This window comes from Mastigoproctus giganteus, chromosome 1 (assembly GCF_048544385.1).
Source record: "Mastigoproctus giganteus isolate SK-2022 chromosome 1, ASM4854438v1, whole genome shotgun sequence".
Lineage (NCBI taxonomy): Eukaryota > Metazoa > Arthropoda > Arachnida > Uropygi > Thelyphonidae > Mastigoproctus > Mastigoproctus giganteus.
Window position 1 is genome coordinate 279,787,702 of NC_143575.1, and position 72,089 is coordinate 279,859,790.

At 42.7% G+C, this 72,089-nt stretch overlaps 1 pseudogene; it reads left to right on the plus strand.

The window, feature by feature from the left end:
* The first annotated feature begins 28,983 nt into the window (after positions 1-28,983).
* Positions 28,984-57,369, plus strand: LOC150092034 (ubiquitin carboxyl-terminal hydrolase 15-like; annotated as a pseudogene).
* The last annotated feature ends 14,720 nt before the right edge of the window (positions 57,370-72,089 follow it).

Consider the following 72,089-nt stretch of genomic DNA (forward strand, 5'->3'; position numbering starts at 1 on the left):
GCCTCGGAAGATTCTTTCCAGCAAACACCATCCAGCTCTTTAACAACCTCAACATCAATCCTGAAAAGCTCTGCAATTGCAAATCTTACAGAAAGGAAGTTCTCAGAAACTCTTACTTGCAAATACTGATGTAAGGATACAGTTTCAGCACCTTGTTCGGCCAGGCACGAGCCACTGGGCTTTAGGAAACCCGACCTCATCAATGTGTAAGGATTGACCTACCTACACAACTCTAATCCCCACAGAAGAAGAAGACTGCTGGAAAATTGAACTTTCAAATTTTTATTTTGCCGTATCACGGTCATTCGTGTTGTTTCATATGCTGTACGTTGTTTTGGCTGCTGTAAATATTTGTGTTTATGTAAATATGGTAAAACTCCCACTTGTGTGTGTTTAAGCAGAAGGTAAACTAGGTGGCGAAGGTCAGTGAGTTACTGAATTATGTGCTCCTAAAAATACTCAAATACCTAAGTTAACCTGAAAGGATCATAAATGAACTGCGTATTGACAGAGAGCTTATGAGAAGTGGAATCTGGATATAGTGTCTACTAATGGAATCCTGAACAGGTAATATGTCTAATCTTGATTTTAAGCATTCATACTTCGCGTAATAGTTGAAAGGAACGGTTGGTTTATAGCGATTCAGTGCAGCGGAACATAGCAATATTCTGCTTAAGGCAATACAGCACTTAAGCTCTGGACAAGGTCAAGCGGTGACAAAGTTAGGGATTAAAACCACCCCCATTTCCACCTGCATATTTCATAGGCTAGTCATCGAACGATAGAAGTGCCCTATCTTGTTGTACTAAAGACTACCTGCCTCGAAATTACTGAAATTCCGGCTCCCATTTGCATTTCAGAATGACAGATTTCAGCGCATCAGCCGTGCCGCTTACTTGCTGCATATGTCTGACCAATGATGACTTCATAATTAAATGCGTTACTTGTCACAAAAACTATTGCAATAAGCCTGATTGTACTTCTGTAGATATTAAGAAATTAAACTAAACTAGAAAACGCAAGTTTGAATTTAACGCCTGTAGGCAACAAACAGAGAAAAATAATGAAGAATTACCTAATGAAGTCATTTGTGAAAATTCTTGCACAGAACAGATTAATGACCTTGAACAAGCAACAAGAGAAATCCTCTCGCAGACTGACCTTGGAAATGGCATCTTGGGCCATCCTGAAGGATCAATTTTTGAAACCTTGGGATGCGATATTTGCCCGGAAGACTGCGAGCACTCTGAAGGGGGTTTCGCTAGACAGAAGAGCAATCATAGCCCGGATGAAAGGCAGGAAGAGAACCGTAAAGAATATGTCTCGCGTACGGAATTAAAGGATATCCTTGCAGACTGCATCAGCCCCTTTTCGATGCAGGCTGTGAAATACGCTGAAAACCTCGCGAGCAATTTCATCCCTGTACATAAAATGCTAAAGGAACTGCAGGAAGAGAATTTTCTTCTCAAAGAACAAAACAGTAAAATATTGCACACCCTTAAACGACTGGAGGAAAAGCTAGGATGCTTTGAATCCGTCCTCGTTGCACAAGGTGGCTCAACGGCTCCCGTAACCGACGAAACTTGCTATGCGAGGCAGAGCTACCCAAAGAAAAGTAGAAGTGATATGCATGGATTGTACAGGAGGACAGAAAGCATTGAAAATCACAAACAGAAGACAAGAAAAGAATTGAATTCGGGGGAAAACATATCAGAAAGAATTGCAAAACTACAAGACAGCCAAATAATATGTGAAACTCAAGCCCAGCCGCGAACTGTCTGTTTGCAGCAGGACCTCGCAAGCAATAGCACCAAACCCAGTGAAACTTTAGGGGCAGCACAAGGAAATGGCTCCGCACATTCCACTAGGAAAAGTCGAAACCAAAATAAAGAAGCCTCAGAAATATTAGGACAACAGGAATCAACTGAAATGATTGGAGCAGGCATGTATTCCAAGAGTACGAACTCCAGAGTTACATCTTCCCCCTCAAATCATGTTCCTGCAAACCCACTCACTTATGCGCACAACACTATGCTACCTAAAAAGCATAACACTTTTGAGGGTAGAAAAACCAGCCCATCCCAAAATTTCATGCCTACTCTCGCCGAGGACAGCCGACGACGTAATCCAGTTCACAGAGAAAGTATTAACGTGTCTTCCTCTAACACACCTGAAACAAACAAACGGTTTTCTGAAATCTACAACATTACTTCCGTTGCAACCAGAGAGCAAATTTTTGTATCAAGGCTGGGACCCACAACACAGCCCAGAAACATTAAAGCCATGTGTGAGGGCGAACATGGGATAACTGTGGAAGTCAAGCAAGTGAAAACACGACACCCAGCTTACTCCTCCTTTATAATCTCTTGTCCACCAGATAAAGCAACTCGCCTACAAGACGTAAGCGCCTGGCCAGTAGGTACCTTAGTCAAGCCCTACAGAGACAGATGGGCCAGACCACTGGTTAAAAATGATGCAAGGAATCGGGCTCAATAGCAATCAAGAAAACTACCCCCAGCTGGGAATGCAGAACATCACATCCACCTGTTTGCACAAAACGTGAGGAGCATCTCAAATAAGCTCCACACCCTACAAACGATGATGATGTACGAGGACCTGGATTTCATTTGCCTAATCGAAACCTGGTTGGGAAATGGAAAACAGTTAGATCGGCTAACTGCGGCAGCAAACTGCAAATGTGTGGGAACCGGAAGAACAGATAGGCGAGGAGGGGGAGTTATAATTTGCTACCAAAATAAATACCAGCCTATAAGAGAACGAAAAACCAATTCAAATAATTTTGAAGGGATTTGCGTTACCTTTTCAAAAGAGCACGTGAAAATACAGTTATGCATCATATACCTCCCACCTGAGCACACAAAGGAGACAAGAAACGAACTCTATGCTTGGCTTGCTGCAAATCCAAAGCCATCAGTCGACACAATAATAGCGGGAGATTTTAATTTGCCTTTTCCGAAACACAGGGAGGCCAAGAAAGAGCTGGATGCGACATTGGGTGCATTGCACTTAACGCAGCTTCCGACACCAGTGACAAGGGGAATGCAGCAACTTGACCTGTTGTATCATAGTTCCTTAGACATAAGGCTAGCGCAAAACTGCATAAAATTTAAGTCGGACCACAATCCCATTGAAATAGAAGCAGCTGAAGATACACAAATGCATGCAGGGTAACCACACGAACTGGGAAAAGCAAAGTAAGTATCTTTTCTCCGTGAAGTATATTAATGCAGAGGTCATTCTCAGTCACCTGACTAGTTGCAACTGGAATGACCTGCAAGAAAAGCCAGTAGACGAAGCTTTAGAAATGATCACTAAAAAGCTATACCAAACAGCATTGGAAGGAGCAGAAAAAGAAATCAAAATATCTGAGAGAACAAAAGAATGGTTTAACCCACAACTGAAAGCAAGTTTCCTCAGGAAGCAAAACCTGTATAGAAAATGGCAAAGAACGGGTCATCCTGCCGATCACATTCGTTATAAGAAAGAAAGAGCACATTTCATCAAAGCAAAAAGACAGGCACACTGCAGTGTTGTTCGTAATAAACTAAAAAGAGCAAAAAGAATTACTAGCAATAGAAATAGCACAGAGAATATGACCGAATGCATTTTCAAGGAATGGGCTGATAACATTTTTAGTAACCTGCATGGACTGAATCAAATTGAGAACACTGATAATGGTAACAAAATTTTTGAATTCCTGAAAGATTTAACCAAGCGAAACCATTCGGCAATAGAGGAACCAACAAGACCTCCTTTGAATGAAATACAAATCACCAAAGAGAGCTTAATGAAAGCAATCAACGATCTGCCCAATAAGGCCACTGTTGGACCAGACAAATTTCCAATGTTCATCCTTAAAATAAGTAGCCCATTTATAATAGATCTATTACTGCACATCTATCAGGAAATCATCAGGTCAGGAGCTTTCCCGCAAGCTTGGAAAAATTACATTGTAACCCCAATACCAAAGATTAAACACCCAAAATTGGCTAAGGATTACAGACCAATTTCTGTCAGTTGCACCCTACAGAAGGTATTCGAAAAAGCACTGCTTCCCACCATCAATCGACACTGCTTCAGCCATAGACCACCACATTTGCACTCAGTTATTTCCGGTAGATCAACAATAACAAACTTACTGGAAACCCTTTTTCGCGTGCAGAAAGCACTAAATGAGAAAAAGCAAATCGATATTATTTTTTGGATATCTCTGCAACTTACGACAACGTCTCAATTCCAGCGCTCATTGCGATTTTAAAGAATTATTTTAATGTAAGAGGAAATTTGTTAACTATAATAACCAGCCTGCTAGAACATAGAAAACTTATTGTTAAGCACCAAAAGCTACAATCTTGCTTTACCATCTCGCGAGGAGTGCCAAAAGGGGGAGTTCTTTCGGCTACTCTCTTCGCGGCCGCCCTGGAGCCGTTTCTTGCACGGTACTACAATTTTATAACATATGCTGACGATGTAAAATTCTTCATCACTTCCAAAGACCATGAATCAGCAGAAGGTATTTGTCAGGTGGCAAATAGCACAATCAGAGAATTTGAGAGCTACCTGGATTGCATCGGGCTCCGTATTAATGCGCAGAAGTCTGCCCAAATGACCATAACTTGCAAGCAGAATAAAAATGACATCTCGATCTCCGTGAACGGGTCTAATGTGGTAAAAGTGCACTCTCACCTGGACCTGGGTCTTAAGTGGGATGACAGACTCACCTTTGCTCAACACTTCGCCCATATGAAGACAAAAATATTCGCCGCTTTATGGGCTACCAGACAGGAACTGGTAGGAATTAGGGATCCTCAGCTAGCGACCAAGTACATTTTAATGTGTGTCCTGCCAACTGCAATGTAAGCCTCGCAAATCTGGTCTTCAGCTCCAGATTCACATTATAAGTCCGTCCTTGGGATCGAGTACTGGTTCTTGCGATGGCTTAACAGAGTTGCTGGCCACCCTTTTACTATCTCAAGGGCCATTCTCTACTCAAACCTTAACATCACACCCTGGATGCAGCGGACAATTAACAAGAACATACACACTCTCGCACAAATGCTCACAGGCAGAGTGGATGCTCCAGTCCTGGATAATATTCTAGTCAAACCGCGTGCCACTGCTAGACGTTGCGGAGAAGTAAATAATCCACTGCGTTCAGTCCTGAACAATCTTAGTAGCCTGCAAAGATTCTTCCCATCAAATGCAGCGAAAATATTTAACTCACTACACATAGATGCCGAAAAACTGTGTGAGGATGCAACATACCGGAAAGAGATCTTCCAGAATTCTTACCGGAAAGAGATCTTCCAGAATTCTTACGGGAAAGAGATCTTCCAGGATTCGTACAGACTTACCGAAATATGAATCAGCTGCAAAGTACCAAAGAATTGTGAGTAAAAGAGAAACTTTCTGCTTTAAGAACAATAATAATTTGTTGACTGTAAAAATATACCTTCTGTAACAGTTATGTTAATATGTAATTTATAGATGGAATTATTAGTGAATTGTAAATATATCAGTTGTATAATGTATGTACAGAATCATCAATGTGTAAATACTGTATATATTAAACATAAAATGTGTATAAAATGTATTTCGGGACGAGACTACGTGTTCAGCATATGTAACCCACTGCACGTAGTATCTCGTACCCTGATATGTACTTAGCACCCTCCTGGCACTTTGCCGTCCCGGGGTGGTTTCCTTATGGAAATAAACGGATAATAATAATAATAATAATAATAATAATAATAATAATTGTCACGGTACGTTCTTACCAGTTTACAGTAGTTAAGTAGTAAAAGTATTTACGAATAATTAATAACTCGAATAGTGTATTTTCCAGATAAAATGTAGTTATAAATCAGATATTATGTATTTCATGTATTTTATAATTGTAACATAGATGTATTTTTGTAACATAGTTGTATATGTATTTTCACCCTCTAGCCAGTAGCTGTAACCGGGTGTTCTCCTAAGAGAAATAAACTGATGATAATAATAAAATAATAATATATTCTCTTAATATTCTCTTAATGTGGCCATATTGTAGGGTGCTGAATTGTAGGCTGACGCCCACAATTCAGCACCCTACAATATGGCCAAATACGCTGTGGTTCTTATATGTCGTGCATGCAGTTGTACTTTGTTTCACGTGCCAGAGGTGCTGTTTGGTTGTCCATCGTGAGAAGTTCGTTCTCTTTACACTCAGTTCAATCTGCGACTGAACGTAAGTCTGTTGTCAAATATTATCCCGAGATCTCTATGAATTTTGACAATTGGAATGGTTATGCCATTTAGTTTTGGTTGTCCAAGCGTAGGTGATCTTTTTAGAGAGTACACCACCATTGCAGTCTTCTGTGGATTTCTATCTAAATACATAACTCCAGAAATTTTTGATTTATCTTGTCACACAATGCACTATTGGTCATGGACCGTTGAATGGTCGTCTGATTCTCTGTATGGAACGACAGATTAGTAGGACTGGAGGAACTTCAGTATCTTTCCCTTTATTTGGAAAGCGTGTTGGAGCAAATGCAGTAGGACACGTACATTTCAGCAACTTCATTTCGAGCTTGGAAGGCATTCAGTATCTCGGTTTGAACTTTGAGGAGGTTTGTAATTGTAGATCTATTAGTCATAGCATAATGAATTTGTTGAGGCTGACTGGCCAAGATCTGTTGCATAAACTTTGGCAGTAGAGCTCCTCCAGTAATTTTAAGAGTGTGCATGTGGTAGATATAGGCCTATGGTGCTCCATGAGAGTTAGGCTCTGTAATTTTTGGAATTGGGATTACAGCATAATTAATCCAGTTTTCACGCAAAACTCGGTGAGCTTGTTTGGAGTGGTTCAATTAGAAATGGGCTGAGGCACTTTACCATGAAGTTTGCGACCCGATCGACACCAGCTGTCCCAGTGGCCCTAAGGGAGTTAATACTGTGTATTAGCGCTTCCTTAGTGATAGTAAAACAGACTCCAGCTCATAGTCAACCAGTCGAAGTCCGTGACTTGTAACTCCTGACGTACAAATGTTGGAGAATCTGCTGATGGGATTCATCCAAGCTTCCACGTTCAGTTCCTAATATGTGTCAGATTTATGCCAGCATCGCGGTAGCTTATCCCCGTCAAGTGTATTCTTCATATAGCTGTTACTTGCTGTAGATTTTTCCCTATTAAATATTGCTGTGGCCCTCGAGTAGTTCATTCTGTGTTGTGCATCATTTCACAGTTTCCATTTTCTGTGCACAGTTTGCTTTGGTGTAAACAAAACAGTGAGGCTAGAATTTGACCAGGCTTCGATCTAGAAGAGATCCTTACTACTTTGAAAGCCGCAAACAGAGTTGATCCAACCGGTTAAGAGAGTTGTTGCAAGTAAGGCGACACAGCTGGCAGCATACAAGCGTTTATTCGGGTCCAGAAAGGCTGGCGAAGTCACAAACTGGCTCTTGCATTCGTTCCTGACTTTAAAATCGATATACGGTAGCACAATGAGGATTACAATTGGACTATGATCGGATATCGGGTGCAGGAGCCACACTTGGAATGCAATCAAAATGCGGAGACAATACCAACCAGTTACATCGTCTTTAACCGAATTAGGGATCCTCAGCTAGCGACCAAGTACATTTTAATGTGTGTCCTGCCAATTGCAATGTATGCCTCGCAAATCTGGTCTTCAGCTCCAGATTCACATTATAAGTCCGTCCTTGGGATTGAGTACTGGTTCTTGCGATGGCTTAACAGAATTGCTGGCCACCCTTTTACTATCTCAAGGGCCATTCTCTACTCAAACCTTAACATCACACCCTGGATGCAGCGGACAATTAACAGGAACATACACACTCTCGCACAAATGCTCACAGGCAGAGTGGATGCTCCAGTCCTGGATAATATTCTAGTCAAACCGCGTGCCACTGCTAGACGTTGCGGAGAAGTAAATAATCCACTGCGTTCAGTCCTGAACAATCTTAGTAGCCTGCAAAGATTCTTCCCATCAAATGCAGCGAAAATATTTAACTCACTACACATAGATGCCGAAAAACTGTGTGAGGATGCAACATACCGGAAAGAGATCTTCCAGGATTCGTATAGACTTACCAAAATATGAATCGGCTGCAAAGTACCAAAGAATTGTGAATAAAAGTGAAACTTTCTGCTTTAAGAACAATAATAATTTGTTGACTGTAAAAATATACCTTCTGTAACAGTTATGTTAGTATGTAATTTATAGATGGAATTATTAGTGAATTGTAAATATATCAGTTGTATAATGTATGTACAGAATCATTAATGTGTAAATACCGGATATATTAAACATAAAATGTGTATATAATATTTCGGGACGAGACTACGTGTTCAGTATATGTAACCCACTGCACGTAGTATCTCGTACCCTGATATGTACTTAGCACCCTCCTGGCACTTTGCCGTCCCGGGGTGGTTTCCTTATGGAAATAAACGGATAATAATAATAATAATAATAACCCCCGCGGGTAGCCCAGTTCGTAGAAGCACCGTCTTCTTCACGCCGGGTACAAAAGACAGTCCTGTCGATGATGCGAGGAATTTTTAAATCTGAAGTGTTAATAAACACTTCAGTTTTAAAAAGAAATCGAACCCTCTGTGTGGATTCGATTTACTTTGATGTTATTATTAAATTCGCCCGCAATTGGTGTCAATGAAGTTGAGTTTACTCCTGTCGAGGCAGCAATGGACCAGAAAGGTTCCGTTAGAAGAAATTCTGTTTATTCGAACACCTTACAGGCGTCGAACCCGGTTACAGTGTGCGGAGTTGCGTAGTTTATAAGAGCACTTCTACACTTCACAAATTGTACTTTGATATCATTGATCGCGTTGTTTGAAGTTAAAAATATATAATTAGTGTATCTTTTACCTTGTCTCAAGAAATAAGGTAACTTCATTTAAGTAGGTTGTGTATAGTGGTGCTCAAAAAATTTCATCACTTGTAAAAGTCACCGATTTTCTGTGAAATATGCAATATATACGCGTGTTTTGTAATAGCATCACCCTATTGCATCATCCATCTCTAGAAAGCTCTCTTAGATGATGTTAAGTGCCATCATAATTACACCACCAATATCTTCTGCAGCATAAGACAGATTGCTGGTCCGAAACAGAGATCCTTATCGAAACACCTCAAAACAGCGAGGGAGGAGGTTACAGGAATAAACGCAAGTGCTACAATACGTAGATGCCTTTTCTTATCAGGATTAGCACGTGTCCCAAGAAAGAAGCCAATTTTTTGACGCAAAAAATGAAAGCCCCACCTCTTCAAAGTGCAAAAGAGCGAAAGTTGGCTGACGATCAATGGAACTTTGCTATTTCTCTGATGAATCAGAATTCAACTTGCATCGTTCGGATGGCCAGCAGACCGTTAGACAAAGAAGAGAAGAATTTCATCCCCACTGTGTCGTGTCCACAGTGACAGATTCTGCATCTCAAATGATAGGGATCTGTATTTCACTTAGAGGAGTTGATCGTGTTGAATTTGTGAAGTGTACAGGGAACTCTAATGTGTACACGGACATTCTTGAGACAAAATTATTTCCCTCAATTAGAGATCACTATGGGGATGTTGCCACGCTTGTGCAGAGCCAAAACCGCAAGCACTACTTCATAACATTGCAACAATTTTTAAATTTATGAAAGTCGCGCTCTTGTTTATATGAATGTAAATTATTTCGCCCTCTTTACTGTCCACACGTGCAAAAATCGTTGAAGGATGACTCAATTGGCACAATAACAACATGGCCTGGGAACAATTCAGCCCCAATCCAGCTGAAAATTGTTGGAACAAAATGGGTGATTCAATAATGAAAAAGAAACCAAAAACTCTTCTTAGAGAACTGCAGGAGACATTAATGCTTGTTTGGTACCATGAGAATTCCATCACGTACCATGAAGAATACATTGAGGACCTTTATCCAGTCGATGCCATGACGACAGGCGTCAATCATGAAAGCGAAGCAAGCGGTGGGCCAACAAAATATTATTGTGCATTTTGCGGTGTTTTTTAGTTATAGAGCTGGCCTGACGTAGCCGAGTGGTCAGGAGCGAGAGTGCATAGCACGCGTTCCTTGAGTGAACCGGGGTTCAAGCCCGTGAGTGCTAAATACGATAAATACTTGTATCGACGATTTATTGTAAACTCTGCTGACTTGGTTGTCGTGCCGGAGTATAAAGAAAAAAATTACCTGTCGTATGAGCAAAAGAATTCAATTCCTGTTTGAGACTCGGTTACATCCATCGCATGTGGTTAATCCTGTAGCCCGTGTGTTGCAGAGATCTCTGTATGCTTCAGCTGCCCATCAATACATTGCAGAATTGAATCACACTAATACCGGACGTAACCTCACAAATAAAGTTTTAGTCCAAGTGTTAATACAATCAGAGCAGCTCTAAAATACATCGAGCTCAATCAGATGCAGATGCCCACAGATTTGTGCGCGATAATGGCTACAGCAAACAGAACGACAGATTTTGTTTCCTGTGGAGCTTAAATCTCGGACCACATGGGTCTGCCACCTTAGGGACATTCTGGAAGTCGTGAATCATGCTGCAAACAGACCCACTGCCGATATCCACTTCATTTTCTGTAAAATTTATATTCGCACGCGTGTCTTCGAGGTGTAGCTTTTCCATTTTAACGCCAAGGTCTTTTTCTGAGACAGAGCTTTCTTCTCTGGGATTACTGTGCACGCTGCTATTAATTTAATATTAAATTAATAACAGCCTGATATTAATTTAATCAACATTAAATTAATATTGTAGTTACAAATACAGGTTGTCCTATATTTCATTTCTTCTCTCATTTCAATTTACTTTGTTTTTACATTTTTGCATTAAATTTCTCATACAAATAAAACTTACATTTTATAGTAGTTCTGGCGATTTGGTCGAGATTTCATCCATAATTTGGCTTCTGTATGTTCTGTTTTCTCCAAACTTATTTGGATCTATGGAGAAGGTGTTGAATCACGTTATACGGGAACATTCCTTTCAGAGAGTCCAGGATAGTGACCTTCATCCTCAGTGGACGTTGCCCGCTCTGGTGGTTTCTATTGCTTGCTTGGGGAAATGAGATAATATTTTCATTCGATGGGGCATCAATCTGATGCCCCATCGAGTTAGCAGCTTAGAGAATGATTTCTTTCGAGAACAGTGAGCTTCCAGAAGATTCATGCCTAGATTGACTAGAAGAATAGATTTGGAGATGATGAACGGGCTCCCTCCCAAACGGTTCAGCCACCGCAGAATCCAGTATTCCATCACCAAGAATCTGTTACGCAGAGAGGCAGGTGCTGAGGACCAGATTTCAGATGAAAATCTAAAAGGTATAGGAGTGAGACACCGATCAATGTATTGACAAATCAGATTGATGTTGTTGCAGACTACGAGCTCCTGGCGGATAGTCCACAATGCCGCATAGGTCTTCTTCTTTATCTTCAGGAAGTGATCTTTGAAATTTAAATCTTCATCCACGTTAACCCTAGGTCAGTATGCGATGATATGTTTGGACTCGTCTCACTATTAACTACAACTCGGATGTCATTCCTGTCACGTGGGCTGACATCGCATTGTTTAGTTGGAGTCCAGAAAGTAGCTGTAAATAATCTATTAACTGTTGAATTTGATTGGAGGTTTGATTATTAATTTCTTGAATCTGTTTGGGGTCTTTTGAAATAATAAAAAAATTTAAATCATCGGCAAAGGAGCAGAAATTTGGATGTGCAGCAAGGAATGGTTCAAGAAGAATTATAAAGAGGGTGGTCGACATCACCCCACCCTGAGGTATCCCCCTCGTTGCATAGATAGTTTTTTGGTGAGATCCATTTTCTATAATTAGCTCTCTCTGGTGTACTAAAGACTCCAGAATGCTGGCTATTTGGCTTGATGCCTTGAAATATTCTTTTAGGATGTATAAAAGGGTAGGGATTGACACAGTATCATAAGCAGATTTAATATCAAGAAAAATAATGTCTAGTTGAACTGTGTCATTCAGGGCCTTTTGTGCTTTGAAGCGAGTATCGAGGAGATTTGAGGTCGTGAACCTGTGGTGTAGGACTGTGTGGAGGTAAGGTGGTCGGTGAGAAAAACAGTGCTGGATGTATTAGTTTTTAAAACTTTTTTACAAAGTACATCCTATGGTAATTGGACGGACGTCCTTAGGAGTCTTGCGGTTTCCAAATTTAGGGACTGGTTTGACATAATAAGATTTCATGAGTTCAGGTATCGCGCCTGTCTTTAGAATCTTCTGGAAGATGTTAAGGAGGAGATCCACAATGTACACAGAGCACACCTTGAAAACAAACAGTGGAAAGCCTTCAGGTCCAGTTGTACCCTTGTTGGGCAGGCCATTTATCACGTCAATGACCTGTTGCTTAGTATCATCCAAAGAATTTACGGTTTTCCAAGTTAGACTAGGCAGGATTGCGGTTTCTGTGGTCGCATCTGGATGGACAAAAGATATGCGCGTCCACTCCTCAAATAGCTTTCCTTCCGTGTTAAAGTGATTGCATCATTTCGAGGAAATTCTCCGGGACTTCTTAATTTGGGACAAGATGTAGTGTTGATGTGCTGCAATTTGAGGCTCAGGAAGTGAGCTCTCTCTCTTTTCAAGGTTTCGTGGTCTGTACTGTTTCTGGATCTTATCCATTTTCTATGTGCCCTCTGCTTACGTCTAAAGACGGTTTTATGTCCAGATGAAACCGCCGTTGCGTTCTCTCGCTAATTGTGACTTGTTTAGATGCACCAATCATGGCGCTAAATCTAAACTGTTCAGCTAAGGATTGGATTGCCTCTTCAGCGGATAATACAAAAAAAAAAAAATTTAATTATCCCAATTAATGGTGGAGGATGGTGGTTGATGGCTATTTCAGGTTTCGAGAATTTCGTAGAAATATCATTTGAGAGTGGGTATCTGAATTATAATTTCTAGCTTGAGTTCCCGATACCGTTGATATTGAGGAGGCACAGATAATAGGTGAGTGATCTGAAGAAAATGCAAGAGTTGGGAAGGTTATAACAGTTGGGAAAGTTGTGGAAAACAAGGTCTAAAGCTTGACATGCTCCCGTCGGTGGTGTGATATGTCTACTGTGTTCCAAAGAGTTCAAGGTTAGCGTTAAGTCTTGCAGAGCTTTAACATGTCTTAGGACAGGCATACGGGATTGCTGGCATTCGCTGCTTTTTCCATGTGGGTACGAGACAATTTTTTTTTTTAATTTATTTATTTTTTCTGGCACCCAAGGTCTCAGTGTGTCTGTTTGCGGGATTTTCTTTTTCCTGATCTCTTGACCTTCGCTCGAGGCGGGATTTTGTTGGTGTCTGGGGTTGGGATCCCTAGGTACGGGAACGTAGCATCCACTAGTCTTGCACTTAACCAGTGGACTTTGGATGTTTTTTTTTTTTTTTGTAATCTTAATTATTTATTTATTTTTTGATATTTTTATTTATTTATTATTAGTATTTTTTAAATTTATTATTATTATTTTTGCTGGCACCCAAGGACTTTCATTACTGTCTATGGGTGCGGGATTTATTTTTCCTGACCTCTTGCCCTTATCTCGAGGCAGGATTTTGTTGGTGCCTGGATTTGGGCTCCCTATTATTATTATTATTTTTATTATTATCATCTGTTTATTGTTCACCCCCTGAACAGCCAGTAGGTTAGGAGAGTGTATAAATATATATATTTTTTAAATACAGCGTACACTTTTTTATACAAATTTCTGATATTTAAAATAATGAAATTGTTTAGAAAATTCTATTCACTTAACAGCGGTAACTTTAAAATAAAATTGATATTCAATTAATATTGCAATTACAAATACAGGTTGACCTACATCTCATTTCCTCTCTCATTACAATTTGCTTTGCTTTTACAATATATTTTGGTATTAAATTATTTACATTTCTCATACAAATAAAGCTCACATTTTATAGATCCCCTAGGTACGGGATCGTAGCATCCACTAGTCTTGCATTTAACCAGTGGACTTTGGATGTTTTTATTTTGTTGTTTTAATTATTTATTTATTTTTATTTTTATTTATTTCATTACATTACTTTTTTCTCTATGAATATCTCAAACTCTCTTTGGACATTCGGTGCGTGACTGTTCAGGTTGGCGATGGTTTATGCGTAGTTGTGGCCCGCCTCCCCGTGGTGTAAACGGACACTGGGCAGGCTTTCCAGGTGATCGCCTGCCTGGTGACAAGAGGCCAGAAACAACTAAATAACACACACTGCACGAACATAACGTTACACACATTTGTGGCCTCTTACAGAGCTCTATAACCATCACCAGCACAGTGTACAAAGACGGAGTTGAACTCACGTTCAGATGCCGTCCCACATAAGATATCATACATGTCTACACGAAGTCTCCTCCCACAATTGTTCGTTGAGCAGGGGTTAGGCTAGCAACTAGTCAGGTCTGAAGTTCAATCTGAGTTTCTTCAGTGTGGCCAGGAGGGAGGTAGACCAAACAGAGTTACATCCTCACTTGCCGGTTCACCAGTGTTACACATAAAGTTTCAAAGTTGTTAGATTGACTTCGTATAACTCTCGTCACCTGCCATTGTACTGGGAAGAATATTTGAACATCCCCTCCGCTTCTCAATCTCCTACAGGTTCCTATACTTTTGTAAGAGGCGCCTTGAAGAAGTATATCGATAGCCAGGATTCCGTTAAATAGATGAGGTCAGTTTCTCTGAGAGATAAAAATGTTAGGAGAGGATGGAACTTATTAGATAAACTCCTGGCATTTTACAGAAAATATCGTATTTGCAAAGTATTTGACTGGGTCTCCATACCAGCCAATAGTTGCTATTTTGGATTGGGTCGCGGGTTGTGTCTGTGTCTTTTTGACTCCATGGGACTTTCGTTTTGTCTGTGTCTTTCGTTAAAAGGCTTAACCAGTGTTCCAGGCGGCCAGTTGTTCTGGTTCAAGACAGTGTTGGTCGCGTTAGTTGGGCATATCACTAGGAAGGAGGCATAGGATGGGTGTTTGGTTCTTAATTTCTTCACGTCCACTTCTAACCCATATTCCATCAAGAAAAGGGTTTTAATACTCTCAGGGCCAAGTCCGGATACGAATATCGTTTCTTTGGTGCGAACAGTTGAAATTTGGTATATCTCTTCAAGTCTTCTTGCCTGGTAAACTGGTGAGGTGTTCTTGTCAGCAGACACATTTGTAATTCCCATTGGGACACAAGAGTTAGAAGCATCATGTGTCGGTTGGTTGTTCTGCTTTTCTTCCAGAGGAGTTGCAATTGACTCCAGGTTGTTGCAGTTCGATTAGATGGTGCGTGTTTTTCCAGTTCTATACCCTTTTCATCGTCGAAAATTTACTTGGGTCACCCTTCACGTTTGTAGGTGTTGCTGGACAGGAAACAACCCGCAATTGCCGGTTGTCTGTCCGTACGCATGAACAGCGCTGTTGCGGCTTCGTTGAAATTGCGCAGTTGCCGCTGTTAATGGAATTTCTGAGCAGCGTTCAGCTTTGTTACACAGTGCCGAATTCGGGTTATAATTTCGCTTCTGCACTGGCACACTTTACTAATAAAACTGAGTTGAAACGTGTCGTCAATAATCGTGTTTGTGTGAGAGAGAGGGAGAGCGAGAGCGAGCTGCCACAACTTCGGAGAACTTTGACGGGAGTGTTGGGAACTGTCCTCGTAAGAATCTGCACTTCGTTCACTCTCTCTCTCTCTCTCTCTCTCTCCACCCCCTGGCGGCGATGTCTCGAAGGGATATTAATTCGCGGCCCCCTGGAAGGGGTGCCAGCAATCTCGCAAACAGCGCAATCTTTTCATTGCGCCCAACTGCTGTCAGAGGTTGGTTGCGGCGGAGATCTGGGTCGCGAAATTTCCCCGCTGAACCATTAATCACCGCTGGCACGCGCTGGTACGCCCCACTTGCGACACACTTTCCGAACTGCGTCAAGTCGCTGGCCACCGAACTGGGGGCCGCGAGTCCGGACCCGAGAAAGAGGCCTCTAATGAGGGGGAGGGGTGGAGTTGGGCTCGGGATGAGTTTCTTTTTGGTAAATCCGAAGCACCTCATTGAGGGCCCTTTACACGTCCTCCTCCCCCAGATTTCTGCCTTTGTTTGGTTCAGGAGTAGAATTATCGCATCGAGGGAACGAGTTCGCCGAGTGTTCTCCTCTTCGGCGTTCATAAGAAAACGGAATTCGTGTTTTTATTTGCGATTCTCTTTCGAGCGCGTGCGACATCAAACAGAAGCGCCGAGGGTTTTCTTTGAATATTTTTCTTCGCCGAATTATCTACGGTAATCGCTCTTCTTCTCCACCCCTCTCCCTCCCCCTCCCCCTGTCGGTGCATTTTTCCGATGTTTCGCAGTAAATGAAATTGTAGTCCGCACTTGTTCGCCGGGCGACTGTGTTTCGTGCGCAAACAGACAGCCCCGTGGAGTCCCCGAGAGGTCCGGTCCTTCGAGTCGTCTGCTTCTTTTTGTGCGGGAATTATGCGAGAGAGCCGCTCTCTTTGTATCGCCGTCATTTATATCCGCAGAGCGCGAAACAATCCGCGATTGAAATTCGCCGGATGGAAATGATGACGTGCAAATGACATTAAGGTTACGGAGGGCCATTACGTGCACGTGGTCTATTCCCGCGTGAACCGCATTGCTTACCTAACGAAATTGACATCGTTGTTTTGCGAACTCTGCTGCCCCCTCTGGTGGCAGAAATTTGTTTCATTCCGTACGGAGAACTTGGAAGCAAATGCGTTTTGGACTGGTGTGGGGGTGAGGGGGCGCCTCGAAGGTAATTTAATTAAGAAGAAACTCCTCCTGAAGACGCCAGAATTAGCGTCGACATTCTCCGCAGAAAAAGAGGGCCGGTGCTTCGGTAGTCGACTCTCATTTAATAAGGGCCACGAGGCAGCAGACGATAATTTGATCTGTCATCAACAATGAAGACGCACTTCTCGGGGAAATACACGCGGGTGGGGGAAGGCGGGAGCTGTTCCCGTGCTTCGAACTCATTAAAACAGATTAAGGCATTAATGGCCGTGTTCCGCGTTTTTACAAGGGCCGGACACGTGAACTAATTAAATGCTTCCATCAATCACCGGCAAAAACTTGCAACTAATCGTCTTTGGGGCCGGTGCGGAGGGGGGAGTGCACCGTTCAAATAAAACCCCAATTTGTTCGGCGTGTTCGTAACGAACGCTTTTATTTTTCCGCGTGCACCTGAAATAACGAGTGGAGCTAACCCCGTTCAGTTAGCGACAGCGCTGAGCTCGTGTCTTTGGTTTGTACAAGCGGGGTTGGGAGGGCGGGGGGGGACAGTTGTAATGGATGCGCCTAAGACTCTCGCGACTGAAATGTCTGCGGGCCTTCTCAGCGCACGTGTATCCGTGTGCCGACCTTTCGCTCGAATCGAAAGCGATGTTTCGAGAGCGACTCTGATTTCTTCGTTTAAAGCGAGCGCGTGCGACTCCTTCCGCATCACGAAATCAACGGGAGCATTTTTAATGTCGGCATTTTTTAAATGAGCGAAGTGTGCGCGTGTTCCGGATGGGGGAGACGCGGTATTGAAGAGTACTGTGTCCTCGGGGTTTATGATTCGGAGGTTTCAACGAAAACATGAACTCCTTCGGTAGGAAAAAACCCGAGTATCCTTTAGGGACCAACCACAACACTCTCCTTCAGCGAAACTGTCTCTCTCTCTCTCTAACAAACAGGGATATTCATGTGTTGTTGTGTCTCTCTAACAAAAAAAAAAAAAAAAAAAAAAAGAATGTTCAGAAATCCCCTTCGAAAACGTGTTCTCCTTTAAAGCCCATTTAAAAAAATTACAGAAAATAAGTCGCCTTCGACTGAACTGTGGCCTCCGAAATTAAAATTTAAAAAAATTCTTTCTTTCCTTTAATAAAACGAAAAAAAATTCCTTCGTTGTTTACAGTTTACAGTTGTTTACATTTTGAATATAAAATAAAGTTGTTTATTTTAAAGCCAAGAGAGGTTCATTTCGAAGAATCTTTCATTTACGGGTTATTAGAGTGGAAGCAGAAGACTTTAAGGAGATTCGGCGTGTGTGGGAACGCCACAGCTGTGCCAGAGACGATCCTCATCTCGCTCTGCGAGGGGTCGGTGTGTGAAGGAGACTCGTGGGACAGTCGAACCTTACAGATTCCGCGACACCCTTACTGGGCAGAGTTATCTTCAACTGTAGGTGCTAGACAGTTCCCGTCTTAAGAAACGAATCTTAATCAGTAATCCCCGAATGGATGGCAGAAAACTCGTGCGGTGAACCATCCTCTAAAGGGGCAGCGATGTCATATTGTTAAATAATACGCGCTACTGCGGACTTCACAACCTTTTATACCGTGAGCCCCCTCCCCTTAAAATAAATTCACGCCCTAATGAAAACAGACATCTCATTTCTCTAGGGGATCAATGGTGACGTTGATGCTATATGAAACGGCTTGTTGGAACCAAACTTGAGGAAACTCCCACAGCTGCGCTGTCATGAGATGGAACCGTGCAATGGTTGCTGATGGAGGATTTTATTCTGACAAATAGCGAAAGTTCTGTTTATTCTTGCAGCTGCTACAGATGGAAATTTAAGACCTCGGATTCGTCGTGCATTGCAGAACAGTGTGGACTCACTGTGATAGCAGTCCTGACAGTTGTTTTCTGATGTCCTTTATTCCACCAAGAGGTTTCTTTTTCAGAGAATAACCACAGTTTATTCAAAATGACACACCGACGTCTTGATGGTACGAGCAGACGGTACAGGATTCTGTCCAGTAGCTGCCCCGCTGGTAAAATGGTATAAGGAGGTCTGGCAAATAAGTTAGTCCAGAGCAGATTAAGATCCAAGACACTTTGCTAATTCCAAAGACGCGAGTCTAGAAGTAGGCGTAGAAAGTTGGTGGTAGAACGTGCAGTTGATGCAATGACTCTACTTGGTGGTAGAACGAGCGAGTTGCAATGATTCTACTTCCTATGCCAAGGTTGCCCAACAGGGACAGCAGACTGCAATATGGGGTGGCCAGTCGCTTTAAATAGAAGCCTGGAGAAGCTGGGATCCTTGAATCGGTGTGTGTGTTCGATGTGGTAGTGAGCTGACGGGGATCGATTCCTCCACTGGGCGGCTTCTTCCCGGCGAGGTGATCACGTGATAAAGGTAACGTTAATTAGCGGTTTTTGGTAACAGTCGTGTAGCAATTCTGAGGAATTTCGTAAAGCGACTCCGCAGCTCCCTTATCGCGCTCGATTACGCGTTCTTAATTGGGGGTCGAAAGTACATCGCATTACGGAGACTTCCTGCCGTCGCCGCCCGATATTCGCGCTCACGGCAGCCCCGCTAAGTGGGGATTGAACTCCCCCTCCGCCGAATAATTTCGCAATTTATAAACTTTTTATCGGCTAGTGTTGGCGCACGTGAGGCGGCACTATCTCAGTTTTCTTCGCCGGCAGCGTCATCGTATCGTCTGCTGCGAGTGAACTGCCGCTGAATGTGGCGCGAGGCTTCTAATTAAACTGCGGAATGAGCTCCGCAAGGAAGCTCGGGAGGGAGAGAAAGAGGGGAGGAACTCTATTTCAGCCTCGAGTAGCATTTTCGCCAAGAGATAGGCCGGTGACCCCCGTGCCGGTGGTCATTATTCCGGTGCCGCTAATCAGGTTACATCGCGGCCAGCAGCTGTGAAAGGGCGTCTGCCATTCACGTTGCTATCGCTATCAGATTAGTGTACCTCCTTGAACGACGCTCTGTAACCATGGCAACCCTTTCGAATTTCCAGGTGACCTCAGAATCGTCGTAACAGACACCTTCCCCTACAAGCTGACCCTTTAGGTCCGAGCAACCCGCATGGAAACAGCTGGTTGTGTACTGGGAAGAAGGGGGGGGGGGAGAAGGACACTCATCCATTTGCCTAAACGAACGTGGGCCATTTGATATTGGGGAAGTGGGAGTCGATGGACCAAGGGACAGAGAGAGAGAGAGAGAGAGAGAGAGAGAGATTGAAAGAATTATTGGCACACTGCCTCACTGCTAGAAATAACGCGCTTTCTCGTTAAACAATGAAAAAATTAGATTCAGTGTGCTGCCACTAGATGGCGTTTCACGAATGCCATCCCGCTGAGCCACGAGATTGTTATTAATGACCTCGCTAAAGAAGACTCCATGTAATGGTCAGCACGAGACACGTAGATCGGCGGGAATGTTATCTGGTGTCGTTTGGAGGGAGCTTTGCTGGCTCGCGCGAGGTTCATCCTCGTCGTCATTTATCTGCTTCGTTTATCTTACCCGTAGTCCTCGCGCACCGGCTGCACTCTATTATCTCCGGCAAGTTTATACAACTACATTCAAACGCTTCTTTACACGCTGTCTCGGCTCGTAAACACGATTCCCCCTCCCCCTCCCCCCTCCCGTTGGCTGGAAAGGGAGCGTGAAATCTCCCGTCCTGTCGCTTATTAAAACTTGCATCGGCAGTTTGTGGACGCTGCTCCTTCTTCTTCTTCTCCCCCCCCCGCTTTCTTTCTTTCTTTCCTCGAATGTGCACACCCACACCAACAACCCCCCCGATCATTCGGCCCATTAATTTTAATTAAGGAGTAGCTTCGTTATATTCATTAATTTTATTGCGTTTCTGTAGCGCATCCTCGGCTCGAAGGACATTTTAAAAAGATCAAAGTGTATGCACGTGAGGTTGTAAATGGCACCCACGGGGACCCCCTTCATTACTGGCTTGAGGAACACGTTCGGTCATAACCTCGGGTTTAATAACTTCGCGTTGAACTTCATTTTTTCACTCGCCGGATCGAATTCTCGGTGCTCGTACATCAGGGGACTCCAAAATCCCTTTTGCCATTCACAACGAACGGGCGCAGGAGAAGGAAAGAACGATGAACTCAAATGGCGCACTGCATAATCACTCTCAAAGAGTGGCATCGTTTGACGGCACCCTATGGAACTGCCGCCGTTTAAACCGTTTGGATTCCGAGGATCATGACCCCATTTTTTCTGTCTACCCCAGCTGGATAAGACATTTTTCTTTCCAACTTCCCTTTGTCTATGGTAGATGGCTATCTGTCTGTTATCTTCTTCCCCTAATTTCGATTCTCCCGCAATTCCACGACAACAACATCTGGTTGAAGGGCCTCCAGCGCTTTAAAACTGCTCAAAAGACACAAATGGATGGTTGGGCATTTAAATCGGCCAGCTAAACCACCAGATTTAAATCCTATGGAGAACACGTGGGGCTCTCCTGAACAGTGCGCGATAACACAGCGGAACCACCACGCAACCCGAATGAATTACGGGTTTAATAGTTTTAAAAATGGCCTAACAGCGATTGAGGGATCTGGCTGGGTTCATGAATTGATGCGCATAAACGGAAAATTTTATGAATCTAAAAATGATTTTCGAGTTTCACTGGAGGAAGTGAAACTTCAAAACTGCTTTTATCATCGAGTAGCTCGCAGAGGATTGGAGATTGGAACTTGGATTGTAGAATTGAGAATGATAAAAATGAGGGAGAGGGGGTTCTCTGAGGTTCCGTTCTGTAATCTACAAACATTTAGGACGACCTAGACGGTGAGGTCGATTATTTGAGTGGTCCCATTAATTCATAATTTCAAGTGGTTCTAGTTCACGTAGGAACGCCAGATAAAGAGTGTACTGATCATTTTTTTTTTTTTTTTATTTATTTACATACATTTTTATTACATATATACACAGATACAAACACTTTCTATTTACAATCGTTGCATTCTGCGTAAAAAAAAAAAAAAAAAAAAAACAATTTTAATTATACAGCTTCGCTTGCAAGCAATAAAACAATAAAAGATATAATATGTGTGTATGTATTCGGATGTACTTGTTTTGGGTGGCACCTACACGTTTAGTCGAACTCCACCTTGCAAAGTCTGTGTTGAGAGAGAGAGAAAAACTGTCTACACTCTACAGCGATCAACACCCTGTCAATCACTGCCCGTTTCTAGGCTTGAGTAGTTTTGCCTGCTTCTATTATCTAAATAAGATCTTTATTGTACAGTTCACCGGTACACGCAGGTACCACGACCATACAATACCCTTCACGGCACCATGCCAGAGGTTAACAAACGGCAGAGATAATCTAGTGCTGCTGCACCAATTTGTCGTCCAGTGGAAGGAGTGCAATATCAAAGGACAGGAGCCCTCAGGCTGCCCAACCCGAGGGGAAAAAAAAAATAATAAAATAATAATAATAAATAAATAAATAGTAAAAAAATAGAAGTAAATAAATAAATAAATAAAAATAATAAAATAATAATAATAGTAATAATAAAAAAAAAAGTTGAAATAAAATAAAAATATGTATAGTTAATACCATTATATACATTGAATGTTATTACTCATTTAAGAACACAACAGTTAGTTTCTAAGTTAACAGCTGTTTGACCTAGTAAGGTAGAAATATAAGTTCATGAACACATCAGTCTACTGTTGTCTACTTCTAGAATTAGTAAACAAGGTGCGTCTTCTTTTAAACACCTTGTCAGAAAAGGATTGGAATGCTGCAAAGTTCTTGGCATCTTGAATCAAAATATCGAGGTTGTCAGTCCTAATAGGTTGAGTGCTGTTAAATAGTTCTTGTCTGAAGTCGTCATAAGCCGGGCAGTAAAGCAGAACATGCCTCCAATCTTCTACAGCCCCACAAAAACACAAAGGGTCAGGTTCAAGTCCAAATTTACACAATTTATCCCGTAGTGAACCATGTCCAGTAATTAAATACGACGTTGTCATTGAAGGATAAAACCATCCCATAACTTTCTTATTTACAGCAAATGTTGCATCTTCAACGAACTCCCTGGTAGTGAGTCCTGTTTCACTGGTTTGCCATCTGTATTTCCACTTCTCAGTGAATTTTGTCCAAAGATTAATTTTCTCCTGCCGAATGTCCCTGGCCGGATTACTTGCAATGTTGAGGATTTGAGTTGCCAAACCTTTCTTTAAGTTAGAAATCATGCCTCGGTATGCCACATAAAGGTCAATCGGGATACAACCTGAGATCACTTGTAAAGCATCGAAGATCACCTGTTGTTCTGCAGCATCTGTGTGCTGCCAATATCATCTTTCTCTGCAATGATAAGAGTTTGGCCTTCACTGTGACGTGAGTAACCCTAGGAAACCATATGGCAGCCGCATATACTACAATTGCAAAAATATAGCCTTATAATATAACTCCAAAGTTTAGTGCTTTATACCCCATTCAGCGCTTGAGAGCCTAATCACATTGACAGTAAACTTGTTAATCTTTTCAGCTAAGTTCTTTACGTGGGGGATAAAAGAAAATTTGTCATCAATTACGAGACCAAGATATTTATTTTGAGAAACGTAAGGAATTTGGACATTGTTGATATGGAGTTTAGGAGGTCTGTTATAATCCAATTTATTGTTGAAGATGATCATTTTAGTTTTCGTCTCAGAAATTTTTAATTTGTTTATTCTAGACCATTCCAGCAAATCATCCAGGATTTCTTTCCCATGTGTTTCTAGAAAAAGTCTTGACCTGCCTGGTATGCACAGCGCTAAATCGTCGGCAAATGTTATTTTATTGCAAATTTGACTTTCTTTTAGTAGCCACTGGTCTAAAACAAAATTCCAGAGGAGAGGCCCAAGGACCGAGCCTTGTGGGCATCCTCTGGAAATGAATTTTGAAAATACCAAATGTTGTGAGATGATTTTTATCTGCCTATTTGAAAAATAAGATCTCATAACCTGATATAGTAAATCATCACATTCTTTCTTTAATCTTTATTGTATACAAACATGGTATATACAATAGACCCTTCACAGCAGCAATGCCAGGGGTTTTACATTGGTTGGTGGGCAATAGCTTTGGGAGAAGGGGGCCCACATCGAAGTTCGGGCTCATCCCCCAGAGCCAACAATAAAATAGAATCAATGTCAGATTATTTACAGAATATATGCTTTTGACAGTATTTACAATGAAATAATAAAGATATTCATATTTACATTATGTTATATTGATATTTATATTCATAAAGATATTGTTGACTTTATTTACAACATATATAATAAAGACATCGTGCTTTGAACAATATTTACAATATATTGGGCATTATTATTATGCTGCCCTTATCAATGTGCACTTTGCCTGGCCAAGGTCAGGCTCTTAAGGATCTGTCTTCGGTACCTCCGATCCTTCACAAACCTACAGAGGTCGCCGTCAATTGAAAGGATTGTGGGGAGCATCTCCCTGGGGAGAAAGCGGTCACTGCGAGATAGTCTGTTATAGTGAGCTGTGAGCGTGGGAGCTGACCTTAGTCCGGGTAGAGGGATCCTCCAGCCACACAGTTCCCAGATGTTTGGCTCCGAGACCATTCCGATTGTCATCTTGACAGTGAGAACAAGGCGTTTTTCAAATACAAGATCTGGAAGTCGGGCAAAATTAAGTGCGATCGCCATCGCAGTTGTTCTTTGCTGGGGTGGACGACGATGTTTTTGCGTGATCCAACGAAGGAGCCAGTATTCGGCGGAGTACACGCGCTTGATGTTGGTAGGGGCCGCGGACCCCCAAATTTCCGAGGCATACAGTACGACGGAGTATACTGAGGTGTATACGTATCGACGAGTCACATCCAGATCCCTAACGTGGAGCAGTTGTTGTTTTGTGGTCCAGCGCATTTGACAGAATTTTGCTGTGAGCTTGTCAATGTGGGGGTTGAAGCTCAGTTTATAGTCGAATATGACTCCCAAGTCTGTATGCATCTTGACCACTGGGAAGGGAATGCCGTCTAGAGAGGCTTGGATTTCAGTGGGTTGGCGCTTCAGAGAAAAGACAATTTGTGCTGATTTGGCAGGGTTAATGAGGAGGCCAAATTGATGGAGATAGGATCCTAAGTTATGTAATTCTGCCTCTCGAAGTGACCTGAGGGCGCTCTCCCACCAGAGTGTATCGAAAGCGCCCTCAAAGTCGATAAAAACAACCATCATGTATTTTTTGTCTGTAGTTTTGCATAGATTCACCAAATTTCTGATGGCATTTCAGTGGAGGAGCCTTTTTTAAAGCCGAATTGTGAATTAGAACTCATATTACTTGCAGCCAAGACCTTCTGCATCCTAGGCGCTAATAATCTCTCATAAAGCTTTCCAAGATTTCCTTGAAGGGATATTGGGCGATATGCCTTGGGATCCGTTGCCAATTTTCCAGGCTTTCTGAGCATCTTTACTAATGCAATCTTCCAAAAATTTGGAAAAGTCCCCTCTAATAGACATTTGTTGAAAACATTCAACAATATATGTGGAAAATATTGGTGAAATCATTTGATCGCCACATTTTCAACTAAGTCCATTCCAGGACATTTTGACTGATTGATTTTAGAAATTGCAAGTGCAAGTTCATCTAGACTAAATAGTTCCGTGTCATTTGATCCCTTATAAGATCCGTTAACGAACCTTATCTGAGCTTGTTCGGTTGTGTCTTGCTCTGGGTGATCATCAGGGAAAAGTCTCTCTATAATAGCTTCAACCGTGGAGAGCCAGTGAGTAGTCAGACTTCCGTTAGAGTAAACAGAACTATATATCTCAGGAATTGCAAGTTTGTCACGACAAATTTTGTATATTAATCCCCATGGGTCAGAATTTCCTGTCTGGGACACTAGTTTCTGCCATGAGGATCTTTTGGCTGCCGCAATAGCTTCGAAATATTCCTTACGTAATTGACAATAGACTTCTTTTAGTCGCCTAACGTCTGTTTCTGTTAAGTATCTGTTAAGTATTCTTCCTTGAACCTATTACCCGTCTTTTCAAAACGGATAATTGGGGATTCCACCATGGGGTGGAGCCAGGTCTCGGTCTCCTAACTTTCCTTTTAGTGGATTCAGTCAAAGCTCTGTAAAGAGTGTTTTGCACAAAGTAAGCATATTCTACTGCAGATAAACTGTTCAATTGTGCAATTTTATCATCTGAAAATTCTTGTTGCAAGACTTGCTTAAATTTGTTCCAGTTCGTGGTTCTCATAGAGAAGCGGTTTAAATCCTGAAGGTGACCTGAAGAACCTCCATCCGTGCCATTTAATACTAAATCAAAAGTGATAGCACAGTGATCGCTATTGCATACATCCGGGCAGACCATCCAGTTTTTTACATGCTGCGACAAGCATGGAGAGGAAAGGGTGAGATCTATGTTAGACCGTCCGTGAACGTTCCAAAAGGTTGTTGGCATGTTTGGAAGATTATGCACATTCCAATGGTTAGTCAATATAAATTCTTCAAACACAGAACCTCTAGCGTTGTTGCGTTCGTTAAACCAAAGTTGAGATTTTGCATTGGAGTCAGTTGAAACCAATATATTTGCACTAGGAAAAGTGCTTAAAATTTCTTCCAAAAGATGCATTGGTACCTCGATATTATCATTTGGAGCGCAATATAAAGAAACCATGTAGAAGTCTAAAAACTGGGTAGAAATATGGATGCAGGTAGAAAAGGATGTACAAAAACGAGATATGACTGTTACAGTTAGAGCTCCATTAAATACAACAATGGCAGTTTTTGGCTGCTTGGATTCATATGCAACGACTCTAGCTACTAACGGGTATCCAACCACGTGATGTAATTTATCCGTTTGTCTATACATCGAGTAGGGCTCCTGAATAGCCAAAATGTCTACTTTATCCTGCAAACATGAAGCTCTTAGTTCATCTGCAACGCAACGTGAACGTTGCGCGTTTACCTGCATTATTTTTAGGAAGTATTTGTTGGTAGATCTGTTGTAATTTAGATGGTTTATTTGTGTATTATTCATTAGCAATTTTCAGTCTTGCAAGTTCAGCTGCCTTCTGATATTCTGGGCAGAGTGGATCCCTTACAGAATGTGCATTGTCCCTGTTCCTCCTCTTACAGTTTATACATCTCGGGGGTTGTTCTTTATGGGGGCAATCTGAGTATATATGTCCCCCAGCCGCACAATGACCGCAAGATACAGTCTTGTAGGTGCAAAACTGCGTGAGGTGGCCAAATCCCAAGCAACGGAAGCATTTTGTCACTATTGTAAATTTCCTGTATTTATGGGCTGAGAATCCCAAGAAAATTCTATCGTTTTCTAAAATATGTCTAAATAATCTCGGTGAGAGACCTATCACCCAATTTATCACTTTTGTCTTTGTACCGGAGCTAAAACGTAACATCACCTCTTCCTGAATCTCTTCGAAAGTAAAGCCATAATCTTTAAGATTTTTCATAAAGATGTCCTCTACTATTTCTTCCTTAGTCAAATCTCTTGAAACGTCATAAACTAGTAGTGTAGGAAATGTCATTTTTGGTTTGTCCGACTGTAGTCCGACATCTTTAAGTGTGGATGATTGTCTAAGCAGCTCTAAATCCTCCTTGTTAGATGTTTCAACGATCACTCCATTATTTCTCACAATTCTGACGTTTTTAATTTTTAAATTTTTATGTTCAGAACGCAGAGATTTGGCTATTACTTCTTTAACCTCCGTCCCCGAGGCCAGCTTGGAGCCGTCCACCGGTCTAAAGATCGCCACATGCTGAGGGGCACTGATTTGTGTTGTGACAGTTTTAGCTTCCATAAGTATCCTATCTCTAGAGTCAGTTATATTATAATGTTGCCCTCGTTCCACTCTATCCCCTTCAGAATACATCTGCTTCGTTTGTGTCGAGCTGATCCTGACTTTCTCGGCGTAAGATTGCTGTAAAGGTGGCATCAAACCAGCCTTGCCACTCATGATTTGGTCAAACATATTAGCTCTTACTTGTAATTCCTCTGTCTTGACTTTTATCTTCTCATTTTGAATTATCAATGACGTGGTAATCGCTTCCATCTCTGCCCAAAAGCTATGGATTATGTTTGAGGCTGCCTTAGTTACTTTATTGGTTTCAGCAGCCATGAAATCACTCAAGTTTTTCTTTATTTTCGTCAAAGCCACTGCATACTAGCACTATCTGCAAGGCATTCTGCATCAATCGTAAAACTGGGTCTGTCTTCGACTTATCAGTATTCATTTTATCCAGACATTCTTTGTCTTTTATGCCCTTATCCTCAAGAACACCCTGATTAACCTGAGAAGTAGACGCGTTAAATTCAGAATCGCTTTGTTCAATATTTACACATGAAGTCGTACTTTCAGCTTCGATGTCTTTGTTTCCTGACTCAAAACGTATAGTTTTATGAGAAGTGGAGGTAGGTTTAACCCGATCCTGAGCCAGAGGAGGTAAATACTGCTGTGTCAGTTGAGTAATGTGATTAGCGAGGGCGTCCGTAAGCGCGTTTATCAACTCTCCATAGATCACTTGGCCACTCCTATCGCCATTGCCTTTATCAGGATTCAATATTATAGAGTTTTCTGATGTGTTCAGATTTTCCCTTTGAGAGATGTCTGGTGTAATTGCTACACTTTCCTGATTTTCCTGGGTAACTGGACTTTCTGTCTCTTCTCCAGATGTCAATTCTTTAGTTGTCAGATCTGGTTTTGTGTTAGTTCTCGCGTTGCCACGACAAAAATCACAAGACCATTTTAGTCGCCTTTCTTTCTTTAACTTTTTAAATGAGGGACCTAGGCAGGCTGTACAAAAATTACGGCTACATGTACAGCATTTAAAGATGGCCTCAGGGTTCTGGTGACAGATAACGCATTCCTGTGTCATTTTAGAGCTGATATCCCTTTCAGATTGCATACTTTAATTTTAATTTTAACTCGCTTCTACACTTGCCTCTATGTTACGGTTAAATTTTGCCGTTTGTGAAATTTACAAAGATACTACTCGGGGTCTACTCTTAATCCTGTCTTTGTTCTTAGATACTTGCTTCAGGAGGGTTGTATCCATCGGGTATTAACCCTACTCAGTGCGGTGAGTATTTGCTAGTTTAGTGCTTTGCTATTGGCCAGTATACATCAGACCATTCTTATGATTTTTAGTCTTGCACACAAGAAATGACAACAAGATGTCGTCCATCTTGGAAAAATTCATTGTCGCAGGCCAAAAAGGGAAAATTATAAAATACTTATCTTTGGCTGGGGCAACGCAGCTGAAATTTCCTGCACCAGTAGACAGGCACTCACTGATGACCTCTATATCACTTGAACGGTCGAGCATTCACTGTAATTCACATAAATCACCTTTAATTAGGAGCACGAAATGCACAAGGTATATAACTAGAGGCCACCTGGCGGGTCCAGTGTACTGATCAGGAAAGACTCGCTCGTCAGCTACTAATTTTCCACAGAAGACCTTCCAACAGGTAAACTTTTATTATTGTTTTATATTAGCCACTCGCCCACTGCTTTGTCTTTGCCCTCTTTATGAACATACTACAGTAACAAATCACCAAGCGTACGGAGATAATCAAGGTCAGCACAAGGTCGTAACCCCTCAGGATGCCTGTCCCAACAATAGCAGTCCGCTGCCACCCCCGACTGCCTTCGGCAAGACAAGGCGTAAACAAATACATTTCTTTCGCTGAACAGTATCTGCTGCATAACGCAATCGGATTCTTAGTACTCAAAATTCAACAGGATAATAAAATAAGAAAATGCAGGACGAACAACACACTCAGCACCCAACCACGTGTGCCATCTGTCAATTAAACAGGGAAGCTGATTTAACTTGCTGTCGATGCAACCTGAACATTTGTAGCTCCTGTCTTACCCCCTCACAAAAGAAATTAAATAAGCAAAGAAGACGCGCATGGATCTGCGAAGCATGTAAAAACCATACCTCTACTATTCACAACACAGATCTTCCTACAGAGAATACAACGAAAGAAGATAATTTGCATAACTCCAACGAAACACAGATAACTCCCGAATGTTACTGAATCGACAACTCCAACTGATGAGGAACTAATAGGAGACCCAGAATCAACCACATCAAGCCTTGAACATCTCACCCAAGAAGAAAATTTAACACCTCAAGCAACCATCTCAGAGGTCAACACAGTCCACGTTTTTCGCAACATTATCACTGAAGTTTTAGACACATACAACGTACAGTTAACTCGACAGAACAATTTGGATCGTGCTGCAGACAGTAATGCCGTCCACCGCATCCAATCTAATCATGATATACTAATAAAAGAGATGCACTCGCTTCGCGAGCAGAACCAACAGATATTAACAGAAATCTACCACCTAAAATCACAGCTAGTAAACGTTGAAACCCACTTAATTTTGGAATCTCAGTGCCTTCGGAACTCTCCTAAATCTGTTGAACGTCTCAGGTGTCCACATAACAAAACCACGTCTCAAGTTGATTTTGATATAACATAACTGAACCAGGATCTCAATTCGAATATCCCCAAGTGGGGCCCTTTTCGACCAGTAGGACGCAGCAACTCACCTGACGCCATTAGGATAGAAATGCCAGGCCCCTCTTACCATTTTTCTGAGGATATCCAACCACTGACTACCAGAGAATCAATTCTCCAAACACGCACCCCAGTGAATCACACCTCACTGGATAGCTACAAACTTAGAAACAAACATCAAAACCATAGTGACTGGTGACTTCAACACGCCATGAAAAAGCCAAGAAAGAACTGGACGCCATATTTGTTGTCCTGGGCCTCGTACAAAGTATTACCAGCCCAACCAGAGGTAATAGCACACTCGACCTCGTATTCCATAATCTTGACAGCATATTTATGATCACCTCTTCTTTTAAATTCTACTCTGACCACAATCCTATCACATGTGAAATCGCCTTACAAAAAAATCACAATCATCACTTGCCCAGAAAAGAAAACCAACCCGAGAGAGAACTAACCTTTTCTACTAAATTCCTGAAACCAGAAATCATCCTCAGACGTCTCAGAGAATTCAACTGGACACACCTATTCACTGTCCCTCCTGATGTAGCCCTAAGCCACCTAGCCGAAGAGCTTTATGGAATAGCCAAAGAGGGAGCTGCAAAAGAAATACGCATAACCTCCAGAACCTCTGTATGGTTTAATCAATCAACCAAGCAGACTTTTCTCCAGAAACAGAAGGGTTACAGACGATGGAGAAAATCAGCTGACGCCGAAAACTTCAGCGCCTATAAAAAGGCAAGGGCTCTCTTCTTAAGACAAAAACGACTTGTCTGCAACCAGTTTGCCCTGGATAAGCTGAAAAGATCTAAAAGACTCCAGAAACAGAGCCATAAGCAAATCAATATGAAGGAAGAAATATTTAAGGAATGGACTGAGCTTACTTTTCAACAGATCGACCAGTCATATGCTCCACCCCCTGTTACACTTTTTGGCCCTCCCTTCAAACCTCCAATATCACTCATAACCATAACCCGAAACCATCTGATGGAGATCATCAAAAAACTTCCACTGAAAGCTGTTGTGGGTCCCGACCGGTTTCCCCTGTTTCTAATCAAAATCTGCAGTACATATATTATAGACCCACTAGTCCATATTTTTAATAAAATCTTAGAAAGTGGTGAGATTCCAAATATCTGGAACACATACTTTGTGCGGCCAGTCCCTAAATGCAGGGACCCCAAGCGGTCTCAAGATTTCAGGCCAATTGCCATCGGCTGTGGGTTCCTAAAGATATTTGAAAAAGCATTCCAGCCCACCATTGCAGACCACTGTTTCAATCACAGGCCTCCGTACCTCCACACTGTGATTAAGGGGAGATCTACTAACAGCAACCTCCTAGACACCCTTACCAGAATCCAGAAAGCCCTCAACAACAGGACACAGCTTGATGGTATTTTCTTTGACATAAAAGCGGCCTATGACAAAATAGATATAGCAGCTCTAATCACCATTCTCCAGCAGTACGTTAACATCACTGGAAGGACTCTCAGTATCATTAAATCAATCCTGGAACATAGACATCTCATCATATCACATCGCAGATTTCAGACAACTTGCATTACTAATAGGGGTGTCCCACAAGGGGGAGTCCTATCACCAACCCTATTTGCCGCAGCGCTGGAGCCCTTCCTGGTATCCAAAACGGACTTCCAATCATACGCTGATGATCTGAAACTTTATATTACATCTTCTGACCAAACTCAGGTTCGTAGCACTACCTTGCAGGCAAGTAAAACCATACATAACCTTCAACAATATTTGGCTTCCATCGGACTACAGATTAATCAAACAAAGACAGCTCAAATGTCCTTCACCTGGAAGAAGTCACGCAATGACATTAATCTTACCATCAATGGATCACCCATTCAAAAAGTTAAAACGCACAAAGATCTCGGATTGGTGTGGGATGATGGGCTGACATTCCAGGCTCATCTCCTGAACACAAAAACCAAAATTAAATGTCTTAGCTCGTTTATCATCGATCCGCTACTATCAATTTTTAACCGTATATTAACGCAGCACTACTTTCCCCCTCTCTGGAACAGATATGCTGTGAGGCCACACCCTAAATGCCAATCTGCAACCCTCATTAAACAGTTCAGGCCAATCTCTCATTCCTCCAGCCTCTTGAAGCTCATGGAGAAAACATTACTTTCCACCATCATCAATCAAATCATGCCTCACAAACCCCCACAGATTCACTATGGCATTCCAGGTAGATCCACAGTCACCAATTTAACATCGATAACCAACACCATTCTCAGTGCACTAGAAGCTAAAGCAGAGCTTTCTGTCACTTACATCGACCTGGAAGCTGCTTTCGACTCCATCAGTATCCCCTCACTTGTTCGCCTCCTAGAAAACTACTTCTACATAAAAGGTGACATGTTATGGTTTATCACAGCCCTGCTCTCTGAGAGAACCATTCTTCTTAAAGCGGATCAACACACAATCCGGAGAAAGATCACTGCAGGAGTTCCCCAAGGCGGAGTTCTCTCCGGAGCATTATTCACCGCAGTTATTCTTCCGTTTGTGCAACAGAGAGAAGACATACTCTGCTATGCCGATGATATTAAGATATATACTCAGATTAACCCCGGCGAACATCTCTCAAACATCAATAAAAAGATCTGTGAAAAATTACATAACTTAGGATCCTATCTTCATCAATTTAGCCTCCTCATTAATCCTGCCAAATCAGCCCAAATTGTCTTTTCTCTGAAGCGCCAACCCGCTGAAATCCAAGCCTCTCTAGACGGCATTCCCTTCCCAGTGGTCAAGATGCATACAGACTTGGGAGTCGTCTTCGACTATAAACTGAGCTTCAACCCCCACATTGAGAAGCTCACAGCGAAATTCTGTCAAATGCGCTGGACCACAAAACAACAACTGCTCCACGTTAGGGATCTGGATGTGACTCGTCGGTACATATACACCTCAGTATACTCCGTCGTACTGTATGCCTCGGAAATTTGGGGGTCCGCGGCCCCTACCAACATCAAGCGCGTGTACTCCGCCGAACACTGGCTCCTTCGTTGGATCACGCAAAAACATCGTCGTCCACCCCAGCAAAGGACAACTGCGATGGCGACGTCACTTCACTTTGCCCGACTTCCAGATCTTGTATTTGAAAAACGCCTCGTTCTCACTGTCAAGATGACAATCGGAATGGTCTCGGAGCCAAGCATCTGGGAACTGTGTGGCTGGAGGATCCCTCTACCCGGACTGAGGTCAGCTCCCACGCTCACAGCTCACTATAACAGACTAGCGCTCAGTGACCGCTTTCTCCCCAGGGAGATGCTCCCCACAATCCTCTCAATTGACGGCGACCTCTGTAGGTTTGTGAAGGATCGGAGGTACCGAAAACAGATCCTTAAGAGGCAAAGTGCACATTGATAAGGGCAGCATAATAATGCCCAATATATTGTAAATAATGTTCAAAGCACGATGTCTTTATGAATGTGTTGTAAATAAAGTAAAGAATATCTTTATGAATATAAATATTAATATAACATAATGTAAATATGAATATCTTTATTATTTCATGGTAAATACTGTCAAAAGCATAAAATGTCCTGTAAATAATCTGACACTGATTCTATTTTATTATTGGCTCTGGGGGATGAGCCCGAACTTCGATGTGGGCCCCGTTCCCCCAAGGCTATTGTCCACCAACCAATGTAAAACCCCTGGCATTGTTGCTGTGAAGGGTCTATTGTATATATACCATGTTTGTATACAATAAAGATTAAAGAAGAAGAAGAAGAAGAAAATGTGCTCCGCTATGTGGGCGATCCGCCAGGAACTAACGGGAATTCATGACGCCGACCTGGTAAAGAAATATGTTGTCCGATGTGTCTATCCTATACCTCTCTATGCCTCAATCATTTGGTCCTCTGCTCCCACAACACACTGCAACAAGTTCCTCAGCCTGGAATACTGGCTCCTGAAATGGCTCAACTGGTGGACTGGCAACCAATACACCATTTCCAGGGCTCAGTTCTACATAAATCTGGAAGTCACCCCATGGAAACAACAGATTGTGGCAGCAAACCTTCTTACACTTGCCAGACTAATCACAAGACGACTCGACGCCCCTGACATCACTGATTTAATAAAAACTCCACGCATTGCCGGAAGGAATCAAATGGACCCAAGGCTCCCACTCACAATCAGTTTGAACAACCTGAAAGGATTGAGACGCATGTTCCCAGGAAACACGGTAGATCTGATGAACAATTTAGCCATCGACCTGGATAGATTCTGCGAGCAGCATTCATACAGACGTCAGAAGCTAAAGGACACATATGCAAACATACACTTATGAGACGCCACCAGAAGGAAAATGCCACCCCAATGCATCCCGTTAAAGATAGGTGAAGCCATCACTGGTCCTCTCTTACTTAGAATCTACTACTCCAAAGACGCCTGGCTGCACTATTACGTTCAAGATTGAAGAATTGAAAAGATACCACGTGTAACAACCGGTGAAGGACTGCCTCATTTCTTTATATTTTGTATATTTCCCTCGTGCTTATGTAATTTATAGCAATTTAGAGAAAATAATATCCTTTAATTCTTTCAATTATGAAAAATAATAAACAGTGTAAGTTCTGTACCTGTCGGGTTAAGCATACATGGGCCCTATGTAACCGCCTGAAGACACATGTCCCTGTCTTAACCTCTGTGTGTAAATATCACCCCCCTAGCTTTTTGCTGTCCAGGGGGTGGCTCTTTGGCAGAGCAATAAACAGATTTAATAATAATAATATTAATAATAATAATTTGTTTGAGCAGAGTGTGTGGTTCGGGTTCCAGATGGAAGAACCAAGTTACGAGGGAAGGTCAGTAGCCGTGTCAAGCGGGTCAGGATAGTTCTGCGATTAAGACAAGTTTGGTCCTTGTACTTCCGGTTGGATACTGTGGGTGGAACCTTCGACAAAACCAGGTAGTCCGTGGTTTATCAGAGGAGGAGGAGGAGAACAGATAGACCAGTATGATTACGGTGTTGACATTGACATTGTAAGTTACTGGATTCAATTTAGCCCTCCTGGTGCAGATACTTGTCGTCTGGTGGAACCACGACAGTCCTGCGCTGTTACCACGTCTCGTGCCAGCAGTTGATGATCGTCGCGCGATGTGGGGGATCAGTTCGTTGGCTCGATCAGATGCAGGCACGTGGCATCCGGTGGCAACGACAGCTCGGTGGTTGTACCACCGTGTTTCGAGCGAGGGAGGACCATCTTCCGCTGCCTCCTCCATTCCGAACGAATCTGCTTATCGATTTTTGCCTTTTCCCACTTCGTGTTTGCTCGGGATTTATTGGCGACTCTCAGAAGCACGCGCTGTGTGCGCACACAAAGGACTGATGTATGGGGCAATAATGTGTGTCAAGTAAATATGTCTAATGCTGCGGTAAAGTTTATAGCGAGACAATCAATTTCTTGGCCATTGTGCGGCGTCAATGTGCGCATATTGAGTTTTCGTCATCGCACTTCGCGGCCATAAATTCATCCGCTCATTACGGGGCCCCCAACACGCCGGAGCAACCGGCAGTTCGCCAACTGCCCGCTGGTGGAGCTGTCAGCAGTTATTGCGGGCCGTTAATGGGCCCGCTTCTTTCTTTCCGGCGAGCGATAAATCGCGCGATAATAAGGAAATGCCGCGTCGATATTCCCGCTCGTTAATCGCACGTGCGCTCGTTAGCGCCCGTGAGCATACCTGCGATGCACGTGGGCTCGCCTCCTGCGCGAGTTTCCTGTCGGGTGGGAAGTCGACGCGCACCAAAAGTGAAGGGTCATTTCTCGATTTGCTTTTGGTTTTTATAACGCACGGGCGACTAAGGCCACGATGCGCCAAGTCCGATATTTAAATAAGACGTTTCTGGGGTGGGGGCCGAAGCAGCGCCCCCTGCTGACGGACATTTCGAGAAATTTATTGACAAGCGTACGGAATTGAGAAGGCGTCTTTAGTGGGAAGCTGCAGAATGATTCATTTTAATTGCAGAGGGCGCTGCAGTCATCGCATCCTCTCGTTTAGATGTCGCCGCTTCCCCACGATACGCCGCAGCGATGCGGGTGACGTAGCGACTTTTGAAAGGAGCGAGGGGTTATCTCCGCGCTCAACGCGTGTGCTCCGACTGCCCGAAGAGTCGTTGCTCGGTTGTCATGGAAACAGATTTTGTGCAGCCACCTCGCGCGTGTTAAATGAAACATCCGGAGTTCGATACGTTGCCGTAATCTACGGATCTGTTAACCCCTGGCCCGTTATCCGCTCCTGTCTGAAAACCCCCCCACGCAGGTGGAAAATTGCAGCCCCACTGCCGACGTTAATATCCCCCTCCCCCTGGGAAATCTTGCATTGGCGGGTACTCTCACCTTCCAGCCGAGCACGTGAGCAGCCGCGGTGAGCCATTCTTGTGGCGTTAATAGGAGAAATGTAGACAGCTTGGCTCAGACCCCAAGCTCGGGAAAGACGAGGGGTGGCAGCGAAGCGTAACCGGTGGGGTGGCCAAAAGCGAGAGGGAGAAACTGACGTCGCATCGTAACAGCTCGGTTCTGCGATCCCCCAGTATTTGAAGTGAATTTTGAGCGTGAGCCGCTGCGTGGACACATCCCTCGCTTTTGCCGACTTCGTGTTATGCCACCAGGGTGCGCCACAAATTGACAACTCTCCAGTGCTGCAACCAGGCTGGAGGAAACGACTCGACCACACTACATTCGCCACTGCAGCATCTCGTCACAAAACTCGAATTGATCGCCTCTGCTGGCAACACCGCGGGGCTCTTCGGGTGATGCCCCGAGTGAGTGTCCCTCGTAGTTCTCATTGCAATGCAGATATTTCCCAAGATTTCCTCCTCGGAACTCGACTTCCTTGAGACGTTTCTTCGCCAAATTAGGTTTTCATTGCTCGATCTCGGAAGACGATCCCCTCTGTGGAGACGGCAGCCCTCGCAATAAAACAAGGGAGGGAGGGAGTGTGCAGTCTACTGCGTTTCTGTTTCCGTAGACGCTCTCAAGCGTTTTAATGCGACAGGACTCCTTTCAAGAAAAGAAATAAAGAAAAAAGAACTATTTCTTAAACGGGCCTTGTAGCAGAGAAATGCAATTCAAGGATACCAATAGCCCCAGATTACAAGGAATTTTAAAGAAGCAAGCTCTATAAAGCATCAGCCTAGAAAGGGGGAAAAACCTTTTCACATCATCACCTGTCCATTCCCTCAAAGAATTTGTCTACTTCTTCCTTGAATTTATTGAAACTACCCACTTCCAAAACCACAACGTCTGGTCTGTGTGGTCTTAATATTGTTACTGTTATAGACATTGCATCAGGCATCCCTGCAACTATTCACTGAATGCAATAAAGATATATATAAGGAAGAATCTAATCAGCGTTGGACCTGACCAACCCATTCAAGGCGTTGTAGACCTTAATCAGATCACCTCGCAGGTGCCCAGTCTCCAGACAGTGTAATTTCCATAACCTAAGCCTCTCTTGGTAAGAGGACCTTTTCATTCCCCTCACTAATCTTGCTGCCCTTCTCTGTTTTTGTTCCAACAGCTCTACATCCTTCTTGAAATGAGACCTCCAGACCTGTACGCAGTACTCAAGGCGTGGCCTGACCATTGCCTTTAAATGGGGATAATCACCTCCTTTTTCCTGCTAGAAAAATTCTTGTATATCATTGAAAAGACACCATGACCTGTTCTGGCAACCCGACTGCACTGCGCAAAGAACTTCATATCTGACTGCCCAATTACCCCAGGTCCTTTTCGTTCTCCACCTCCTTGAGTGTAGTACCACACAGTTGGTACGTTTCTCTTGGGCTACTGCTACCCACATGCAACACTTTGCATTTGTCAATGTTAATCTTCAGTTGCCACTTCTCAGCCCATCTGCCTAATTTTTCTAGATGTTATTGTAGTAGCTCACCCTGATGATTGTCGTTAACTCCCCATTCCAACCTTTGTGTCATCTGCAAACTTAGAGATTAAGCCTGATGTCTCGAAGACGATCTCACATCACAAATTGGAGATTCCACTAATGCTAATCACGCTTTACAAAAAACATTAATACAAAGCTGAGTAGTATATTTTTAAGGAAGTTATCGACAGATTCGATGAACAATAAAAATGACCCGATGTCTCTTCTGGTTTTACCAATATTTCAACGTCCTTTAGACAGTCTCAAGCGAAGCCATCCAGAAATGTCCTAGAAGAAACGAAAAATGCTACTCCAACATTAAAACCAAGAGACGGATAAACTTTAAGGCAAGGACATTCAACGTGTGATATCCACTGGACACCTCCTAGAAGATATCGCTTTTACCATTAATCACGAAAGGATTAATCACTCACAAACATGTAGGAGTAATTTTTACATCAAACAGCTTGCCACAACAGATATTAACTGATTTATTCGAGTGAGCTGCATTACTCAAACGCCTTTCTTTTGTCCTGAACTTTTTACGCATTGGTGGCTCCCTAGACTGAAATTCGCTGTTTAGAACATTGATCTGGGAACTTTGAAATGTCCAGATATGCGACATCATGCAGTTAGTGAAGCTCAATGGTGAGATCAGATATTATAAAGACCGATATAATTCCAATTCGGATAAATATATTTGCATTTTTTGTATTTGCATATTTGCTAACAAATCCACGCTGTGCCTGCGATATAATTGCATCCCTGTCCAGATGGTCGTGCATTACTTCTTTAATCAGATTCCATTTTTTCCATGGATCAGCAGTTTAAGCTAACAGGTTTCAAACTACTCACTTGGCCCTTTGAAGATGGCGATGGGCAGTCGTCTCTCCAATTCATCTTTGGGAGCCGCGGAAACGTTCGCACATCTCCAGTCCAAGGATGCTCCCATAATTATGGCCGCAGCTTTACTGACATCCCTCTTGTGAGCACCGCAATTGGTATAGTTGTCCTCTCGTGCCCACAGACCAGGTGGAAAAGAATCCGAGAGTCCCAATCCGGTCAATTTTTATGGGAGTGCTTTTGAAAACTTGGCTAAATTATTCGGCTTCAGCGAGGGTAGCGTGGTTTCCAACAAACGCCAAATCGACCAGAGAACCGACGCAATATGGCGTAAGTTACTGATGCGTCTACAACAACAACAACAACAAGCGACCTCCTCAGTGAGCTCACTGTGAAAAACAGCGTTTAAAATGCCGTAATCAGAGAGGGTGTTGGTCCCTCACTGAGCAAAACAAGGTAGGACGACGGAGGACGAGGAAACAACCAGATCGCGAGAGATCCAAACGAGCGACATCGTGAGTATCGCAGTGACGTCACACGCAGCCGCCATCTTTCTTCGTACTTTGGGGATTGTAAATGGACGGCGAGCCACACTCGCTTCGTGGAACTTTCCTCGAGGGCGCGTTGTTTACTCACTGCTCGTGTCGTTTATTGCCGGGTTGCTTTCAGTGCACGCGCTGAACGTGTGCGAGATGAGCTGTCCGCAGTTTGTAGAATGATGGCCGCAAAATGCGCGTGCGCCGCTCCTCCGATTTCCCTCATTGCCTCTCTTTTACGGCCCTCTCCGCATCCGGATGGTGTCCGTGCCGGGGATTAGCCCGCTCGATGCACCGAAGAATCGCGTCTCACTCGTCTAATCGCACGTTCTGATGATGTGCACGCGGCTTTACGACCTCCCCCCCAACTTTAACAACCGAACGTTTTAAGCCGTTAATGCCCCCGGCAAGTGGCGGCTTCTCTAACAGGAAACAACCCTCGCGGCATAACGGGCGCTTATCTTACAAGACGGCAGCGAGCTTGACAGAATACTCCCCACCCCACCCCTCCCATCACCATCCCCTTCCCTCTGGCAACAAAGACGTGGTTTCGGCGAGCAGTCACTCGAGAGTAAGCGTCACCACTCAGATAAGGGATCCTAAACAAGCAATAAACATGCTCTTGTCTTTGCCAGATAACGCCCAGTCAGAACTACCCGATAAACGGGCGTCTCCATGGCAACGGAAAGTTTCCTACGGTTCGAGTTTATCTGCAAAGTTTCATCCGCGGGTCTTTCTCTCCCTTCCCCTCTTCCCCGATGCAGGTAGTTACCGGATCAGTTTTGTGGTGTTCACTCGTGGCCGAATGGGCAGAGGGAAAATCATCAAGCAAAAGACAAAAAGAGCGTGCAGGGGGGGAGGAGGCTAAAGAAAGGAAGGACGTTACTTCCAGTTTGCTTGTGTGGATTTTTTTTTTTTTTTCTTTTGTCCTGTGGGATGCGTTAGCATTGCTCTCACTAGAACGCACTCCTGGCAACCTTTTAAAGGAAGAAACCCGGCGAGGAGGGGTTGGCTGTTTGAATGCGTAATCAGCGCTCGTGCAACGTTCCTAATCTTGGCAAGCTCGCTAATTACAGCCGCGCGTACTCGGGAGAGTTTAATGGGATCTTAACGACACGTGTGGAATTCGAGGTAGCGCAGGAACCTCGCTGTCTGCCTCGGGGGAGTGCCCAGTGCACGTTAGAGCACTCTTGGGAATGCGGTAGGGCGTGGAGTTCCCTCCCGAAATTACTCGATTTCATGTCTGTTCGCGATCTCCCCGCTTTCGTGTTCGATCCGGATTCCATCGCTTAATCCAGGTCGTGACACACGCACGGAAGAACGCCATAAATTTCCTCGTCCTGGTCGCCATCTTCTCGGCACTCTTTCTCTGCGAACGATTGCGTCGCCCCCTAGCAGATTTGGTTCAGCAGGTTCGATGCTTCGACCCCCTGAATACTGTTCCGCAGTCAGATCTCCTCTTTATTCGCAGATCCCTCATCAAACACGAGCCTCGTTACATTTCTAAGGACCGGAACCTCATCAGTTTAAGGACCCTTTTTCTCATTCAACTCGTCCTAAACGTATATACTTCTTTTTCGCCGTAATTCAGTGGAGCAGAGTCCGGGGAGGACCCCTCCCCCCTTCCTAAATATATGGGGTGCTGTGCTTTCGATTCTGCGCTGGATCTTTTTGAAATCCTCTCATTAATGCGAATACGCATAAAACGATCATAAAAATTAACGCGAATGGTAAAACGTGAGGCTTTTAAGAGACAACGCGCTTCTTGTCATGTGGCAAGGGGGCGATCCAGCTGTGTACCTTTGCAGTTTGTTTCAGTAAAGATATTTCATTCGTTCACTCATTAACGGACTGTCCAAGATGTCTGCCCACCATTCAGATCGTTCATTTTTTCTGTCGCTGTTCTAACCGGCGTGTGGCGGGGTTTTCATCCACCGATCGATTTTCTTTCTTCCTCTGCCATGCCCGAGTTGCAGTTGAACGAACTGTGTCCGTTTCGTTTGCTTTTCAGTCCGATGTACCTCGGGGCTCTCCACTGGGCCCGCTTTTAATAATCTGTTACGAAAGTGAAACCAACCCTCGGTGTTCCCCGAGTCACGGGTTACTTACGGTAATTATCTTTTGCGGAACGGCACTTATTTTCCAATGACCTTAAGATTCGCGAGGTCATTATTACTTCCAAGATGGCGCACATTCCAGAGATGTTCTGAGGCCGATCAGCCCCATTCGAAATAAGGCAACCGACTGACTTCCCGCTCGACTATTCCTTTTCATCGAAGAAGACGCCTCCTCTGGATTATCCGCCAATTTCTTAAGTTTGCCCAGGCGCAGTATAAAAGAAGAGAGGCGTCTGTTTTAAGGAGAGGCGCATATTTCTAGCTGCGACATCCTCGTGAAGAATGGCCGGCGGGTTTCTTTCCAACCTGCGTTCTTGTGGTTGTCGAAAAAGTCCGCTGTTGTGAACGCCTCCTTGGGAAAAGCCTCGCCGTTGCCGGGTGTGTGTGTGATAGATAGTGAGTGTGCTTCGTGTGCGCGTGTCCACCCAACTGCTGAACTTTCACTGTTCGTCTTAATTTTCGTGCGCTCCTACTGTTGGCTCCGTAATTATTTTACGCCTGGAATGCGCCCCCCTCCCCCTGCTGCTTTAAGTTCCTTCGTGTTTCTCTTAAGACGGTCAGTTTGTAGTTGGGGGTGCTCAGTACTTTGGGCTGACACCGCGCTGCTCGGAGAAGCTTTTGGAATAAATTTTCTTCGGGGGCTCAGTTGCAGGATATTAGAGAACGCCACGGAAGTCTTAAATCGCAAATATAAAGTGCGAAAAAGGAAATTTCTGGCAGTTGTTGCCTAGCAACGTGACCTAAGAACTGTAGTCGCCTAACAACAAACGAAATTGCAGTTGTTTTTGATTTGGCGTCGAGACGTGATAAGCCACGAGGCATCAGAGGATCCTCCGTACATTCCCCTGTTTTATGGCTGATTTTGTTTTTTGCGGGGTGAAAACGCGGAGAAAATCCACGGACTTTTCGCTTGAGGGATTGCCTGTCTGGAAACACGGGATTTTCATCCCGAAAAAGAGGAACAGACCAAAAAAAAAAAAAAAAAAATACAGTCTAAATTTAAAGAACTTCATTAGCAAAACGTGTCTATTCTTTTGTACAATAAATAAGGTGGTACGAAGGAGGAGCCCCGAGGGACTAACAGTGAGAGATGTAATTCCTCGTAGTTGGGCTAAATTGATTGATCTGAAAAAATAAAATGAAATGGTGCGTTGATTTACAAATAATCGATTTTTTATTAATTAAATTCATTTAATAAAAGGGAGGCGCATTTTCCTCAGTCATATTGATTTACTTTTCCCGTTTGACCACTCCGGTCTACGTGTCGAGTGCTGCGAGGTGAATTCATTAAGACCTACAGAGACAGACTACTTTCAGATGACATCTGGCGAGAGAAACTGCAACTACGTGAAGACCCACGAAACGTTTTGACTCGTTTAAAGCGAGCTTCTTGTGTAGAGGGGCCGGAAAGCATTGTCACACAGCGATTGTCGAAATCAGTCTTCTTCCCCCCACTCTTCCCCCAACCGGAACAAAAGACGTTTGAAGACAGCCGAGAGTTGCTGTGACGGGCGATTACATCCGCCAAAAGCCAAATAAAAAGCGCTTCTTTCGAACGGACATCGGCAATTAGCGGCTGCCGTTTACCGGCACGGTAAATAACCCGTCCCCCGTTCGCGGCCCTCCCCCTTTCCATTACTGGGTCCCCGACGGAAGCGTGCAGTTGGCACTCATCAGCGGAACATAATAGAAGCCAAAAGATAAAGTCAACTATCGATCGTCCGTTTATTCGCGCTGCTCACGGCACGAGCTGCGAGACAAAGGGCCGGCCCCGAGTGGAAATCGTTTTCGATGGTGCGCAATTACGGAGAAAAATCAAAGTTATTCTCGTCCTCCCTTTGAAAGAGCCCTTCGAATGTCGTGGGCAGCCGCCGCAGAAAAACTTCGTTCGTTAACGCGGCCGACGGTTTATTAATATCGCGAGCAGCAAACGCGCGCGTGCGATTGAAAGCCAACTGCGGAAACACAACATTGGCATCCTCTCCGATGGGCTACGCGCGCGGAATCGGTGCGAAAGGGTTCGGTGTTTTCCCGGCTGTTGTTTTATTGGATCCCGTGCCGATTCATTTTGACAAGCGTTTGGCAAACCTGCGAGTCACGTGACACAATCGTCTGACGGTCAGAAGAATGGTTGGCGTTGAACCTCGTCCAGAAGTCACCTCCGTACGCACGCATTATTAACTATCATCACATCCCCGTGGCACTTCTATATACCGTATTTACTCGCATAATTTTACATTAATTGAAAAAATTAAGACGTTTTTGCCCATTCCGTTTTCCATTGTACGCTGTCGATGTACAATCTTCTTTATTGAGTAATCCGCCCTAAAAAGGAGAGTGCACTCTAATATTTCTGGTAGGTGTGTGTGTGTGTGTGTGTGTGACATCACGAAAATATGAGCTGCGCAGATCACAGAGTTTCAGACATTTTTTTTTTTTTTTATGAAACCCCCAAACACGAAAGGTATCAAAACGTATAGTACTCAGTACCGTGCATGGGTTGCAGGAGAAGTATGGGGGGAGGGGGATGCCGGAAACTTTGCTCTAGTGACTAAACATGGGTTTCAACACTTCAAGCCTGCAATAAGCAAAATGGTGGTATTTCACCGGTTGATGAAAGTCATCTGCCACCTACTTTGGGAAATAAACGAGTCTCGCTCACACGCGCATGATTTATTGATGTCCGCGAATATGAAATTCAAATTTGACCGCATTTAAATTTTGTTCTTCGATGTAAGGAGGGAGACGCCTGCCTTGGTGCGGTTATTTGACACTAGAGGTCGCCTCGGGTTGCGCAGTAATTGTTAATAATTCATGACAAGTAGGGCCGAACACCTTTAATGTCAGCGAAGGAGGTTGTCGTCGAGAAATCCTCTCCGTGTCTCTCGAATCTAATTTTTATTTGCAGGGGAGGCGACTTTGTATCGGGCGGCATAAAGGGATTACGCGCACAATGCGGGCTGCGTTCCATTAGCGCCCTCTCCTGGGAGTGCGCCGGCAAAGAGACTCGTAAAAAGTGCTGATCGGTGCGCCGTGATCAAACATGTCATATTCCTTATTAAATCAATTGTTTTGTTTTCGGGCCGTGCAGAGGCGAGACGTCGCCGACTGCACACTCGCTGCAACGCGTGCGTTTCGCGCGGCAGTGTCACGTGACGCCATCGATCGGCCAGGTCCCGCAGGGACGGAATCCGTATTACCGGAATCGCATTATGTTTCCACTCGGCCCTGCACAATCGAATTACCGACACCGATACGGGACCAATCTGCAGGGTCGTCGAGCCGAAAGTCGGTTACGGGCAAAGTTCGACTTCGTTCTCACTTCGAAGTCTTTAAAACGCCATTTTTGATTCTCTCTCTCTCTCTCTCTGTCCGTGCAGCTGAATTACACAACCCGTAGTTCCGGTGAATTCCGCTTGTAGCGCTGTAGTGCTCGCTGCGTTGAGGATATCGTTGGATGTCGTCCTTCCCCAACTCTCTTCCCCCCCGCACCGCTGTCTTTGTGATCGTCTGAGTGTTCATTTCAAGTCGTGTATCGGGGACACTTTGTTAGCGGTAAGAAGCACGCGCACGGGATAGGGGATTGTGCGCAAAAGCCGCTTACTGCGCGCAATGTTTTGTTGGGAGCGCAAGGGGTGTTCGTTGTTAATCGGGTATTTGCGCCTCTTCGTAAAATCAGACGAAAATCCGAATGGAGCAAAGAAAGAAGAAGAAAAAAGGTCACTCTGTTTCTCAAGTGGTCGCACAGTCGCACTGCAATTTTCTTTAAAAAGTCCTTAGTTAAGAACGAGAGCCATCCCACTGTAGCGGCATTTCTGTACAATCATATTGTATACTTAGTACAGTAATGTACAGCTACGGGGGGGGGGTTGCAAATTACAAATATGATGTACACGTTTTATGACGAACGTGATACAAATTAATAGATATCTTATTAATGAATGAAAAGTATTCTGTTCAGCAACTGTATACAACATGATTGTATACACTGCAACACGCTGTTGCACGTGCGCAGATTCACTAATTGTTCTCGAAGCACCGACATTTTACCGCAGAAACTCACTCGCCTTTTTTCAAATAAGGTCGAACACGCCATCGCTCAAAAAATCACGTAATTTCTGCGAGCATAGCCGTCCTCTCTTGAGCAAAACGTTTCAGATCGGCATCTAGGTCTTGTGCTACGTCAAGCATTTCAGCAGGCAGGAATCTGTCTGCCATATGAAAGCGATCGAGATTTGACCTAAGGGATGAGGAGGCCCTTACGGTGTGACGATGGATCCTCTAATGGAAGACGTCATAATATCATAATGGTGGTTTTAGTGTGCGCTTGTTAACAGGAAGCCTCCTACAGGGATGGGATTCACTTAAAAATACAATATTTGCCGATGCCATCGAGGCAGAGTTAGGTGGGTCGAAAACTGCTAGCTTGGGAGGATTCGGTGACTAATAGATTAACAGTAGCCAATTTCAAAGGTGGAAGTGATTCTTGGAGTGAGTAGCTGCATACCTGATTTTGTGGTGTAGCCTACTGGTATACTGCGGGTTCTGTGCCAACTGTGTGAGCCCTTGTGGCTTGGGGTGGCACCTGTGGTGTTTGAAATCAGCCATGTCATTTCAGAAGCCATGTCATTTTGTCATTTCAAAAAGGGCTCGTTTGGTTGTAGGGGCAGCAGAAGCCCACCTTTCTGAGGCATAGAACAGTAGTGGGTAAATAATCCCGTAAATATATTAGAGTGACGTGTCCCGATCTCTGACAGGAAGCGGAAGTTACTTGCGTCCATGTCAGCTGACCAAATAGTCCATTCGATGAATGGACTATTCGGGACTCCCAATCCCTCAGTCCAGTCACCTGACAGATGGCAGCGCAGTGTCCAGATGGCTGTATCTGGGAAGGTTGTTTTTTGAGGGAGAAACGAGTGATGGTAACTGTGGCAGGGTCCATAGTCAGCGAGAATCGGGTAATCAGAGATTAAATAAAACAATTCGACCTTTCGCTTCATCGCAATCTGTCTTGTAGGGCAAGCCTTCCTTTTAAATCAGTACAGTCTTCTTTAACATACTTTGAGTCACCTCACCCCACCCCCGCGAAGTGACGGGTCATTCCGGAGCAGGTGCACGAAATCACCACGTGATTTTGGGCACAAAAAGGCACCCGAAATCACGTGGTGGAAATTTCTGCGCCAGTGCAAGTCACGCTCCCACTCATCCGAAGCCACGTGAAGCGGAGATAACTACCCGCAGAGCACGTCGAAGCTGCCTTCCACGTGCACAGAGCACACGCTGTGTGGATGCATCGTGGGTGTGGCAGAAGATCCAGAGAACGCGGTTTTACCCACGTTGCATGGCGCCCCAATGAAGTTCGGTGGCAACAGCGACGCCACATTCCAGAAACTCTTTTTGGAAGGCGTTTCTCTCCCCTACAGAAGGGCACTGCTGCCCTTTAAGTGCACGGGGATCATATTAAAGCTTTCTTCTTCTAACTACTGTTCCTATATATTTTGCGGGTTGGTGTAAATGACGTAGTTGTCTCAGAGCGATTATGGTTATTTTGGGTCAGTTAAGGAGCTGTCAGTATTTGCGCGTGTATTGTCAACAAATGTCGGTTTTTCCTGCGAGGGGTAGCTTCGATTGCATCAACTCGAAAATTCGACAAGAGCTGACGGGGTTACTCCACGTCGATGTTGTCGGAGGATACGTCCAGTACAATCTATTGTAATGACGTGTATGCATCAGCAATCTGGTCTTCTGTACCGACCTCGTACATAAACAGATTCCTGGCAGTCGAGTAGTGGGTAATACGATGGATTGGATGAACAGGGTCACGGGCAACGCATTCACCATCTGACCCGAGGGCTGTTTTATTTTCCAACTCAAATATCACTCCCTGGAGAGTTCACATTGCAATCAGGAATATTCTTCTTCTGTCTCAGATGCTAACTGGTGTGATTGACGCCTCCAGTCTTCACGGAGTTATCGCTACTCCACGTGCTGGACGCAGTAATGACAATCCCTACTTACCGTTGCATTCTACACTGTCCAACCTGTGCTGTCTTTCCGAACAACGCAGTGAACCTTTTCAATTCATTGTCAATAGACCACCTTGTGAAATACTGTGAAGGCAAGCAGTACAGAGTGAAGAGCCTCCTCTCTGAAGCTTACAGCTTGCTTGAACTATAGAAGTATGAAGAAGAAGAAGCTTGAACTAGAAAGAAGAAGCTAGGAACTTGAACTTTATAAATAGGAAGGAATGACCAAAATATAAAATAGCTGTTGGACATCTACTTTTAAATGGTACTGTGAATAATTTCCTCTTCTAAAGTAAGTTGTCGATAATTACATTCTGTAAATAACACTGTCAATGATTCGCACTTCTGTAAATATTGTAAACTTGATTTGTGAATATTGCGTTGTAGAAATTGCCACTGTTGCATTTTTGTAAACCCTTCTAGCCGGTCGGCTGTGTAAAAGGGGTGAGAGCAATCACTCGCTATTTATTAATAAATAACTTCTCGGCAGCGAAAGGCGCGAGGCACCCACCGGTCCGGTTGTCTTGGCTAAAGCTGTTGATCGCAGAAACCAATTTCTTTTATTATTATTATTAGCTCACTCTTTGTGTTTCGCTGTGGAAAGCAAAAGGAAAAAAACACGCAAAAAGTAATTTTTTGCTGAACTTGCTGTGTCGCCAATTTTGTGAAAAGTACACGATGTCAGACACACACAGTGCGGTGTGTGTGGCATTGCCCATCTCCACCTTGTTCATCTGTGTTGGTGCAGAACCTCTGCAGAGCCGGCCCTAAAAAGTGTTGGCGCTCGTGTCAGCCTAATGCGCCGGTCTGGGTCCACTCTCATCTGTAGGAATGAAACACACAAAATTGCGTACCCACCGGATATAGTGGGCTGCAGCAATCCTGCTCCCAGGTAGATTAGCATTACTATCACCGTATAATGACCAAATCACGCCAGGAAACGGACTTTTTCTACCTCTCACCAAAAAGAGTTTACCCAGCTCTTTCGTACGATCGACAATTCGCTTCCTCAAAGTAAACTTCAGGAGATCCTGCCTTCTCTTTTATTCCCGAAAATTTGGTATTTGCTCTCCTTTTTGCTCGGGGAAAGCAGCCTCCCTCATTGATCCTCTCCGGCGCATTATTCTACACCTCTATCAGGCGCTCCCCTAACATATTCACTTGCCAAGCTTCGAAGCGGCGTTTTCACAGCCATTCTTCACGCAGTCATCGACCATCACCACTCACCAGTCCGGCTGACCTTCTCCGAACCCTTTCCTAGAATATGCCTCCCAGGTCTGGTCTCCACGTGCAGCTTTGCCAAAAATCGAAAATATCGAAAGCGATTCAATACGTCTGTCTCAAAAGTGGATTAATGAGAAATCTTAGCAAGAGTGGTGTATACTCTTTGGACTTCAAGCGCTGGAGGAAAGTAGCCACAAAGCCGATCTACTCCAATTTAACCAGCTGGTAAAAATGATACCACGAATCGCCATCGCTCATCTCTCGTATCACAAATTAACTTCTACGCCCCGAAAAGAGATTTATGAAAACACCCACTGCTGAAAATATCCTATGCAAGAACAAATTATGGATATTATTATTATTATTATAGAAAGTTATTGCTTTCACCCCTTTTACACAGCCAACCGGCTAGAAGGGTGTACAAAAATGCAAGGGGGGGCAATTTTAACAATGCAATATTTACAAATCATGTTTACAGAAGTGCGAATCATTTACAGTATTATTTACAGAATGTAATTATCGGCAACTTTAAAACAGGAAATTATTCACAGTACAAATAGATTTCCAACAGCTATTTTATATTTTGGTCATTCCTATTCATAAAGTTCAAGTTCCTAGCTTCTTCTTTCTAGTTCAAGCTTCTTCTTCTTTATACTTCTATAGTTCAAGCAAGCTGTAAGCTTCAGAGAGGCTCTTTCACTCTGTACTGCTTGCCTTCACAGTATTTCAGAGGACAGAGGATTTATTGACAATGTACTGAAAAGGGGGGTTGCGTTGTTCGGATGGAAGTTCTTCAGACAGCACAGGTTGGATAGTGTAGAATGCAACGGTAAGTAGAGATTGTCATTACTGCGTCCAGCACGTGGAGTAGCGCTAACTCCGTGAAGACTGGGGGTGTCAGTGACACCAGTTAGCATCTGAGACAGAAGAAGAATATTCCTGGATGCAATGTGAACTCTCCAGGGAGTGATATTTGAGTTGGTTGGTATATAAAACAGCCCTGGGCTCAGATAGTGAATGCGTTGCCCGTGACCCTGTTCATCCAATCCATCGCATTACCCACTACTCGACTGCCAGAGATCTGTTTATGTATTGCAATAACAGGACTGCGAGATCAGTTAAGAAAGCAAACTTGGAGATATCTCATGCCCCTGGACACTTCAAGAGGCAACCGAAACAAGAAGTTTTTCCAAAGAATTAATACGATTTCATATTTTTATTTGTGACGTTAAAAGAGAATTTTAAGAGAAAGATACGCACTTCTCTGGGCATTTCCTGTTTCATTGCCTAATTTTTGGGCACATCAGTGTACGCAACATTTCCTGAAACTGGAAGCATTTCGCGGACTCCCTCCGAGCGAAACTGAAGCGAAGGAGATTACGTGGGAAACAACTGGAAATAAGACGGCAATCAGAAGGTCGTTTCCACGGTAACTGAGCGATTGCTCTTACGATCCATTGTCTGCACCTAAATGGTCCCCGGGGAGTTTAATCCGGTCTTTTTAGATTTTGGCTTTAACGGGGGGATGTCGGTGTGGTGGTGCAAGTGCAATAACTCAAAGAACAGTTTTTCTTTCGTTCCATCTAAACTGCTGCCTTTATGACCAACCCCTTCCGTTTTGCACTTCCTGGTTGTAACTCGGAGTTTTCTTCCGGAGGTAACCTCTGCAACCACTACAAATAACGCCCGATGGTTCTCCCTCAGCCTCGAATCATCCTTTCTCATTACCGGACACGGTTCTCTAAATGAGAAACTGCATACACTGGGACTCATCGACACTCCCTACTGCTTTTGCGGACAAAGTGAAAGTTGGAAACACTTGCTTCTGGAGTGTGTATATTACAACGACATCAGAAACCGTCTCCAGAATAAGATCCAGGACTTCCCACCAGCAGATCTGCATCAACTGATATGTACCCAGAACAACCTCGAAGCCTTCCAGACCTTTACAGCTGAGGTATTTGCCTGGAGGAGGACACTGATCGCCAATCACCAATGTGGAAATGCCGATCATTAACAATTCCACTGCCAACTGAAAGTCACCCCTTCTACTGACTATTTTTTTTTTTTTTTTCTTCTAACCTCCGTTCTGCATTGTTTCCGGGTCCTGCCCTAGAACTAGGAGCAGCTTTGGCTCACCTTTTCTTCTTTCTCACTCTGTGCAGGATAGATAACCACTCTCCCATTTTTTTTCATTCTCTCTCTGCTGGCACCAGATTTACATCTTTCTCTTCACTGTAGCCAGGGTGTGGGATTAAAATTATTTATTTATTCCTTAATTATTTTTATTTTTTATTTATTTTATTTTATTTTATTATTTATTATTTTTTTATTCAATTTTTTTTTTTTTTCTCCTCTAACCTGCGTTCTGCACTCGTTCCGGGTCCTGGAACTAGGAGCAGCCTTGGCTTACCTTTTCTTCTTTCGCACTCTGTGCAGGATAGATAACCACTCTCACATTTTTTTTTTTTTTTTTTCTTACTCTCTCTCTGCTGGCACACTGACTTACATCTTCCTCTTCACTGTGGGATTAAAATTATTTAATTATTCTGTAATTATTATTATTATTATTTATTTAATTTTTTTTTTTCATTCATTTACTTAGCTTCATTTTTTTATTTTTTTTTTTTTTACTCGTGCTCTGTTCTGACACCTGGGATGTGGACTATCATTGGTGCTAGACAGCTCTCCCCTTTTTTTTTTTCCCATCGCAGGGAATTTATTTTATTTTATTTTTCTTATTTATTTATTTATTTTTATTTATTTATTTATTTATTTTATTTATTTATTTTTATTTATTTATTTTATTATTTTTATTTATTTATTTATTTATATTTTTTATTTATTTATTTATTTAATATATTTTGTTATTATTTTTTAATATTAATATATTTTCTTATTATTTTTTAATATTAATATATTTTATTTTTTTTGCACCACGGGAAATATATTTTGTTTTTGTTTTTAGTTTATTTAATTTTTATTTATTATTTTTTATTTTATTTATTATTTTTTTCCCCCTCTCTGGAGTGGGCCCCCAGAGAAATCTGGCCCACCTTTTGGCAACATCAGATGGTTCAGAGTCTCGTATCGAGACAGTACGTGCTCCTTTGGGACTGGCCCACCTTCCCGTGGTGTGGACGAGTACCCAGAATCATCTGTCCAGGTGACTGATGCTTCTGGGTAGCCAAGTGGTCAGAACATAACAACAGAACACACACAAAATACACACAAACCGACGTCACACACATCTGGCCCATTTGTAGTGATACTATACTTCACAGAGATACGAGGCGGTGTTGAACTCACGTTCTAGGAGCCGCTCTTTACAAAAACACATGTCCACATGTCCATATCCACCTCCTGGAAGTTCTAACTCCGCAAACAGCGAGTTCGAAAAGCGAGTCAGAAGTCACGCGATGTAATTTGCGTACCGTTGCTGTCCCGTGGGAGCCCCTTCCCCTACTTGGCCCTTTCTGAAGAGTAACCACAAACCCTGTGGATCCCTGTACAGAACCCTCGGAGGTTCTCACCTGCGAGTTCTTTAAATGTTCGTGCTGGATGAAAAGCCGAATGCATTTTGCTCACTCCAAATTATCTGTGGATTTCACTTTGGGCCCTCCTCCTTCGATTTTTAATAATTTATTCGTCAATCTTTATTATCATGTATGGTTCAGAGATATGGGCCACCGAATCCAACATTAAAAGAATATTCTCTGCCGAATTCTGGCTTCTAAAATGGGCCAACAGCAAACTCCACATTCCCCCAGCTCTCAGATCAACGCACTTAGCAGAAGCCCTTCAACTACGCAGGCTCCGATCCTACATCGGAGAAAGAAGGCTGCTGTTCACCATCAAGATGGCCACCGGTAAAATTACAGAGCCGAACTTCTGGGATCACTGCTCTTGGCGCAATCCTCCCCCTTATCTCCGGTCTTCAGCACAGCTGCTAGCAAACCGTAAGCGGCTAGTACTAACCGACAGATTCCTGCCAAAGCAAATGCTGCCCTCACTGCAAGCCATCGACGGGGACCTCCAAGAAGTGGTCAATAATAAAAAATACAGGAGGCTATCCTCGTCCAACTGTAAATGTAAAACTGTGCCTTGTTAATAATCTGATTTATCTTTTTTTCTCATGTGTATCTCTTTTGTAAATATGTTTTGTTAACCCCTGGCACCACCCTGCCGTGACGGGACTAATTGTATGTCTATCAATGCTGCAATTAAAGATTCTATTCTATTCTATTAGTGCGGTGCGTAAAATGGGTTTTTATCGCAAAGGAGGTACTTTTTATTTTGTCTCGAATTCAATATATATTAGGAGGTACGAAAGCGGGCCACAGTAAACAGTGCGAACCCGTGTCCACACGAACAGCGTGGACTGTTCCATCGTATTCGGTAATATCTCATTTTTTCAATTTAGATAAAATTGTGGGTCGTTGGATTTTAATCGAACAATTCCTTATTTATCGACAATCGGTTGCCATAGAAACCGCAAATTCGGTGGTTCGGTGTCCAAACAGTCGACGCACGCCGGGGATTTTAACTGCAGCGCGGTTCTAGAACGGCGGTGGGGGAAGGAGGAGGGGTGGGAAAAGGGGATATTCTTTACCAGAGCGGTGCCCAAATTAAGGAGGAACCGCAGATTGTAGATGAACGAGATTTGTGCACGCGCGTTACATCGCCGGCCATTCGAGTGGTGTAATTACACGGAGCCACCCCTAATAGCAAACCCCGCGTGCGTTTATGCAAAAGTGAAGCCGCTCGAGTGTTCCCTTTAAGTTTTTTTTTTGCGCGGGGAACAGAAGAGGGGGGGGGTTGGCGTGCGGCGCGAGGGAGCTTTATAATCACGCACTGGCGAATGTGCTCCGAGAAACCGGAGAGTCCCCAGTCGATCGAACGACACTTTTTGTGCCGCGGAGTGTTTGTAGTCGTTTCGCTTTTTTGTGGCCGAAAGAAAGAAGGGGGAAGCCGCGCAGCCGAGACTAATTTATATTCTTCTTGGCACGCGAGAGCTCCCGCTTTCTTTCGGCCGCACTAATGTTTTTCAGACGCCCATAAAAAGCCATAAAGACCGTCTTCCGTTACTTTCTGCGAAGCAATTATCCCCGCCCGCCTCGCGGCCGCAAGAAGTAAAAAGTCTTCGAGAAATTAGAAATTTACGGCGTGTAAAAGGCCGCAGCGAGCGGAACAGCGGCGGAGGCGAAAAAACGGAATCACGTGACTGATGAACAGCATCGCTCATTATCGCACCTAATTTCGAGGGTGGCCTTCCTCAGGAACTCCTTCGCCACTACTCGATTACGGAGTCTCGAGCGAGAGTCTCGACATTTGAAGCCGACCCCGGGGAATTACCCGCACGTAATCGCTTTTTTTGTCGGTTGGTCAGCGTCCGCAGTTCGGTAAACACCTCCTCACGAAACTTAATCCGAAGACACGAGGGCGGCGCACTCGAGAACGGACTTACGAAACGTTCTTCGTTTTAATAAAAGTTGTCCCGCCGGCGACAGCAGCAGCATCATCAGCAGCATCATCATCATATCATCATCAGCAGATCAGCATCCATTCACATCGAGAAAAGTCGCGCGAGACGACACATTTGAAGACCGCTTGAAAACCCTTCTGTTGCCTTTTGATCACTATAAATAGCATTTCGAATGCCGTTCCCCGGGAGATTACGAGTGTTCATCGCACGAAAATACCAACGGAAAAATAAGTCCGCATCACTGAAAAAAAAATAATAATAAAATAATAATAAAAAGTAGGGGGTTTTGCACCCTGCTCGGCAAAAACCCGCGAACACTTTCTACGTAATATGTAGAGGTATGACGGAGTAAATCAAATCTTTTCTACTCAAGCTTGGAAAATGGCGAAAGGTGGGCCAAATGTTCCTAATTTGGAAAGGGAAAAAAATCTGAAGCTTTATGAAAAAGTATGTTAAAAAGGAGACATTCAGTTGATAATAAATGGTTTAAGCGATGGAAAAAAATACGTTGGGTATGACAGTTGGACATATGTAGTATTGGTGAGCGTGCAGCACGTCCTGGTCCTATTGACAATTCGCATCGGTTCTAAGAAGATAATAGTGCAGAGACCGAAGAACGTCTTATTGATGAGCATGACTATCTACTGATGCCACAAGAAGCTTGGAGCCTTATTTCTTGGTATGGCTTGTGTAAAGGACAAGAGCCCATTTCTCGGTAGGTAGTGGAATATGGCACGTTCGTTAAACACTGTAAGGTTGAGACATATTTATTTCGGTTCAAATACCCTTCAACAGCTCGGTAATAAGGAAAGTACAATTCAGGATGCTCAGCTTTACCAAAGACAAGTCATCATTATTGAACAAAGAAATGAAGATGGTACATGGACAAGGCAAGCTAAGAGTACCAGTTTCGCCCATGCCTATAGCAACTCAACAGGCACTGGAATCGGACATAAGAGGCCGTATAGTAACCAGACCAGCTCAGTCTCAACCCGAAGTTATGGCACAGTTGGTGGTTATAGTAGTTCAAGTTACAACTATGATTACTATAGTGGTGGAGTAGCTCATATACAGCCAGCATTATGTGGTATCTCGGGAATACTTGTTTCGTGAGTTCTGCAATTCAGTGCATGAGTATCTGTTTTGGAAGATAGATGCTCGTCCCAGCATCTATCTTCCAAAACAGCATTTTTTCGAAGATAGATGCTGGGACGAGCTAAATTCTGAAAATCCATTAGGAATGCAGGGAGAGATTGCAAAGTCATATGGCGACGTTTATAAAAACCGTATGGTACGGACGCTACTCTTATACAGAACCTCGAAATTTTAAGATAATTATTGGAAGGTTTTCCCCTTCATTTTCAGGATACCAGCTACAGGACTGTCAAGAACTTTTGGCTTTTCTTTTAGATGGACTTTATGAAGATTTAAACAGGGTTAAAAGGAAGCCATATGTTGAACTGAGAGATGCAGATGGAAGAGCCGGTGAGGTAGTAGCAAAGGAAGCCTGGGAAAACTGTATAAAAAGAAATGATTCTGTTATTGTAGATACATTTCATGGCCTTCTGAAATCTACTCTTGTCTGTCCAGAATGTTCCAAAATTTCTTTTACATTTGATCTCTTTTGTTACCTTTCATTACCTCTTCCCATCAAGAAGGAAAGACAGATTGAAATATTTCTGGTTCCTATGGCACCAGAGAAAAGGCTTCTTCAGATGAAAGTAGCGGTTCCTAAAATGGGAACAGTCGAAGATCTCTGCGAAGCTGTCAGTAAATTAACAAACATTCTTCTTGATCATATTCTTGTTGCAGATGTAATACAATCACAGACTTCATAAAGTGTTTCAGTCAGAAGAAAACGTCAGTAATACATTAGACAGAGATGAAACTTTTGTATACGAAATTCTAGGATCATCCACTGATGATGAAAACATCCTTCTTTTACCAGTTTATATGAGACAAAAGACACTAAGATCAGGAGTAAATAATTACAGCATTGCCTCATTCGAGCTCTTTGGCCATCCACTTGTAGTTGCTATACCGAGAAAAGGTTGTACTTATGATACCTTGTATAGAATTATTCTTAGAAACATGTCGAGATATATTCAAGAGCCAGATGATGAATGGTGGATTGATACAATGAGTCGGATAAAATGAATGGTGAGGTAATGATGACAATTGGCGATGACTAGAATAGTGACCAACTTAATGATGATTAAGGTAATGTTGAAAATACAGACGATATAGAGGACAACGGCCAACCACAAAATCTCTTTGCTATGCAGTGTTGAAATCTAGAGGTCGAAAAATTCAAAGATGATGGTCAGCTTCTAAAACTTAATAGAAGAACATATCTTGCAATAGATTGGTATCCAAAAGCAAAAGAAAACTTTTTTGATGAAAAAGAAGCGAGAGAACATGACGTTCATGAATCTGTCAGTATGCGCTTATCTCAGAAGAAGCAAGTGATACAGAACAATTAGAAGGTGATGACCTTTGCTATTGTCCCGCTTGTGAAAAACAGCAGCAAGCTACAAAACCATTGATCTTTGGTCTTTATCCCAAATTCTTATTATATCCACCTAAAGCGTCTTTCTTATAATCGATACTGGAGAGACAAGCTGGATACACTAGATTTTCCTGTCTGTGGGTTGAACATGACGAAATATGTAAGCAATCCTTGCCATGGACCAGATAGGCATGACCTAATTGCCGTTGCTAATCACTGTGGAGGAATGGGAGGTGGCCACTATACAGCATTTGGTAAAAATAAGGGTACATCTATCTATGTATGTATGTTCTTTTCTGGTGGCCCCAAGACCCTCGTCAAATCCACCCCAATCCTGTCTACAACGAATTCTGAGTAGAGGCCCGAATGCATGCCATGCATGCTGCACCCAGGCCACCCTGCCACCACGATGCAGCCAACACCCAGGCAGCTGTCTTCCGGTGACCGTCCCCGACAAGTAGAGCCAGACCTGGGTCCACTATAGGCCTCACTGTGTAAATTAGCACTAACTCCACACCCACCTGAATTCAGTATAACCCAATTCACCAAGAGTCTCGACTATTGGACACTCAGGAAGAGTACATAGCACTAACTAACTTCGCAATACAATTATTCACAAGAAGGAAAACAATTATCTCAATGCAACCTGATCCTCGGGAGGACAATTAGAAGGGAATAACACCCAATAGATATATCAAAAACCAAATGTCATGAACGAAGTAAAAATAAAGGAGAGACACAGAAGAGTCAAAGCAAGAGCAAAAGAATAAAATCTCAGCATGAAGAAATAGACACGCATTTGAAACTCAAGAGACTTGCGCACGGCTACTCCTCCTGGGAGAGACCAAAGCAAGAATCCTGCGGTCAACCATCTCTGAGTTGATACAAGCGCGCCACAACGAAGTTCCTGAAATTATGAAAAATGGAATGACATCAGAACTAGAGTGCCATCTGGCTATCAAATCTCGCACCTGCGAGATTTCTTTAAAACCCTAATCCCTGGTGGGGGGGAGACACACGCTCGCCAACCCTATTTCCCTCTGGTGAGGCATGGGCATGCCCCACTGAAAAACGGGGGGGTCACCTTCCCTATCGACCCCTCTGCTTCCTATTTCACCCCCCAGCCTTTTGTCTCCCCACCCAAATCTGTCATCTCACACAGCGATTAGCCCTACATCAAAATTCTAAGCACACCAAAATTCTTGCCCGACCCAATTAGGCTTTATCAAGACCTTCAGCGTAAAACCCCAAACAGTGCTCCTAAAGCAAAACTCCAAATACGCAATAAAACATCCTCGCGACTATTTATTTTTTCTAATTTATATTTTATTTATTTTGGTCCTAGCCACTGAAATCCCAGGAAAGTAGGTGGCAGGACCTGCCAGAGTAGTGTTTCAATCATTCGTAACACCCGGCTGGCCTCCTCGTGGCTGGTATTGGTAACGTCGGGCCCCACTAGGGGCCCGGCGGCTAACAGGCCGGATGAACAGTGGGCACAACATACTACATAGTACATATCCCACACACTTTTAAATCTCTAGCTTGACCGATACAGAGAACATACGCGGAGATGGGAGAAATCCCAGGAACCGTTAGACCTTCAACATACCTAATACCCACCTGAGGCAGTGCTAAACAGGCGGGCCCCAACTTCCCACACTCAGACCGCCCACCTGAGTGCTAGCCAAAAAAAAAAAAAAAACCAACCTTGCCACCACTTGGGAATAAATACGGGACAAAATAAATAATAAAATGCCTGGCGCCAGCATCCGGCGCTCTGGAAACACACTAGAACGCCTGCGAAAAAAAAATAATAATAAATAAATATAATAAAAAATAAAATAATACTAATTAAATAAATAAATAAATACTAAATAATAAAAATAATAATAAAATTAAATAAAAAAATTTAAATAAAATAAATAAATAAATTAATAAATAAATCGAAATTTAAATTTAAAAAAAATAAAAAAAACTGACCTGTATCCTTAAAAATGAGGATATATGGACATGTGTTTTTGTAATGGGCTGCTCGTAGAACGACTTTTATCTCCGCCCCGTATGTCTGTGAAGAACAGTATCACTACATTAAATGCGCCACATATGAGTGTGATGGAGGTTTGTGTGTATTCTGTGTGTGTGTTCTTTTGTTCTGTTCTGGCCACTTGAGTCACCTCAAGAAGCATCAGTCACGTGGACAGATGATTCTGGGTACTCGTCCACACCACGGGAAGGTGGGCCAGTTCCAGTAGAGCACTTAATGAATCAAAAGAGACTCTGATCCACTTGATGTTGCCAAAAGGTGGGCCAGATTCCTCCGGGGGCCCCTTCCAGTGGAAAAGAAAGGAGCAAGAGAGAAGAAAAAAAATAATAATAATAAAAGAAAAAGGAAATAATAAAATAATAATAATAATGATAATAAAAAATGATAAAATAAACGTGGTGCTGGTTAAAAAAAAAAAAAAAATACAGGTGAGTAGTATTATTTTGATGAGCAGTTCAGTAGTGAAGATGTTTCGAAAGCAGAATACGTCCTGTTTTACATGCGCCGAGACAAAAATTCTACAAATCGCAACACATTTGTGCAGCATTGGGTGCACCACCTACCAGGCCAGATGTATTGAGACGAGAAAAGAGATAAACCGTCTCTTGATTCTGATGAAGTAGCACTGCCACACTGCAGCGCTTTTCTCAGAACAGCTTTGCAGGTAGATAATTTGCACCTGCAGCTACTCCAGTTTACTCTAATTTAATTCATGGCCAGAGTTTCAAGTTGGCCGGGACATTGGTGGCCTCTTTCACCTTCTTTCTCTCTATTTATTTGGAGGTCTTCTAATTTGCATTACGTAAAAATCACCTTCTTCATATTTTTATGTAGCAGAGTGTGATTTGCTCGACATTAAAAAAAAAAAAAAAAAAAAAATTGAAGCCACTTAATACCACTAATTAAGAAAGTTTTGACCAAGTTTGGAAAGGAGGGGGAAGTAAAATTATTTTATTAACTTAAGTTACAATGGTAGAAATTTTGCAAGCAAATAAAAAAGCATCCTGTTTTTTGAAAGCTTTGGTTGTATTACTATTGGTATTAGTAATGGCCGCATGGTGCAAGAAAGCCTATGGCTTACGCTGCACCATCAAAAAAAAAAAAAAAAAAAAAAATCCGAACAAAACAATGATAAAAATAGAAAAAATAAAATAAAATAAATAACTAAATAATAATAATTAATAATAAAAAAAAAAGAAAATTAAACCTATCATCCTATGCGCTTCCTTTACCCGAAAGTACTATCCAGATGACCTTTGAATTTCCCCAAACTGTCGGCCTCTACCACCCATGAAGGCAACTTATTCCAGTAATTTATAACTCGCTGGCTAAAATAAAACTTCCTGCAGTCCAATCTAAACATTTCCCCCCAACTTGAATTTATGTCCCCTAGTTCTAGCATCATTTATAATTTAACAGATATTTATTTAAAGTATACCCAGTAAAATAAAATAAAATAAAATATTTCCAGAAGCTTTCGGAACTCGTGTCCCTTTCTCAACTGACAGAATTTTTAAATACATATTCTGTCAGTTGAGAAAGGGACACGAGTTCCGAAAGCTTCTGGAAATATTTTATTTTATTTTATTTTACTGGGTATACTTTAAATAAATATCTGTTAAACTATGGACCCCAGTACTCCAGGCCCATTTGTCACTATCATTTATAATCTTGAAAATTTTGTCCTCATTCATTTTACTGATGCCTGAATCAAATCTCCTCTAAGGTGTCTAGTTTCCAAACTCACATATTCGAAGTCTTTGTTTATAAGGACGCCCTTTTGCCGATCTCACCAGGCGAGTTACCCTTCTTTGCACCCTTTAAAGAAGGAAGCTCGATGTCTTTCTTTAGGTACGGTCTTCATACTTGAACACAGTACTCCAAGTGTGGTCTAACATAAGCCTTATATAATGGGATTATCACGTCCCTATCTCTACTTGCAAAAGTTCGATAGATCATCGATAGGACACCATGGGCCTTCCTTGCAACCTGTTTACAATGCTCAGAGAATTTCATGTCTGACCGTATCGTAACACCCAAGTCCCTTTCCTCCAGTACTGGGTTTAGTTGAACTCCACCAAGTGAATAAGTTATTTTGGGATTACTGTTTCCCAGGTGTAATACCTTACACTTTGTTGGATTAAAGCATAGCTGCCATTTTCCTGACCATTCCTGAAGTCTATCCAGGTCTCTCTGAAGAAGCTCAGCTTGACAGGGATCATTAACTACTCTACCAATTTTAACATCATCTGCAAATTTAGACATCACGCCCTCTCTCCCTTCATCAATGTCGTTTATGAAAATTAAAAACAACAGTGGCCCTAATACTGATCCTTGGGGAACCACACTTCTTACATCAACCCAATCTCAGGAATAGCCATTTATCACAACCCTCTGCCTCCTGCCCTGAAGCCATCCTTCTATCCATCTAAGGATTTTCCCAGTGATTCCAACCTGTTCCAGCTTATAAAGCAACCGCTCATGTGGGACTGAGTCAAAAGCTTTGCTGAAATCTAAATAAAGAATGTCGAAATTATTCCCTAAATCCAGCTCGTGAGTGACCCTTTCGAAATAGTGAACCAGATTTGTTAAACATGATTTTCCCTTTACAAAACCATGCTGAGTATCCTTGAAAATTTCAATTCGATCCAAATGATCCTGAATTCCACCGTTGATCATTGCCTCCATGATTTTCCCTACTACTGAAGTCAGACTGACATGTCGATAATTTCCAACTTCACTTTTAGAGCCACCCTTATGTATGGGAGATACATTTGCACTTTTCCAATCCAAGGGAATCTCCCCAGAGTCAAATGATGCTCGCATAATTAGCCTCAATGGTTCAATGCGCTCACTTGCCGCCTCCCTTAAGATTATAGGGTATATTCCATCAACTCCAGGAGCTTTACTGGTCTGTAGGCTGGAAAGTTTTTTCATTAAATAATCTTGCGAAATTTCAATATCATTAATTACATATTTTTTAACTTCGCTCCCACAATTTCCCATTGCCACAAAAGGCTTTTCATTTGTAAATATCGATGCAAAATAACTGTTGAGTTCATCTGCAACTGCAGCTGGTGTATTTCCCTTACGTAAAGGTCCGATCTGGTTTGTCCTGCTCTTCTTGGCATTTATATATGTGAAGAATTCTTTATCCCCCCTCTTTGCTCTGTTTGCTAGTGATTTCTCATAAACTGCCTTTGCCTGTCCAACCTTTTCTGTGGCTCTATTACACATCACCTTGTATCTGTTATAGGCTTCAGTACTTTTTATTGCTCTGTAACTTTTCCATGCCACCTTTTTCTGCTCAAGTAATGTGGCAACTTCACTAGTCATCCAACTTGGAACCCTCCTCGTGGAGTATTTTTTTAATGGTATATACGCATTCAGGGCATCTGTGATTAATATTTTAAAAGCGTACCACAGTTCAAATGCATTCATTCTCTGCGCGATATCTACCCAGTTAATAGAGGCCATGTAGTACCTTAAGGCATCATAATTTCCTTTTCTAAAATTAAAACCCAATGATTAGAGTGGTCAGTGTGCGTTTCACTAATTCAGTAAATTGAATTTCTTTCCAATTCGGATTTGGTATTAAAGGATTTTATTAATATATTTCAGCTCTTATTCGTGGTCTCTTTTATTGTTTTCATTCGGGAAATATTTCTACCTTTTCAGCACGTGGTGTGTTGGGTGTGGTTACTCTGCACGTAAATTTTACCATGTGTGTAAAACTATCTTCCCAATAAATGCTTAAAAGGAATGTGGACATGTGGACATGTGTGTGTATAGGTAGGGTGGCTCCTAGAACGTCCGTTCAAATCCACCTCGTTTCTTTGTACGTTGAACAGACTCTGCAAAACAGGCCAGCGTGTAGTAGTGCAATGTTCGTGTAGTTTAATGCATGTTATGTTGTTGTGTTATGCTGACCTCTTAGCTACCGAGAAGCAGCTATCACCAGGAAGGCTGCTTCTAGATACTCGTCCACACCACGGGAAGGTGGGCCAGTTCCAGTAGATGGGACGCATAAGGTCTCAGGTTATGAGACAACAAAAAAAAAAAAAAAAAAAAAAAAACCCTCTGGGGGCCCAATCCAGAGCTTAAAAAAAAAAAAAATAATAATAATAAATAACACACGTATATATATATATATATATATATATAAAATAATAATAAAAAAAATAAAAAAATAAAAAAAAAATAAATAAAAAATATAAATAAAAAAAATAAAAAAAAATAAATTAATTAAAAAAATAATAAAAAAAATAATAATAAATAAATAAATCCTCCTCATCATCACCAATAGTCTCTTGGGCATTCTGGACCCACTTCAGTATTCTTTTCAACACACTATTCTGGTTCAACTGTTTAACAGGCGTTTCCTCAGTTCAAAGGCTCCCTTTGCAAAATCCTGGAATAATTGAAATACACTCCTATTAGATACAAACACCTCTTCCCGACCTAACTCATTTTCAGCAATGATTTCCCTGATTATTTCCCTGACATTATCGTAAATTGTACACACATATAATATATGGTGCCAACTTTCACTCTCACCACAAAAACAGAGATCTGTATCCGAAAGACCCAACTGAAATAATTTCGCTTTCATCGAGCCGTGACCTGTTAGTAAAAATGATGTTTGTAAACTTGGCGTAAACCAACTTCGAACTGTTCTGTCACTTAAAAAGGTAACATCCGGAATAAATTTCTTTGTCACTCGACCAGTAGATACAGTGTCCCATCTTGTTTGCCACAAGTTAACAATCTCGTTTAAACATCTTCTCTTCTCCCTCTTAATATCAGAATTTATGTCAACTTCTATGCCAACAAGTCTAGTAGATATTTTCTTCTTAATGCCATAGCACAGCCCTCGATAAGCCACGAACAAATCCAAAGGGACTGCCCCAGCCATCACTTGAAGTGCAGTCGTAGCTACAGTTCTACATACCCTTAATATACTGAGAAGCATCGTTCTTTGTAGTGAGTTTAATTTAGCCTGAAATCTAACAAGAGCCACTCTGTGAGACCAAACTCCCGCTGCATATGTAACCATAGGCAGAAACACCACCTTATAATATAAAAATAAAGTTTTATTGGACACACCCCAATCTCCTCTTGATACTCTTATAATATAGCCGGCAAATTTCCTAATCTTGCTATGTAGATGTGTTATATGCGCATAATAAGACAACTTGTGATCAATAATGAGCCCCAAGTATTTAGTTTCAGAAACCATAGTCAACTGTCTCCCATTTAATTTTATTTGCGGCGGTCGTCCCAAATCAAGTTTGGTTTTAAAAAGCATCATTTTGGTCTTTTGGGGGCTAATGGTAAGCTTAAATCCTTGTGCCCAGGTATTAATATCATTTATTACACGGTTTGCATTTTGCTCCAAATCGTGTCGTGATCGACCTGCCACAATTAATGTGACATCATCAGCAAAAGCTATCACGTGACAATTTACTTGTGGTCGAACCAGCCAGTTCTGTAACACTAAATTCCAAATGGAAGGACCTAATACAGAGCCCTGAGGGCAACCTCGCGTGATTTGTCTTTGAAGGAGAAAATGTTTAGACCTTACAGTCACATATCTCTCAGAAAAATAACTCCTGAACAGACTGTATAACTGCTTAGAACACTCAGCACGACACAGTTGAGAAAGAGCTGCCTCCCACCATACTGAGTCAAACGCACCTTCAAAATCTATATATATAGCGAGTTCATATTTTGAATCAGAGTTTGAAATGTATGTATGAAAGTCCAGAAGAGCATCCTCGCACGATTTCCCCGGTGTAAAACCATACTGATTAGGTGTAATCATGTCATGGCGTTCTAACAATTCTTGTAAACGTATTGCCATTAACCTCTCTAACACTTTCCCCAGATTAGCCAACAAAGCAATTGGACGGTACGACTTAGGCTCAATTAAAGGTTTCCCAGGCTTCCTAATTAGCCTCAATAAAGCAATCTTCCATTTCAATGGAAACAGTCCTTCCTCTAGGCACTTATTATATAACAAAAGTAACATGTTAGGTATTAACTTAAAAAACCTCACTATAAATGCGTTCTCAATCAAATCTATTCCTGGACATTTTGCAAAATTAAGTTTCTTTAACACCCCTGCTAGTTCATCTATTGTAAACGCCATGGTATTGCCTCTAGCTACATAAAATTGATTTTTTCTCCGCAGTTCGAATTGGCACTGTGAGTCTAAGATGGGATCGTCAACCGGGAACAGCCTGGTTAATATTGCATCTACTGAATCCTCCCAGCCAATAGTCTCAGTAGAATCCTCTTGAATTGTATTAAATACCTCCAAACTTCTCAGTTTATCTCTTGACAACTTATATAGCAAACCCCAGGGATCGTTTCTCCCCGATTGTTTTACAAACAATTGCCAGGTTTCTCTCTTCCGAGTTGCCATGGTTCTCTTGTAATTATTTTTAAGAGATACATAATTGTCATGCAATCTAACTACCTCAGAATGACCCCAATTCCGATGCCGCTGGTACTGTCTCCTAGCTCGATATACAGCCCGTCGTAAGACAGTCAGTTCGTTTGTCCACCATGGGCAGGATTTTAGTTTAATAACCTTCTTCCTACCTGACTTATATGCCGCTCTTACTATTGAATCCTCTATAGTATTAGCTAAATATATTGCAGATTCACGAACTATCTGTTGTTGTTTATCGGAGGAAAAGTCCCGAAGAATAGAAGCTTCATACATGGACCAATCAAATGATTTCAACGAAAACCGAACAATGTGTGGTATCCGATCTTGAGTACCAGTTAAATCCGGCACATTCTTCACATAAAACAATATGGCTCGATGATCACTTGATGTCCAATCAGGCATTACCTTCCAGTTACAAATACAATGTCTAATACCAGAAGTTGTTATAGTTAAATCAATATTAGATTCACCCATTGGTCCACAGAAAGTAGAGAGTTGATTTGACTTGTTCATTACAAATAAATTATGGCTCGATAAAAACTCTTCCAGCAATAAACCTCTCATGTCAGATGTTGCACTATACCACAATGGAGACTTTGCATTAGCGTCTGTCGAAATAATCACTTGTTTAGGTCTTAAAATGAGCAACACATACTCTAAATAATCCACGCAATTATTAAAGTCCATTGAAGGAGCACAATACAGAGATATAAAATAGAATTGAACATTTGCCGAGGCCACCATAACACATGTAGCGAACTGGTTACATAACCTATGAACAACCACTACGTCTAGATCTCTATTATTGACCACAATTCCAGTTTTAGGCTCTTCCTGCACCGGTTGTATTATTCGTGACGTTAAGGGATAACCAAATATTCTAGATGTTTGCTCACCTGGAACTCTAGCCCAATAAGGTTCCTGTATTGCCACCAAATCAATTTGAAAATCCTCACTAATCTTCCTAATCTCGTCCGCTACCAATCTCGATCGTTGTCCATTAATCTGCATTATTTTAATTCCTGTAGAATAAAAAACTTCAGTTAACTCAGGATCTTCTTCCAACCCCCTCTCTCTTCGTTCATTACAACTATTCATTAGCAGTCCGAGTTCGTACCATTTCCAGTGCTCTTTGATATTCTGGACATCTGACGTCCCTTACTGAATGGCAACAATCCCGCTTACGGCGCTTGCAGTTAACACAGCTTGGCTCCTGATCTTTGTTTGGGCATTCAGCATATACATGCCCCCCTCTTGCACAATGACCACAAGTAGGGGAGCTGTGAGTACAATATTTCGTAACGTGTCCGTATCCAAGACATAGAAAACATCTGGAAACTATAGTAAAGGGGCGGTGCCTATGCGAACTTACTGCCAAGTATAAACGATCCAATGTGGATATAAACTTATATAACCTTGGGGAGAGAGTAATAACCCAGTGTACAAAAGCTGTACTTCTAGACTTGGTCGTAAACCTAAAACTTATGTCTTTCTTAACTTCCTCAAACGTGATCCCGCATTCTTCCAAATTCTTACAGTATAATTCTTCAATGATATCTTCCTGACTTAACTCCTTAGGAATATCATATATAATCACAGATGGGTTGCCCTTTTTAGGAACACCCGTTGTTATTCCAACAGACGCCAAAGAATCCGATGCAGCTATATTCACCAAATCCGTCTTTATAGCTGTTTCTAATAACACACCTTTATTTCGCACCAACCGCAGAGCTCGGACTTTCACTGACTTAAATTCATTTTTTAAAGCATTTGCCACAGCAGTTTTCACTTCAGAACTCGATTTAAGCTCACTACTATCAGAAGCTCGAAGAATCATAAGATTTTCCCCAGACCTGGGTATTCCTTCCTTAGGACGAGTACCACTCGCTATCTCCGCATAAGTACGCTTTACTTCCACCCCCTGCACTTGCGCATGATCTTGACTACCTATTACACCCCCCTCATCACTCACTACTGCTTTGTGGGCCTCAGTCTTACTATAAGGCTCAGACGAAAATGTTTGAATTAAATGTTCTAGTAAATTCGCCCGTTTACTGATCTCGGCATTTAAAGCTCTAAGTTTTTCATTTTCTATTAATACAGCCATAGTCGCTGTTTCTAACTTAGCCCACTTGTCCATAATTATGTCTCCTACCTTCTTTGTAACCTTATTAACATCTGCCAAGAGGAAGCTCCTAATGTCTTTCCTCATTTTAGAAATCCCCTCACACATTGACGATACATCTTGTACATTGTATAGCTCATCAGTCATAGTTTCAACATCCTGACTTGGTATAAGTTGCACCTCAGTATTCGCAGCTACCTGATCACTAACTTCCTCTTCATGCGCTAACTGAATATTCGTATTCCCAAAAGCTCTAAACTGATCCTGACTGTGTCTTCTAGAGTATACAAACTCCCCATATTTTATAAACTCTTCCCGTGACTGTGGCACTTTAGGTGGAAGTAGGGGGGAACCGTCCTCCCCTGTATCAGATCCCACTGTATGCTTCCTAACTGTTCCACTTGATCCTTCCATAATTCTTATGAAATTCAATTATCCAACTAAACAGCTAACAATGTGTTAGTTCTTATTAATTTCGAACAGTAAACTCAAACTAATTACTTTGCAGTGAAAACTAATCAACTGCTAGATTATAAAAAAAAAAAAAAAAAACACATGCAGAACAATAAACCAGTACGCTATTCTTTTCTACTGATCCCTATTGATATTAATAAATATTAGTTCCAAAAATAAATAGTTTTCAAACAAAACAGTAATTCTGACTATGTATAATCAGACTACTCCTCCCACCTCATAAAAACCGGAACAACTGCTACTATCTTTATCTGCTATGCTTAAAAGGAATGTATAATTCAGATACGAATAAAAATAAAAGGCGCACCTGTCGAAAAGATAACTAATCAGGTAATGACCGGTGTAATTATTAACCCGCGCATTTGAAGTGATGTAAGTTCCCCGCCCTCTTGTCTTGTACCACGTGACCCGCATCCCTCTTCTCCCGTTGCCTACCCTACCCCAACCACGCGGCATTCTCAAGGTATAATAAATATATTGTATTAGACAGTGAAGCACGTGCACGAGGTTGGTGAACGTTATGGAGGCAGTTGTCTTTTAATGGACGCCAACAATGTAATTATTTACCTGCGCATTTGTAATGATGTAATTTCCCGCCCCTTTCTCCCAATGGCTTGATTAAATATCAGTAGCAGGAAAACTTTTTTTAATGTATAGAGGGATAATACATCAAATTAAATTAACAGACGATAGTTGTATGAATTCTATCGTCTGTTAATTTAATCGGTTGATGGTTGTGGAACACACGTGCAGATCCAGGGTGAGACGGCTACAAAAACGAATGTCCATACAATGTTTCAGTTGGCTTTAATGATCACAAATTGTCATCTACGATTTCGTACAGGTCGGCGTCCAAGGATTGAGCTAGATGGAGCTCCTGATAAGGGAGGATGCAATCTTTAAAATGTAACCTCGAAGGAACAGCAAGAAGCTTGGCATTGCAGCAGCCTGCTGGTTTGGGAACCCACCAACACACGATGTCCCTAATATTGGGTGCTGAGATTCATCCAGAGATATTTCTAACAGTTGGAATGAGAAGACCTCTGGCGGTGTTAGTGAGACACTTTGTACATACAGGATCGTGACAAGTTGTCCCCCTCAGGAGAGGTCTTGTGGCAATAGTCCCCAGGCGCCCCTGGTGATCCACGGAGTTTGTGAAACTGCAGAGAGGTACAGCAATCAGAACACGACACACGCCCGTTTCGTTCGTAGAGGTTTATGAGTAGGACAGTCATACCCCGATGTTTCGATTGTATTGGAGCTCATCAGAACTTGTACAGGAAAGCATTCCCTCACTCTAAAAACGTAGCGTACAATTCAGAATTACCTCGTTCGCTCACCGAGGCGCTGAATTTTGCAGCTTCACTGGCGTCCTTTTTCGGTGTTGCTGGGCTCGAGCAGCCTTTTTCTTTAAGATGTTGAAGCTCCCCCTCCAGCCCCAGAATGGTTTTTTTGTTTTCTGTTTTGGGAACTTCTTTAGAGAACGGTGCATCTCCTTCGATGCGATGTTTTCATCATTCGGGTTCGATCAGTTTTGGATGATCGAGATCCATATAGGCGTTCCCCAAACTGAGATCGGTTTCACCAACCAGGCTTTACGTCGAAATCCTCGCATTGCAGAGCCAAATAAATGGAAAGTTCACGCCTTAATTATTTAGTGAACGGTGAAATGTTAAAGGTCATAGGCGTGTCCTTCATTCGACGGCATTAATGCCGTCTCGGCTGGCCTCATTAATTACCAACGTCCTTGTTGAGCCGAGGTCCATCAATCTGGGAGTTGGAGAGTTGTTCGCGACTTCGGATGTTGGCCTGCCCTCGTTGCGCGTTCATTATTTATTCAGCCTCTTCGACAGCAAACGTTTTGGACGCTACCCGCGCAATTAGCCGATTCCACCACCAGGAGAATTATTTAAATCCACGATTGGTTGCCTGACGTCTAAGATTTGATACGAGCACTTTCCTCTCACAATCCTCTGATTTCAGATAGCAGCAAACCAAGCACCTTTTCCTCATACTGAAGTGAACCCGGCCCTGAAACAGCTCCACGTTCATTTGAAACAGAACCCACCGGAAATAAGAGGGATTTCTTACAATTTCTGAACTCCACTCTTCCGTTTGCCACAATTTGTGAGTGGCAACCCAATCCGCTTCAATTTCAACTCAGCATTAAATTGTCACGCGTGCCAAATCATTGCAAACCTCTTCGTGAAGTTGAACGGGGCAAAAAATGTAACCTTTTCTTCTTTCTGCGCTGCGCGATGCGTACTGGACCCGCGACATTCTTCGAAGACGAGCGAAGAGCGATTATTTTAATTGCGGCAAAGGTGGGCTGCAAGAAAAATTATTTTTTTTCCGTCTTCCGCTGCTTTTTTTATTGTCACACTTTTTTCGAACGGAATTAATTCGGATTTACTGACGGCATAAATGGCGAGATCGCATTACTGCTAATCCCGAAGAGGAAGCCAATTAATCAATGCAAAGAGCGAAAAAAGCTTCACATTTCCTTTTTGTCGCCAGTTAACCTCGTTAACTGCTTCTCGGAAGACCGCAAGTTGAGCGAATGATTAAAACACGTTCTTCGTAGCTTTACAACCTACTAGGAGGAAACCGATCACCGAGTGCGAGCTATTTTCAGTGGCCTCGTGGCCTTAGTTGCATTCGCGGACAAACGAGCGAGATCAGTGTGGAGATAGTCGTGAAATCCCTGCACCCGCTAGGTCCGGGGCAACTCGAAGTCGGTAGTCGTTTGTCGAGAGAGGGAGGGAATCGAAGGCTGGACCCTTCGGTCGGTGGACTGATCCACAGCTGCTAGAAGAAAGATGAAACCCGTAGTGGAGACTTCGGAACAGCAATCATTTTCACCTCCCAACGTATCACTGATATTATTGACGGACGCTGGAAAATCGAGGTGCTGTTTGTCGATATAACCGATGTCTTTGGTAGGGATTCAGAGAAATGTCGTTGGGAAGTGAATGTAATTGAAAATCTCTCCTGGTTGAAGTGTCTTCCATGAAATGTGCGTTCCAGTTAATATTCTTTTCTAATTTGCCAATGAATTTGTAAAGACATTATGTCTAGATGTCGTTAGAGATCTACTGTCGGGAAACAACATCTTTTCATGTTGACCAATATTCTTTTCTAAGTAAGAAAAGAACCCAATTTACTTTCATCAGTCCACAAATCAATTTCTCTCAGTGGTCCGAGGTCAGGATTGATCTTTCACCACTTTCGGATATAGTAGTAGTACTACTAGTAGTAATATAGTCATGTGATGGAAAAAAGCAAGTGTATAAGCTTATGTAGGATTAGCCCCCCCACCCCCCAAAAAACCAATTTCACACACATTCCCTCTAAAAGTTTGTCCAATTCCTCCTTGAACTTATTTAGACTATTAGCTTCCACAACAAAAGATCGAAATCTGTTCCACCAATCAACTACCCGCTGGCTATAGGTAAATTTCCGCACATCTATTCTACATCTGTCTTTCCTCAGTTTGAATTTATGTCCCAATTAGGTTCGTAATCTGCGCAAGTGGAAGAATCCCATCAGAATTCAGCGTGCTCAACCCATTCAAGGCCTTATACACCTCAATCAGATTACCTCGCAGATGCGTAGTATCCATCCGCTGCAACTTGCAGAACGTCACCCTTTCTTGATAAGAGAACCCCCTTGTTCCCCTCATCAATCTTGTTGCCGTTCTCTGTACACGCTCAAGCAAATCTATATCCTTCCTAAAATGAGGACTCCAGACCTGTACGCAGTACTCAAGGCGTGGCCTGACCATTGCCTTATACAGAGGGACAATCACCTCCTTCTCCCTGCTAGCAAAATTCCTATATATCATTGACCTGCCCTGGCAGCCTGTCTGCATTGCTCAGAAAACTTCATATCTGACTGCACAATTACTCCCAAGTCTTTTTCATTTTCTACCACCTTAAGTGTAGTACAACACAGTTGGTACGTTTCTCTGGGGTTACT